At 43.5% G+C, this 71,215-nt stretch overlaps 2 protein-coding genes across 4 annotated transcripts in view; one reads left to right on the top strand and one right to left on the bottom strand.

Moving 5' to 3' along the window:
* Positions 1 to 23,667, bottom strand: part of Atp6v1b2 (ATPase, H+ transporting, lysosomal 56/58kDa, V1 subunit B2) — a 25,588-nt gene extending 1,921 nt beyond the window's left edge. The window contains exons 1-13 of the mRNA XM_005373627.2: positions 23,486 to 23,667; positions 14,745 to 14,800; positions 9,355 to 9,453; positions 8,909 to 9,002; positions 8,723 to 8,800; positions 8,076 to 8,215; positions 7,667 to 7,768; positions 7,254 to 7,351; positions 6,515 to 6,638; positions 4,391 to 4,541; positions 2,916 to 2,998; positions 2,194 to 2,298; positions 1,297 to 1,426 (exon numbers count right to left, since the gene is read on the bottom strand). Coding sequence (XP_005373684.2) covers positions 1,297 to 1,426; positions 2,194 to 2,298; positions 2,916 to 2,998; positions 4,391 to 4,541; positions 6,515 to 6,638; positions 7,254 to 7,351; positions 7,667 to 7,768; positions 8,076 to 8,215; positions 8,723 to 8,800; positions 8,909 to 9,002; positions 9,355 to 9,453; positions 14,745 to 14,800; positions 23,486 to 23,621 — 1,396 coding nt within the window. The 5' untranslated portion in view covers positions 23,622 to 23,667. The remainder of the gene's footprint in view (positions 1 to 1,296; positions 1,427 to 2,193; positions 2,299 to 2,915; positions 2,999 to 4,390; positions 4,542 to 6,514; positions 6,639 to 7,253; positions 7,352 to 7,666; positions 7,769 to 8,075; positions 8,216 to 8,722; positions 8,801 to 8,908; positions 9,003 to 9,354; positions 9,454 to 14,744; positions 14,801 to 23,485) is intronic.
* A 12,407-nt stretch (positions 23,668 to 36,074) lies between these two features.
* Positions 36,075 to 62,500, top strand: Slc18a1 (solute carrier family 18 (vesicular monoamine transporter), member 1). Of its 3 annotated transcripts, none has more exons than XM_013513636.1 (16): positions 36,079 to 36,934; positions 38,963 to 39,172; positions 40,953 to 41,316; positions 41,910 to 41,968; positions 45,212 to 45,295; positions 46,110 to 46,202; positions 47,908 to 47,997; positions 48,214 to 48,257; positions 51,975 to 52,035; positions 52,118 to 52,213; positions 57,180 to 57,258; positions 58,180 to 58,231; positions 59,647 to 59,710; positions 59,880 to 59,999; positions 60,214 to 60,347; positions 62,104 to 62,500. In XM_013513636.1, exons 2-16 carry the CDS (start codon positions 39,049 to 39,051, stop codon positions 62,215 to 62,217), a joined length of 1,578 nt encoding a protein of 525 aa, XP_013369090.1. In that variant the 5' UTR covers positions 36,079 to 36,934; positions 38,963 to 39,048; the 3' UTR covers positions 62,218 to 62,500. The 3 variants fall into 3 exon arrangements, with proteins under 3 accessions (XP_013369091.1, XP_013369090.1, XP_005373683.1); XM_005373626.2 differs by having other exon boundaries at positions 38,960 to 39,172; XM_013513637.1 differs by lacking the exon at positions 60,214 to 60,347 and having other exon boundaries at positions 36,075 to 36,934; positions 38,960 to 39,172.
* The last annotated feature ends 8,715 nt before the right edge of the window (positions 62,501 to 71,215 follow it).

The following is a 71,215-nucleotide window of genomic DNA, read 5'->3' as shown; positions in this document are numbered from 1 at the left end:
AATCCCAGTAATCATGTATATTTTGGAGGCTTTCATACGAAAAAGGTATTAGAAAACGCACGAATCCCAAGCACGCCACCCGAGGCACAACCTCAGAGCCAGACACTTGCTGCAACAGTCACGGAGGCGCCAGCGGGCAAGCAGCAGAGCCTGGAACTCCCACGTGCGATGATGGAGCCCTCCCTTTTAGCAGGGGGACGGAGGGAATCAGCGCGGTGACCTTGAGTCCCGGAAGATGCTGAAGAAGCTGGCACTGCTGCCAGCCACAGTGGGGCCTTAACACGCAGCATGGTCCCCGGGCGGCCACCTCCTCCCCAGGGCCCTTCGTCCACACGGACTCCCCAGCCCCACAGCACTGCAGAATCAGAACCTGCACCGCAGCACAGCTCCCAGCTGACCCCAGAGCCAGGCAGAGCCCGAGAAACTCCAGCCTGCGACACTGGGACAGGAGTGAAAACAAAGAAGGGCAGGGTACTTTAAGGGGGAGCACGACGGGATCTGAAGACGTGCGAGCCTCTCATCACCGGGGAGTAACACAGGTTAAGAATGAAGCCCAGTTCCCGGGCCGGGTTAACCAGGACGGCGACCTTGCCAAAAGCAGACAGAGCCCACCACGATGCCGACAGGCGCATGTCAGCTGGGATGAACTCTGGTTCTGGTCCCCTGAGACTGAGGGGTTGGCAGCATCGTAACAGCAGCATCCCTAAGGCAGGTGGAGGTGTGGGGGCCTACAAGAGGATGAGGATAATGCAGAGCAACACGGAGTCCATGGCATAATGAAGCCAATGTTCAGCGGGGAGAAACAGAAATAAAAGGGGACTGACCTTCCTGGAATATTAGCAGTTAAGGAACAGCAGGTAAGAAACAAAATGAGATGAAAACTGAGGCACTGAAAGTCCCCCAAAACAAAGGACACTGTTACAGAGAAGTTCTTAGGAGAGCTGGCAATGCAGAATGAAGAAATAAGATGCAGCTAAAGTTGGGCACTATGACACACACTTGCAATCCTATCACTCTGGGAGGCTGAGGCAGGAGGACTGCAAGCTGTCACCCAGCCCAGGTACTTAGTGAGACCCTGTCTTGAAGTAAGGGCTGGAAATGTAGTTAAGATCCTCTCAAGATGTTTAGAAGACAGAGCAGAAAAGGCCCCAGAGTTAAGGCAAAGGCACGGCAGGTGGCTAGAAGAGCTTCTCTAATCAGAGGGAAATTGCAGTGAGACCAACGTAAGTTCTCTCAGATGGGAAGGAGGTATTACATGACCTGAAGCTTTATGTTGAAAGGAAATGGTCATCGTACCCTGACTGATGAAGTTCCTCTCAAACTTCTGCAGAAACTCCAAGTACAGAAGGTCGTCAGAGGTAAGGGCTTCTTCTCCCACCACAGCTTTCATGGCCTGCACATCCTTGCCGATAGCATAGCACGCATACTGAGGAGAAGGAGGGCGGTGAGAACAGAGGTCCAGGGCACACAGACGCACTGCTGCGGCTCCTTCCTGAGAAACCACAGGAGTGCACCAGCACAGTTCCCACAGAGCTCCTGCGGAAGTGCCACAGGACTGCGTTATGAAGTATCCTCCCTCAGTAAGAAGGCTTCAGGCAAAGCAATGCAGACATTAGCGACACTACGAAAATATTCTTCTTTAATATGCTAACGAGCTTATGTTTATAGCATCTGAAAAACAGAATTCATAAACCATGGAGAAATCTAACTCAAAGTTCCACTCAAAAAACATCTGTGTAGCACAGGTTACCATTTCTACTTTACAGACAAAAGTATTTTTGTGTCTGGTGGACAATCTTATGTGAGCACACAAATCAAAGACTTTATAGAATATATAAGACTATATCCTTCAGTGTTCTGGTGACTGCTTAATACGTTAAACAAGAAATACGTTAAGAGTATCCTTTCAAGAATATAATTACTACTAAAAATTAAAACTTTATGTTTTTTTTTTTTAGAAATTACAACTTACTTTCACAGAACTGGTCACGGTTTTCAACCTTCGTAGTTTTAATCTTGATTATAAGCATCTATCCTTATGAGAAAAGGTCTGCTTTAGTTTAAACAAATCCTAGATTACAATTCTACTTGGATGGGATAAAGAAAGTGCACACACAGGAAGAAGAGGGACAGGTGCACCAAGTGCAGGAAGGCAGCCCTGTTTCCGTCAGCACCGTAGGAGAACACACATACCAGCTGGTTGGATACGTCCGCGTGGTCCTTTCTCGTCATGCCTTCTCCGATCGCAGACTTCATTAACCGTGACAGGGAGGGCAGTACATTAATAGGTGGATAAATCTTGGGTGGAACAGGAGGGAAAAAATAACTGTAAGTACAAAATGCAAGCTCTACTGGACAAAGAAGAAATCAGAACTACTACCCTTAAAATTATATAAATCTACTGCATTTGTTTCCTGGATGGTTCTAATATCTTTTATGGTAGTACCAACACTTTACAATGTAAAATTTCTTTTTTGCTTCATAAGTGCTGGGATTATAGACGTGTGCCATCACGCCTGGCAATGTTTCTTGAGAATCAAACCCAAACAAGTGAAATCTGTGAGAGTACAAGACTATTTGGAAAAATTATAAATTTTCAGCATCTGCTTGTTATTTTTTTTTTTTTTTTTTTTTTTTTTCTGCTTGTTATTAAGTCTAAACAGTCTCTTACACTCTGACTCGAGAAAAATCATACACAAATAAAAAGAGGAACAACTGTTCCTCCTAAATGTTGATTTTGATGCCAGTTTTTGATATAGAACTATCAAAAATTTGCTTTTCTATTCATAACAAGAATGGGGTACTGTATTCATTATGGAATAGAATACCCCAGAACATTCTTTCAGAAAACCTGACTCCCTCTTTAAGGTATTATAAAGTGGTAAGCCTCACAGTGCTGCGCTCGTGTCAGATACCTGTCTGTTGTGCAGCTGTCTGTCCACGTAGATCTGGCCCTCTGTGATGTACCCAGTCAGGTCAGGGATGGGGTGAGTGATGTCTGCCGGAGGAGGAGGAACAGCATCAACTACGCAGGCCTCTCAGAACCGAGCCCACACGCAGCCAGTCTGCGTTACCTGGAAAAGTGCTCCTCACCAGACTCCTCCGTGATGACACGAGTGCTGTGTCTGGGCTGTGGAACACTTGAGATGTGGCCAACAAAACTGAGGAGCTTAATTTCAAATTTTGTTTAATTTTAATGAACTTGAACGTATGCAGTCACGTGTGCCTGGTAAGTATTGCATTAGCCCCTTTAATTTGTTTGGTTACAGCAGCTCAGACACGTTAGCACCACGAAGTCACCAGGCCACATTCATAAACAGCACTCTCTCTCCTAGTTAGGTGCTTTCTCGTAAAAATATTAAATAAAACTCCATTTTAAACACAAAGTTCCCTTACAGAAATTTGCCAGCTTTGCATACACTGACAGAACACTCACAGTCCACACACTGTCTCAGATGGGCATGTGATATTTCACTATGCAAAATATGGGAATGCCAGGTAAGTAAGACAACACTACTCAGGCAACCATCAAAAAGGTCACACAGAGCAACACATTTCCACGGCTGTTAATTACATAAAGCAGTTCTGCAGCTGCTCCTTCAGAACATGCATTTTCATGTCAGAGGCACAGCAGCGTAACAGTTAGTATGAATGACACGTTCAGGCTGCCTAGGTTGTGAATCGGTCAGATTACTTCGTAGTGCAGACCACAGCACCTGCTCAAAGCCGCTGAGGACCAAAGGAGTGACTATTGTACTGACAAAGCACTCAGGACAATGCTCAATTAATTATAAACAGCACTAGACCTGAAAATACCTTGTAGAATCGTGTTTTTAAAACTTAGGACAGCAAGCTGACACTCTGAACAGAGATTCAGGAGAGGAACGCGGAACAGCCGGACCCTGGGGTACGCTGAGCACACTCTCAGCCAGGCCAGACGGAGAAGTAACAGGAAGAGGCTTCTCCCCAGCATATGGTTCTGTCTCTGAAGCGCTGTGGCCTTTACCGTCTGCGCTCTGCACCTGGCATTTAATGTAGCCCATCTTACACTACTGGGGCAACGTCCCCAACCAGACTAATTTGTGCTAAACATAGACCATACATTCTTAACAATCCTTACATCTGAAACAATATCCTGCAAAATGTACCTACTCAATAATACTTAGTAAGTAAAAATTTAAATTACAAGGAAAATTGTTTTTGTCTACACAAGGAACAGTTTTCAAAGGAAAAAATTTATCTATGTACAGTTAACTACTTAAAGCAAACTCTTAGAGGGCAAGCTTTCAAAGGAATTCAAACTCAAACAGGTAGATAGGTGGTAACCCTGTTTCACAATCAAAGTCCTACCGTATGTAGCTCTGTTCGCATCTAAAGACCCAAACCTTACCATCGTTGGGCATGGTGAGAATGGGGATCTGAGTAATGGAGCCGTTGCGACCTTCCACTCTGCCCGCACGTTCATATATCGTGGCCAAATCCGTATACATGTAGCCCGGGAAACCGCGTCGACCAGGGACCTCTTCTCTGGCTGCTGAAACCTACAGTTCAGTCAAGAAGAACAGCACATACCAGAAATCAGAATGCAAAGCTAGGCTAGAACACATGTTTTTTGACATGCCAACTATAAAGTTCAAAATCCCATCCTTTCATTTTAGATACTATCTTAAAGTGATGATTTAGAAAAACTCATAACAAATATAAATTCAAATTCTCTGTGGTAAAAATCTGACAATTGAAAACACATTTTTTTTTTTGCTGCCGTAACATAAATCTTCAAATGGCATACTGGAAAAAAATCCGCTTGCAATTTTATAAACAACAAAAAATTAATTCTAAAACTGAGAGAATATCCTGTTTGTAAGACTTATTTCAAGCTGTGAAAGAAATGAGCCGCACTGGTACGACACAACGCCAAACACAAACGGGGAGGGAACGTGTACCAGGAACCCCGGTTCCCTCTCATACTCGCCACTGAACCTAATCCTCACAACCACCCAAGGAAGGTCGTGATCCCCAATCTACCGCTGGAATCAAGGCCACACATTGGTGAGTTTCTCAGATCACACCAGGGGTCTACTCAACAGCACAAAGTAAGAGCAGCAATAAACGGGCGTCCTTAGAGACACGCGTCCTGGAGCGCACGCACGCCCACCTACAATCACCAGGAACCTGAAGCAGTGGCGGCACACCTGTGGCACGCGTATGCTTTTAGGACAAAAGATGTTACTGTGTGCCGTATTTTTTACACTAACCCTCCGCATTCAGGTTCCGCTGCAGTGGTGACACTGTGTGATGAATGCGTGGGTTTGGGCTGCAGTCTGGGCGCTCTCTGAAAGGCTCGCTGTCATGGACCTAAGCATCGCCGTGTACATAGCGCACTCCGGGAGCACAACTCCAAGTCTAGTCTACGGACAGTAGTTACAACCGTGCAATGAGACAACACAGAAAGAGATAAGCAGGGAGACACTCTCACTGCCACTGAGCACAGTACATTTGTTCGTTGAATAGTAAGAAAAAATCTGGGTTTAAAAATGATACATCCTTCAAAAATTTTTTTCCCTTCTTAGTAGCTCACTTCTGTTGTATTTTACACAAGTGCTGGTCTATTATGGCTCGGAGAATAGTAGTCTATCACCAGTTAGCCTAAAACACTGTAACAGAATGAGGTGGGGCTATGCTCTTAGGGGATTTGAAGCAGCTAGGTGTTTATATATGAATGTGCTTTTTCATAAGATTTTTTTCCTTTTACATGCTTAAAAGAAAAATTTACTACAAACTTTCAGTGACTTGATTAGAACAAACACCCCAAAACTTCTGGGCGGCAAGGGCCTTCAGTGCTCTGCAATGAGCACTTGGGCTTGTGCAGGAAGATGTTCCCAAGAGAACCAGGCCAAACTACTGATTCCAACATCGCCATGACGCTCCCTGGTGGTCTAGTGGTTAGTATTCGGCACTCTCCCAACATCACCATCACTAAAAACAGAATTCCAAAACAGGCTAAAAATTGACAGTGCAGACGAAACAGAGCCTCCCGGGACAGCCAGGTGTGCTGACACACACCTGTAATCTCAGCACTCGGAAGCTGAGGCAGGAGGATCGTTGTGACTCTGACGCCAGCCTAGGCCACGCAGTGAGTTCAAGGCCAGGTTGAACTACACAGGGAAACCTTGTCTCAAACACCACCACCACCACTACCACAATGAAAGACAGACCCTCCCGGAGAGTGAGGGAAGGGCTGGCCACTTACTTCCCGCCACAGTCTGCTTTTAGTCTAAGGAGCCTGTGTAACAAGCAGCCTAATAATGTTAATCTCGTCCTCTGACATTTCCACCAAGTTAACAGAAAAGAAGTTGCATTTTCCTCTGGATTAATTAAGGTATCTTGCTAATAAATGAACAATAAACTTAAAAACATGATTAAAGAAAACTGGAAACTTATAAAGAGTCTAAATAACCCTGAAAATTAGCCCACGTTGTTTAATTGAGAAAAATCCCCAGAAAGCCAAAGTTACCTCTCGAAGAGCTTCGGCGTAGGAACTCATGTCCGTCAGGATCACCAGCACATGCTTCTCGCACTGGTACGCCAGGAACTCGGCTGTGGTCAGAGCCAGGCGCGGGGTGATAATCCGCTCAATACTGAAAGGAAACCAAGTCCCGGGTTTTTCAGACCAAAACCAAAAAAAATCAAGTCTGGAAATAATAGTTTCCCTTTTAATATTTTTAATAAATTGAGAGTAGAGCAACTGTTATTTGAAAAACCCTCAAATAAGGCAGTTGTTCTGTATTTACATAGTAAGAATTACTTATTGCTATAAACTGATCATTTTATAAATGCCCCATGATTTCTCAGAAGTATGTAGTTTTTCAAAACTGAGGTACTGGTGAGGAGAGAAGGGCGTAGAGAAATGAAAGCCAGACCTTTCAGATAAGGAAAACGTAACTTAGCAAACATCAGTTATATGGAAATACATACTTAAACACCGTATATATGTGTAAGTGAGATCCCATTTAATATTCAAAATAAGCCAGTGAGACAAGTATTATTTACCACATTTTATAAGCTTCAGTGTCTAATTTGCCCAAGGCCAAATAATTTTCAAGAAACAGGGCTGAAATTTAAGTACAGGTTTACGTCACACCGAAGTCCACAGGCTTTCATTATAACATTATACATAGGTAGCACCCCAGCCTTCGGTAATACTTTGACCCTCAAGCCTGGGTGAACAGAAAGAAACAGTTCTCTTTACTTACGTTGGGTCATTAGCCAAGTTCAAAAAGAGGCAGACATTGTCCATTGAGCCATTTTCTTCAAAGTCAGATTTGAAGAACCGGGCAGTTTCCATGTTTACCTAAACAGCAAGGACTTCATCAGTGCCGGGGGAGGAAGGCTAAACTACGGGTCTAATTGTTCCTTCTTTTACAACTTCAAGTATCCGCAAATTTTTCCCAAAGCCAGGCTCCGAGTAAAGAGCCTGCTTTGGCACAATGAATATTATCAAGTTTGAAGAAAATGTTAAATGTTAATCCTCAGTTTGGTCAAAATGCAAAGCTGCAACTTCTTTTAGAGATTAAGTCAACTATAATGTATGTGTAGTTTACTATGCCGCAGTAATAAAATAAGCTATTAATTCTACGGATCATACTCCAACAGACTTTATACTTACACCCATAGCAGCAAATACAATCGCAAAGTTCTCCTCGCTGTAATCCACCACATCTTTGGATTTCTTTACCAAACCAGCCTGGCGACAGATTTGAGCTGCAATCTGAAGAGGATTAAAAGAACTGAGTGGATATCTGAAGTAACATTTCTAGAACAAAACAACTTTTATCTTAAGCCTTTAAAAACTGTAACTCTCAATGAAAGGATATATTAGAGGACATACTAAGCAAAGCTATGTACTTTGTAACTTTTGCAAAGATACAGAAATGTAAGCAAGAACACAGCTGTGTACGGGTAAGGACTCAATGTACCTGGGTTACATAAACAACAGCACTGGGTACTGTGTTTATTTGGTTTCTCGGTAACAGTGATGCATCGGGAGTTCACACCAAACAGACTTTAGTTCTCACCTCATTGTGTGGTAACCCTGCAGCGGAGAAGATTGGAATTTTCTGTCCCCGAGCGATACTGTTCATGCCATCTATGGCAGAAATGCCCGTCTGAATCATTTCCTCTGGGTAGATTCGACACTGAGGATTGATTGGCTGACCTAATGCATTTCCAAAAGGGGATCTTTACTATTTCTGCATACTACTCATGAATGAAGTAGAAATCAAACCAAGTTATAAGAAGACCCAAACTACAGAAAGATTTTCTCTCTATCCCAAACACAGGTTATTTTTTTAAATTTGAAACTTGAAAATTTTCTCCTTCGACCCTTTACAAACTCACAAAACAAAATGTAATACAACTCAAGTCCCTAAAATGAAATAAAAGTTGCAGCAAATAAAAGAGAAATACTAATTTCAGAGCCATAGTTTTACCTTAAACATTCTAATCTGCCCTAGTAATACCTTATAGTACCTGAAGATATTACTCAAAATTTTAAGGTATTTTCTAGGAAAAATTTATTGAGTTAAAAGATAATTATATAATTTATAAGCTACAGAGAACACCGGTTATACATTTAAGAATGCTCTAAAAAGCACCCTATCTGGCAAATGTACAAGAGACGCCATTTCCCTCTAAGCGCAGAAATCTAATTCACTGTTCTTACCCATGATGTCAAGGAAGTCTTCCGCCAGCACAGCAGGACCCCTGTCAATGGGTTTTCCTGATCCATTGAATACACGACCTGAGAAACAGTGACAAGAGAGCACAGAATAGAGCCTAGATTTTATGGAAATGTATTTCAAAGGCAAAAGATCTCAGCTTAGAATTAATAATAATAACGTCCACTTACCAAGCATATCCTCGGACACTGGTGTTCGAAGGATATCTCCAGTAAACTCACACGATGTTTTCTTGGCATCTATACCTGAAGTCCCTTCAAATACCTATGAAAAGAGAAAATTCTCAGAAGAGTGAAAGCAATTTAGAGGATGAGCACTTGCTTCAGAAACTTACTGTCTGGTCCTTCATCTCTTCTCACGAAGTCAGAAGTAGGACCAGGAGAGACAATTTAAAGGAACAACTGACTCCACTACCATTTTGGTTTCTTTCCATAATTGGTGAATTCTGCTTTTCATCTCTTCTTGTGAAGTGATTTCATTTTCTCTATGTAAAACAGTATTTTCCCCCTGAAGCCAATAATTAACCTCTAAAGTAATGGTAACTACAGAAAACGAATGCAGTGCCCCTTACGTCAGGAGACAGCTCACCCGCCACGCTGGGGAGGCTGATGCTCACCTGAACCACTGCTTTGGAGCCACTAACTTCTAGAACTTGCCCGCTTCGCTTTGTGCCATCTGGTAATGTCAAGTGGACAATCTCCGAGTATCTGGGAAACTGCACAGGAAGAGACAAAGGATCAATAACCAACAGTGTAAAAGCTCCCCAAGTGGCTCTACACGGCAGCTCTACCACAGCACGTTACGTGCGTGATCCCCTTACCCTCCTACATATGCAGGTTTACGCCAAGAAGTCCCCCCAACACACACTATTAATACACATACTACAAACACAGCACAAGGGCCTTAAACTTCTGAAGACATGGTAATTCCACTTACTGTTTCTCCTCTGTGTGCCTGCTTTAAAATTCTAAGACCACAGAATGGTACAAAAATCACAAATACCATGTTTCTGCCACTCAGAACTGATGCTTACTTTCTGGCCTCTGTATGTGGTCACCTGTATGCTACGTAATGGGAAGATAAAATGTTATTAAAAAAATACGTCTCTGAAAATACACATTCAGCTGGGCGTGGTGGTGCACGCCTTAAATCCAAGCACTTGGGAGGCCGAGGCAGAAGAATCATGGTGAGTTTGAGGCCAGCCTGGGTTACAAAGTGGGTTCAAGGTCAGCCTGAACTGCATAGTGAGACCCTGCCTCAAAAAAAGACCAAAAAAAATGAATAAAAAAAATAAAAACACACATTCATTTAACTAAGTGGCAATGTGCTAAATTATGTCATTTTGCAACTTGCTTCTCTTACCTGACTTTATGTTTAACATCATAAACTGTCATGTTAACATTTACCTTAATTGATCAACATGCAAAATTATACTGCAAAGGCACTGCATTCACGTACCTTCCTTCTACTAGTTTAAGTACCTTTCCCTTCATCTTTGTCAATCTTGTATTTTCTCACTCATCTGTACTTTTACTGACTCTGGATAATAATCCTTTTGTAAAGACTGTCTCTTATGTTTTAAATTTGTTTATGGTACTGTATGAGTTATTGTCCTTTATGATTTATGGTGCTTATATCTTAAGAAAAGCCTTCCACCCGAAGTCATAAAAGTAGACTAATGCTCCATGAGTCTATTTTTACTAATAGACTTATGCTCCATTTTGAACCTTAATACTTCTGCATTTATTTTTGGTATCTAATTTTATCTTTCTCATTTTTATTTTTCACATGGGAAATAAATTCTCCCAACAATATTCTGCCAAGCACAAGTGTTTTCCTTCCTCCCTCACTCCCTGTCTCTTTCTTTCTGAGGCAGGGTCTCCCTAATAGCTCAGATTGGCCTTGAACTCACTATGTAGCCCAGGCTGGCCTCGGAGTCACAATGATCTCGCCTCGGCTTCCCAAGTGCTGCGACTACAGGCGTGTGCCATCATGCCTAGCAGCACAAGTGTTCTCTATGGCCTCATGATGTCGAATTAACCAGGTGAAAATCCTACACATGCAGAATACTCATTTTAGGGATCTTAATTTTGTTCCACTGATGTGTTTATTCCGGCACTGAACCCTCATGATTTACTACCTCCTACCGTCCAACCTGAGGAGATTCAACACCTTTACTATTTCGAGTCCATTCACTCAAAATAAGTGTGGTCGTTCAAAGTAAATGGACTCTCCACTTGTGCTGGGTCTTCTTTTATGATCTAACAAAATTTCACAGTTTTCTGTAAGTAATTAGTCACTTCAGGCATTGAGACTGCTACCGATTTCTGCAGACGGCTCGTGCACCCCGAAACTCTCTTCCATATCATTGTTTCTAATAGTTAGCCAGACCCAAGCCATTCAATGGCAAATTTATCACATCAAGAATCAATGACAGCCAGGGATATAGTTCAGCGGCACTTGCTGCGAAGTCCTGAGTTCAATTCCTGCTACCCGCTCCCCAGAAGACATTTGTTCCCTTTCCAATTCCTTTCTACTCTAGCTTTTTCCCCACAGTACTGATACATGTGAAGCACAAAGATAACAGTCATGGTAACAATAAGCGTTCCCACTTTGTTCCTGAATATGACACTATGCTATATAAGAAAGATGTATTTAGCCTCAGTCCACAGTTCCCGTGATTGCCTAAGTGCTAGGAATAGCAAAGGTAAAAGAAGCATCTTTTATAATTCATAACAAGTCCCTTTCAACTGCCCCCATGTACCTTGGTGGCATTTGGAAAGCCCTGAAGGGTACTGGGAGAGTGGAGGCAATGGTTGCAGGCACAGGGGAACAAGTTTTGATTAGAGAGTTAGAACTGTCACCCCATTCTCTGTCCTGAGGAGAGGAGAGGAGAGGCACCACAGTGTGACTTAATCACTACTGGCCAGAATTTGACCGATAATGTGTATATAATGAAGTCTATAAAAATCCTAACTAAAGGGCTTTTAGCGAGCTTTGGAGTTAGTAAACAAGAATGCACCCAAATGCCGAGATGGTGGCGCATCCCAGTGCCCTGGAGACAGAAGCTCCTGTGCAGAGGACCCTTCAGGACTCAGCCTGTATCTCTCTTCATGTGGATACCTGTTTGTGTCCTTTAGGTACCCTCTGCAAAAGCAGGAAGTAAATTGCTTTCTTGGGTTTGGTGAGCTACTCTAGTAAATTATGGAAAATGAGAAGAAGAAAACCCTGAACTTCCAGCCATGTCAGACAGTGACTGTGGGTACTGTAGACACCTGTCACTTGTGACTGGCACCTGAAGTGACAGGTGATAGGGGACAAACCCTCAGCCTGGGGTCTGCAGTCATGAGAACTGAGTCAAACCGAGGGACACCCAGTAGTGTGTGTGCAGAAAACTCAACTACTGTGTAGAAAAACCCGACACACTGGCATCACGATGAAATACCAAGAACAGCAGGAGAGAGAAGAGCTTCTCATGGATTTAAAACAGGAATGTTTCCGCAGCCCCCTTCAGCATGCCGTCTGCTGTAGGTGGTGGTGGGTACTCATACAAAGGTTAAGTGTGCTCTATTCCTTGCTTTCTAAGAGCCCGCCTTGTTAAATGACATGAACAATTTTAATAGATATTCTTTCAGTATTTATTCAAAAAAGCATAAGCATTTTCTAGTTTAATCCATGAATGTGTTGAATTATCCTGATACATTTTCTAATGTGAAATCATCTTTATAATTACTGGGATAAACAGTACTTTGTCATAATGTTATTGATTTCTGCATAGGTATTTTTGCTAATATCTAACACCTAAGTATATTTTACTAAGAATTTTGGAATATATGCTAATAAGTGAGAATAGCTATATTTTTCTGTTCCTGCACAACCCTTTGGTCCTGGAATCAAAGATATGCTTACTTCGTACAACGAGCTGGACAGCAGCTATGCATCTTCTTTTTATCTGGACAGAATTTAATTATCTGTTCCTTGTTCCTATGTGTATGGCTTATAGTAATTAGAAACAAAAGCCAAAAACTAACAACACACCTTCCCCAACACACAAACTACTTTAAATCTATAGTACAGACCTATTAATTATTTATTTTTATTTTTTTTTGAGACAGCAAGACAAGTGTCTCATCTCACTATGTAGCCTCAGATGGCCCCAGTCTCATGGAGGTCCTCCTGCTTCAGCCTCCTGAGTGCTGAGATTATAGGCATGTACTACCACACACGTCAATTTTTTTTTAACATAAAATTTATTTACCAGCTTTTTCCCATCTAGAGCTATATCCCAAAGTAACATTCAATAAACCTTTTTTGCGCTTTTACAATTACTTCTCCAAGCCAGTTATGGTGGTGCACGCCTATAATTTCATCTATTTGGGAGGCTGAAGCAATAGGATTGCCAAATTCAAGGCCAGCCTAAAGGCAGCTTAGTGAGACCCTATCTCAAGAAATAAAAAGGGCTGGAGTATCTGTAGCTTGCTGGTAGAGTGCTTGCCTAGCATGCACGAAGCCCTGGGTTCAATCTCAGGTAGTACACCCCTTCTCCTACAAAAAAACCCAGAAACGTTTTCCAAGTCTTTCCAGTTTCTGTCTCTTACAGCATCCTAAGTTACCCTCCACACACTATTATATGCTTAGGTATTTTCACTCTGTCTCCTCTGCTGCACCATGCGCTTTAGCGAGGGAGGGCCCGCTGTGCTCACCACGGTATTTTCTGTGCTGAGCTCAGAGCTAAAGAAAACTCAAACCTAAGTACTTGGTGCGGTTTCTCAGTAAAACTGATACAAAAAATTCTGTATTTTAAACACACAAACCAAGCTGCCCAGCGTGGAATCTTGGCAACTTGGGGGGCTGAAGTTGAAGGACGGTGAGCTCAAGCCCTACATGGCCAACTTAGGGAGACCTGTATCCAAAAGAAGGCCAAACTTTTACTTAGCAAAGAATATGGGGGCGGGGGAAGAGAAGACATGGAAGATAAAGATACAGTGTAAACTTCCAAATATTTTCTTAAAAAAAAAAAAAAAAAACAAAAACGGTGGAGGGTTCATTTTTATACAACCTGAGTGTGGTACACTGAGGCTTTAACGGATCTGCAGGCAGTATGAAACTGTGGTCAGTAGCTAAACTCACTGGGCACTTCACCCTTTTAAAAGACGGCTTCCCACTTGGTTTTGGGGGATGGGGTGGGACAGGGTGGACACAGGCCAAACATACTCCCATCATCATTAGCTTCTCCCCGGCCCAGCCCAGTAACAACCACACAGGGTCACTATTCTAGAAAGCGCATTACACAAATGAGTTTCTCTAAGCAGATTCTGACAGGACAGCTCAGGCAGGAAGCTTGGCCAAGATATCTAATTATAAACTACATTCCATGCCTCGCTTTCTAAAATAACAGCAAATGTTTGTAATTATTTTTTTTTGTGTGATTTTTTTACATATAGGCTAAAAATGTGTTATAATTATTACAACAAACTAAGTATAAACTATACTTTGGGGTGTTAGTCATTACTCAGACAACTGGTTCTTGTACACTCAGTACTTTAATATCAGTATCAAGTTGTCTAAGAAAAGTAACAACTCTCTAAGAAAAGTAACTTAAGAGGTTAAACTGTAGTAGAAAAGACAGTACAAATACTATTAAAAATAACACACACAGCAGTCTACAAGAAGATATAAAATACCATTTACCTGCATAATGTACTGAGGGTTATAAAACACACACGGAACCATTACTCCTGTTTTCCTCTTAAAGCTGTTAAGTAGGATTTTTTTTCTCCAATCTTGCAGACAAGGAGCTCCAAACCATAGGAGAACCTACACTACATCTGGTTCTGGAATCATGTCTTTTGACTTTTGGTCTCAAACTTTTGTTTCCTGTATAGCACTGATATTCAGGCACAGACGGGTTTAAAAGTTGTTACAAAAAGTTTATAATGCAGTGGACAGGCCGTGATACCAGGCTTTTAACTAATAACTAGCTGGACTGTAGCAGAGCAGTATTACCTTCACATGATCCAAGATCACTAATGGGCCGTTGACTCCGGATACTGTTTTATATGCTGGAAAAAAACACAGAAAAGAGTCACATTTAGTCAAACAGCCTGAAAGTATGGTGTTTCCAAAAAGCCTCTATCACACCTGTGAACACATGGAACACTCAAACAGCTGTGCACACTTTCAATGGATTGGTAAAACGTGCCTTTACAACTTTTCATAGTTCATCTGCACCCAACCGAAACCATTTTGAATGTTCTAAGTCATGAGAACAGGAAACCAGGCTGCCTCCCTTTACAAGTTCTGCTCTCACATGAAGGAGAATAAGGTATGTACAGAGAAGGTTCCTGTGAGCACAGCAAACAGAATATAGTTTTTATCTTGGGGAGAAAAGGAAGATCTTTATAGAAGAGATGGCATTCAGCTAAGAAGATGAGGAAGGGAAAGGGAATCTTAATAGCTTTAAGCACAAGTGACAAAACTGGCAGTGAAAATATGAGAAAATGTAGCCTGCAAGGAAAAGACATGATTAAACAGTGTCATAAAAATCATAGGAAAAGAGCTTGTGAAGGAGGATTGTAGGAAATGGAAGAAAAGGGCCAGGGGTTAATTAAGAAAAATGTTCTTTAAAAAGAAAAAGGGTGGGTAGGTATGGAACAGTAACTTCATGGCACGTTAAAGAAACTGATGCTAGCCACTGAATAGTATGCACAGACACATACTGCTTGTCTATTCTGTAAGGTATGACCTAAATCCCCCATGGTAGCCATTCTTCCCCGTGGAGGACCACCTGATAACTCTCCCGGAAAGAAGGGCAAGCTGGGTGTGGTGGCACATGCCTGTAATTCCAGCACTCGGGAGGCTGAGGCAGGAGGATCCTTGCCAGTTCGAGACAAGCCTGAGCTACAAAATGAGCTGAAGGCTGGTCTGAACTACATAGCAAGACTCTGTCTCAAAAAAAGACTAAAAAAAAAAAAGAAAGAAAGAAAGAAAGAAAGAAAAAAGAAAAGAGTAATTATCTCCATTTTGGCTAAACCTGGCCTTATTTCCAAGTATTGATATGTACAGAGCTGGCTAGGACTTTTCCTTATCTCAATTGTCTTTAAGCAATGCAAATCCATCTAGCAGAGGTGCTAATGTGTACTCTTTGAAGCAGGTTGATAGGTCAATGTCACCCTGCCCTGTAGCTCCCAAGAAGCATGTGCGAATGTAAGGAAAGAGAGACCTGAGCTCCAAGCTGTCAGCTGGGATCACTGTGCTGGGAGCGGGAGCCTCCACAAGATGAAAGGCTAAGACTTCCCAGGGCATGAAAGATCACACATCAGAGCTGAAGCACAGACCCCAAAACGGTAGATACTACTTTGAATTGTGTTATGCAGATTACTCCTTCTCCATATCCTTCTCTCTGCATTTGCAGAGGTGACTTCAGGCGTCCTCCCTACCTGGCCCACCTCAGGGCACTCATGTGCTTCCTGCCCCTCTCACAGTCATTCATCCCCAAGCCACTCTCCACTTCATGAATTAATAAAACCTGGTTCAGCCCCAGGTAGGAGCCTTTGTTCCAGGTAGCCCTCACCCGAGCTGCACTTAGGACACTCTTGGTTCCTAAAATATGCCTTAATGTCTTTATTCTCACCCTGGGTTATACTGGAAGTGATAGATTGGAATTAACTTGCTAGAATTTCAATGAGTTTCCCTTGGGATTTCAAATGTGGATTTTTCTGCACCACGACAAAGTCTAGAAGGGAAAACTTCTTGGTAAGAGTAATGGTGCTAGGTATTAAAAAAAAAGAATTAGTGGGAAAGAGTAATTCTAACAGACTTCAGAATTCACAAATTCTATAAACTAAACACCTTTAAAAACTATAATTTTTGAAGAAAATGTATTACAAAGCCTGAAACAATTTCTATAAAGCTGTTAACCAATGAAGAATTTAGGCATTTTTCACTTGTTTGATTTTTGAAGTTCTTGTATTGCGCTTGGACAGAGTTTCCTGGCATAAATACATGAACTGCTAAGAATGAGGAAACCATTTAATAATCGCACTGTCTGCTTAAGAGGCTGTGGAATTCAAAAATGCAATTCCCCCCACACCGGGAGAGAGCAAGTGCCCTGGTGCAAATGCCGGGACAGAGCAGGCAAGGAGTCCCGCCCTGAACACTAACAGTAACAGGACATTTGCATCCAGACATCTAACATGTGCTGAAAGTATCAGTCACTCTGATAGACTCCATAGGGGCCCACACAGACAGTTCATAAACTTTAGGTAAAAGGAGACTGCAAGTTGAAAGAGTAAGCTACCTGAATGGATGGTAATGTAAAAGGATCATTCTCCTCAAGATTACAGGAAGACTCCATCTGCTCCATTTTCTTCCACTGTTAAGAAAGTGCCTCCCATTATTTCAAAATAATCTACCACTGTTAAAAAAATACTTCCAACATTTAAAATATTTATTCATGATTCTCAAGACTCCAAACATTCTGCTGTCATCATCCCCCTCCTTCTCTGGGTGTACTGGGGACTGAATCCAGGGTCTTTTCCCTAGCCCTCCTCCTAGCACTCCCCAGGCTGGCCTCAAACTTACACTCTTCCTCCCTCAGCCTCCTGGATAGCTAGGACTGTAGCAGTGTAGTACTACGCCCCATTGTGAAACATGTTTTCTTGAAACGCAGTTTTCAAAACCATAGAATCACAAGGTTTTTCAAACCTTGAGTTAATGTGTGGGGTAGAGGGAAGGAAATCCAGTTTTCAAATTTATAACAAACTCTGTCTTGAATAAAATATAGCATCATTAAAATCCTTTGAATTCTTAAAATTCTCTACTTTTGCAAAAAGATGTATCTTTGAAATTCTAATTTACAACTGTGCTTCAGAACCTCAAGTTTAAAATTCAAGCTCATTCCACACTACAAAGTTTTGCCAGTCACCAGTAAAACACATGACCCAGTGAAAGAAACATTAGTCATGGCTTTTCCTGGAAACAGTGAACGGAGGTGACTTCCACTACTTTTCAAAGATAAGCTTCCACCTCACCAAGAGTCTCCTCTAAATCTCCAACAAGGAATACATATCCTTTAAAGTCAGTAAGTGACTCTCACAGTTCACTGATGAACGTCAGTACCACCAAGATACATCTAACGAGTGCTTGTTAGAATTCTCATTGAATCTCTGTAATACACTGTTATGGTTTGTGTCTGGATGTCCCCCGCAAAAGCCCCATGGGGGCCAGGCTTTTGGGAGTCAAATGAGTCTAGAGTTTGTGACTGATTCATGGTCCAATGCTGGGAATATGAATGTGAGTGCTACATGGGCCCTAGGGTGGGGGAGCCTTGCGTACACTATAAGGGACAGAAAGAGGTTTGCTCTCCCCTCCTCTCTCATTGCTTTTGGTATCTTCCACCACAAGGAACAACTGCCCTTCAGCCAAGACACTGTGCCTTAGAGCCAGCTGATTATAGACTGAAACCTCTACAGATTGTGAGCTACATCAACCTTTCCTTCTTTAATCTTGGGTGTTGGGTATTTTGTCCCAGTAACGAGAGACAAGTAACTAAGACACACCAACAAACTATTATTGAAAGTTTCTGAAGATGATTCTCAGAGAAATTTACTTGTCCAAGGATATGAACCTGCAGCCTGGCTCCAGTCACTTCTTTAATGCTACTGCAGACAAATTCTAAAACTGAACTGCGTGGTGGTGGTGGGTGTCTGTCCTTTTCTTTTAGTGATATGGTACATTTTAGCACTTATCTGCAAGAATTATGTGGCAACAAGACCCAAAATAATTTCATGACTGTAATTTTAGCTATGAAAAATAGTTAAATTTTTAAACAAAGAAAAAAAGGTAATTTTTACTATCTAATGGACTAGGCAATACAGCCCTTGTGACCACACTTTGTGATTACTGCAAAACAGTCTTTCTCCTGGGGAGTCACAGCTCCTGGGGAGCCTACAGAATGGAACTGAGAGATGCTCTAGCAGTTTTCTCTCATTGAAAATCAAGAAAACACACTGCTTGTGTACAAATCAGAAGAGAAACATGCTCAGCATAAATTAAACTGACATATAAAGTGAAGCTAATAGATCTCAGAACCCAAGCCAAGTTAAAATACTACCAAGTTATATATTTGGAAAGCGTATCATGCTTTTACAGAGCATTTTTAGACAGTGTTTAGCTTCCAAAATTTGCAAGGTAAGCAAAGCAGATATAATGTCACTTTTCACTTTACATACAAGGAAACTAAAGCCCAAGAAATTTGTTATCAAAGGGCTAACAGTTTTTTTTTTTTTAAATTATAAGGTTAGTACTCTGATCCTGTAACACTTCTGACATTAGTCTTCAGTATAATTTAAAACTATGAAGATGATACAGTTCCAGCACTTAGACTACAAATAAGTACTAGGAGACATTTTAAACACAAATCACAGCTTTTTTCATGGTAATGAAACTATGTACAAAGAATGGGAGTAGAAAAAAACGATACCAAATGCTACCCCTCCACAATATGCATCCAGCCTCGCTCACTGTGACCATTAACAGTCCAAGCAGAGATAACAGTTTGAAGTTCCACTGTAGAAGATACTAAGTTGTTCTTATAAAACCGAAATCCATTCACAAATTATTTATCAAAATCACTCTTGTCTTGAAAACATCACAAGAGCATCAATGCAAAGGTGGGTATAAAAGCTTTTCCTGGTCTTATTGTGGTCCAGGAAGTTTATATTTGCAATCCCAAGGGAAACTCATTGGAATTCTAGCGAGTTAATTCCAATCTACCACTTCCAGTGCAATGCATGGTGAGAGTGAAGACACTAAGGCATATCTGTAGTTGTGGGGAGCGCGGGGTGTTCTCACTTCAGCTCCGGTGAGGGCTAACTGTAACAAAGGCTCCTACCCGGGGCTGAACCAGGTTTTATTAATTGGTGAAGAGGGGAGTGGCTTGGGGATGAATGACTGTGAGAGGGGCAGGAAGCACATGAGTGCCATGAGCCGGGCCAGGTAGGTAGGAGGCCTGAAATCACCTCTGCAGCGTGCAGACAGAAGGATATGCAGACGGAGTAATCTGCATAACACAATTCAAGGTAGTATCTAATGTTTCGGGGTCTGTGCTTCAGCTCTGATGTGTGATCTTTCATGCCCTGGGAAGTCTTAGCCTTTCATCTTGTGGAGGCTCCCGCTCCCAGCTGACAGCCTGGAACACAGCTCTCCCTTCCCTCACATTCACACATGCTTCTTGGGAGCTACAGGGCAGGGCAACACTGGCAGCTTGCTTTATTTTATTTTATTTTTTTTTGGTTTTTGGTTTTTTTTCTCCGGTACTGGGAACCGAACTCACGGACCTTGCGCTTGCCAGGCAGGCGCTTTTGCCTCTGAGCTAAATCCCCAGCCCCCAGCTTGCTTTAAAAAGTATACATTAGCACCTCTGCTAGATGGATTTGCATTGCTTCAAGCCAACTGAGATAAGGAAAAGTCCAAGCAGCTCTATATTGTATCAATACTTGGAAATAAGGCCAGGTTTAGCCAAAATGGAGATATAATTGCTCTTCTTTCCAGGAGAGCCATCCAAGTGGTCCTCCACAGGAGGGCATGGGAGGACGATCAGAATGCTAACAACACAGTAAATACATGCTTACATTATATACTCTACACATTTACAACCAAAGGCCACATCTTCAGCTTTGAACCAGAGCAGGCAATAAATATTTATGGAGTTACATTTTTTTTAAAAAAAACCCTATGTACAAAGATTCTGCAGACCACATATTTTTTCACATCACACCCTCTGCCTCCTGCAGGATAAAAGACTGTTCAACACTGTTACTGTCCTTAGTGATTGTGACATAGTCAAAGAAAAAAATTCAACAGTTGTTGCACAATAAGACTCCTAGGCCTGGAAGCTCTCCGCCTTACGAACAAAACAAAAACTCAGAGCAATCACCTTCTCTTGCACAAGAAGAGTAGAGACATAAGCCTGAGCAATGGCCAGTCGAAGACTCCTCACTGACTTTTCTTAGGACTACTTCTCCCTTAAGATGTAAGAAACTTAGGTTCACCATCACTGGTCTAGGGTCTCAAGAAAAATGGAGAACATTGAATTTAAAAGTATTGAGCACTCAAAAGCTCTGTTATTTCCAAACCTCAGTCAAGGTTTAAAAAGAAAGCAAGTTTTCCTTCCCCGTGTTTTTAGACATTCAACTAGCGTTCAGGATTACTAATTTCAAGCTGAGTATTTTACTTTCCATTTCTCTTTAATGGACCTATAATCCCAAAGTTGTTTTTAAACAGGGTTTAATTTGTACAGTGGGGCTGCCAAAATTACTTCATCCCTTCATTCCAAACCACACATTAAATAACTATAATTACTTGAACTTTGATGGTATCATCAATTTTTAATTACAAAAATTAAGATGTTAATCAATATTTACTAGACGTGTTTGTTTTAAAATTTTATTTATTTATTTTTCGGTTTTTTGAGACAGGGCCTTGCTAAGTAGACCAGACTGTTCTTAGACTCAGGCGATCCTCCTGTCTCAGCTTTCCGAGTGCTAGGGTTATCCTGAGTCCTAGGGTTATAGGCATGTGCCTCCATGGCTGGCTCAGAAGCATGTAAAACTGTTAACTAGAACCAACAAAGTAGCATAATAGGAAAAAGATGATATTAAAATGCAATTAGTTGTTAGCCTATGTATCACATTACTTAGGCTTTTTTGAATAATGCACAATTTAATCTGGTATTCTAACTCTCTATTGATTCCATCTGTATTAAAAGTCTACCCACTTTGCAGGGCATGGTGGTACATGCCTGTAATCTCAGCACTCGGGAGGCTGAGGCTGGAGTTTTGCAGCAAGTTCAAGACCATCCTGGTCTACATACTGAGTTGAAGGCCAGCTTTGACTACGTAAGACCCTGTCTCAAAAAAACCAAAAACAACCCAACTCCCTATTAAACCATCAGTACAAGGGGTTTAAATGCAAGTTACACTTTTTAAAGTTTTAGGACATCTTCTGTGTCAGGCACTGTGCAAGGTGCTGGGGATACACAGAGGATCCCTGATCTCTAGGATTGCATTTTAAGCCTTATGCTCCAACGGCTTTGTCGGCAGGAACTGTATCTGGAGAGGATTCGGCCACTTGGTTAAACACACATAGAATGTGGAAGAATCACAGAATCTCCCTAAACAGTTTACAGCCTTGAGTACTCTTTAAAACAATATGATTACCTTTGTTCTGACAATGAGTGATGAATTACATGAAAACTATTGTACCCTTAAAACCTTTTTCTACTGGCACCACTAATGTGTGTACCTCTTCTGCCCAAGGCAAAGCATACACATGCAAGTAATAAAAGAAAACCTGTAATTCTTAGGAATAAATGTACTGCCTCGGGTTATATAAGAGCGTGGTATCTGTCAATCTGCTAAACATTTACTTCAGCTGGTAACAATCCCCCTCCCCCACCAGGCATTCTCTAAGTCAAGCAATTCCCAATGTAAAAGGCGCATCTCAGCAATCTCCACTGAATGTGTTTTCCTTCTTCCTCACGCTGCAGTGCTGTCACATGACCCAGCTGACAGATCAGGATGGGATTAGTCAGGCTCTAGACTGCCCCACTAAAACCTTTCATGTGAGATTCTTTTTAACCAATGAGCCACCCACAAACAGGCAGGCTGGCAATTAACCAGTGCAAATTCTGTCTCACTACCTGGGAAAACAGCAGGCACTTTTTAAGTTTTTTTTTAACAAAATTTTATTTCCAGAGATCATGCCCAGTCCCTAAGGAAGCTGTCAAGAGGTTTGACGCTACCCAACTGTAATTTTAGTAAGAACCATTTCTTCTGGAGCTGCTGAACTATCTTCTTAAACATAGCAGTTTATTATGTCCTTTGATACTCGTAACACCTAAACAAGCCTAAGTATGTATGCTACAGATGGGCAAAGGTGCTTGGCTTTCCCAAAGAACCTTGCACTCAACCCACACTGGTTAACTGGTCAGTAAATGAAGAAGCAATGGCAGGAAAAAAAAATGTCTGGGGAGAATTAAGAAATCAAGGATTTTTAGTTCCTGTTCTGCCAATAGTTAGATGCCTGAAGCCTTAAGTCCTAGCCTCCCCAGAACCTTCCGGCTTCTCACTTGTAAAATGAGAGGGCTGGACTGCATGACTCGTAGGGTACTTTTCAGTTCTAAGGTTCTCTGATAACTAAGTGTCCTCCTGGGAAGCAGCCCCTCCGCCCAACAAGCCCCATCCCCCTGCAGCAGGGGCCTGATCTGCAGCCACGAAGGGCCAGCGCACGCCAGCGATGTCACCGAAGGTCCGCGCTGGTCAGGGGCTCTCCGCCCCCACCCCCGGGTCCTCAGCTGCCAGAGGGGTGGGAACAGCGGCAGCTGGACTCCAAGGCATTCAAACGAGGTCAGAAGAGTAAGGTCCGAGGGCCAGGAAGAGACCCTGTGCGGCAGGCAAGTGCGTGGGATTGCTCCAGCCCAGGGAAGGAGAAGATGGGGCCGCAGCCACGAGCCCACCGACCCCAGCAAAGTTCCCCGTCGGCGCTCTCGCCCTCCGCCCATCTGTGTCGCGGAAATGCAACAAGCAAATCTCCTACAGAGGCACTTACGGGTCCTGGGTGGGGGAGGTGGGAACGCAGCAGGGAAAAATAAATACCACTCCTTACTCGCTGGCTAAACAGGTGAGTGGGACCAAAGGCTAGGCTGGAAGGCAAACACAGGGTAAGTCTTGCTTCTTGATACTCACTGAGCCGAGGCTGGGAGAGGTAGTTCCTGCTGACTGCCAGTGCCTGCTCCCGAGCTCCCGCCACGGACCCACTGGTGGGCATGGGCAGCTCGGGTGCGGCCCCGTTCACCATCCCCCGCATCGCCCGCAGCGCCATCTTGTCTCCTCTCTCCCGACTGGCCCCGCAGCAGCCCCGCGCAGGCGCAGATATACCAAGGCGGCCCGCGCACCTGGCTCCGCCCATGCGCGCTGCGGATCCTCGGCCTGGCCCCGCCCTCTGCTGGCGCCCCGCCCCCGCCTCGTGACTAGACTCCGTGGGGGCGGAGCTTAGAGCGCAGGAGAGAGGAGCTGACCAGCGTGCTGGGAGGGAGGGCGCTCGGCTAGGAGGAAAGAAAAGGGAAGCGGAAGAAAGGCACAGAGAAAGGCGGGATTGAGAAAACGGATAAGCGAGAAGAAAGGCCTTTCGACGAGAGGGCAGGAAGAGGTTGGCAAACACGTACAAGAAAGGGTTAGCTGATGACCATTTTAGAGCAGCCTCTCTTCTGTAACTTGGATTACAGAAGACTCAAGCTATGGAAACCTCCTAGAAAATCAGAGGAAATATAAAGACATCGCTTGACTTTGCAGCCTTCCTACCCAGTTCGTTCACGCAAGTGTCCATTCTGCAAACGTACTGGCCTATTCTAAGCTGTGGATAGCCGGGTGAAAGACAAATAGGAGCAGATCTGAAAGCTGTCTGAGGGAGTGACTGGCTGGCCGTGGAAGATGGTAGCCCCGGCCTGATGGAGCGGGTGGACTGATTGTGGTGGTCTTTACGAGAGAACAGAGAAAGGAAGGAGAAACTTTGCTGGTGTTAGGGGAAGAGAAGAAAAACTATTCTGTTCTCCGGGTCTGTTAAATTTCCAAGAAGGAATTTGGGCGTCACCGAGATAAGATTTGTGACTTATCAAGTTAATGTGGAGATAAAAGAGACAAACCAAAGCCAACGCCCACCCACCCCAGCCCTGCCCTGGCAATTGAACCCACGCCCTTTGCACTGAGCTACATCCCCTGCTCTTTTTATTTTTATTTTGAGGCAAGGTCTTGCTTAGTTGCCCAGACGGAGGTTTAAATTTGTGATCCTCCTGCCTCAGGCTTCCCAGTGCTGAGATTTACAGGCACGTGCCACCAGGCCTAGCTAAACTAACTTTTAACTGATCATTATGATTGCAGAGTATACGAAGGAAGAGTATCCTGCCATTAACTTGGAATGTTATCAGAGATGGACAAAACCCAGAATACATGTCCTAGAAGACAAAAGAAGGGAAAATTTTCAGGAAAGGCTATACAATGCCCCAAACAGGACAGACACAAGGAGAACTAAAGTGTTCATTGTAGATAACTGATAGAAGGCCGTTGTGATATGATGGGGAGAGAACCTTGAAGAAAATTAAATTTTTGAATAGTAGATGTGGGGATGGATTTAGGAGTAAATTGTATTTAATGTCGGTATATGGGTTCACCATCCATAAACCAAAAATTTAAATTCCCAAATGCTCCAAAATCCCCAAATTTTGAGTGTCAACATGATCCCACAAGGGGAAAATTTATTCTATAAGAATTACTTTCATGTACAAAATTATGAAAATTGTGTAAAATTACTTCAGGCTACACGTATGTGGTGTGTATGAAATGGTAATGAATTTCACATTTGGACTTAGGTCTCATCCTTAAGGTATCTCAGGTATATGCAGACAGTACAAAAATTTAAAAAGAAAACTGAAATCCAAAACATTTCTGGCCCAAGTACTTCAGATAAAGGGCAATAAACTCATATTACAAGTGAAGTTAACATTTCTCAGTTACTTGAATTTTACTTTGAGTACATCTCTTTTCTTTCTACTGTGATATAAAATGTCCACTGCCCTTTTGAATTATATGACTGAAATAAGCATGATTAGTAAGACTGAACATTATTTTGTATGTTTCAAAATTCAAGGCAAAGCACAATGGAACTGGCTACAAGTTTTATTTACCTAGTGTCCAAAATTGGCAAGAGTATAAGGAAACAGAAATGTTTATGTTTTATACTTTATACATAGGAATATAATTAGTATGGTATTCAGACAAGCAATTTGTTATTCACATATGCTCAGAGAGAAGGTAGAGCTGTCACTCAGGGACAGGAGATAGCAGAGTATTATAGTTAAGAAGAGGCAATCTAGAACCAGACAGACTTAATTTAAGTCCTGATTTTATTAGTTCTATGACCTTGAACAAAGATTTACCCTCTCTAGGTCCCATTTGTAAAATGAGGATAATAATATCTTTTCTCCAAAATTGTTGCAAATATTAAAACAGATAGTGACACAAAGTTTTAGCAAACAGCAAGGCTAGATATTGCTAAACTAAAAGTATTCTTACATACTTTTATTTATTGATAAAACATTTACACAGTAATTACCATGTGTCCAGTCTTTCCTAAGGACAAAATACTACATAGGTGGTTTTTACTAGGCAGGTACTGCACCTTATGATTTTTTGTCTTATATCTAAAGTACCAAGGGAGGTAACTTGGACATAATAAATCTCTAGCTGGGCTTGGTGGCGCACATCTGTAATCCCAGCACTGGGGAGGCTGAGGCAGGAAGGGGGCTCAGGCAGGCTCAGGCAGGCTGAGGTTGCAAATTCAAGACCAGCCTGGGCTACAAAGTGAGCTCAAGGCCAGCCTGACCTGCACACCAAGACCCTGTCTCAAAAAGACCAAAATAAATAAATAAATAAAAATCTCTACCAGAGAAATGAAAATATGTTCTTCCTTCCTTAAGAATAAACACTTAAAAAAAAAAGAATGAACACTTGTCCACCAACCTTATTCTTAGGGAGGGGTTTTTCATAGGAACAGTCACTTTACTGAGACTGTATAATAGTTATTATCCTCCTCTTACTTGCTGAAATCCTATCCCTACTTTACTCCCAAGGACTGCAAGGATAGCTGGCCCCAGTAGCAAGGAACGTGGTCAAAGCATAAGACTCTGAGTCACCACCCTGGTTTTAGTGTTGACTGTATTTTACCATACAGTATGACCTCGAGGCATCTTCAGTTCCTTTTGTCTTTGGGTTTCCATCTGTAAGCAGGGAAGATTTTATGTGATGCACAGTTCTCAAAGGATTTTAAAGAAAGCTTGCAGAAATCAACACTTTAAACAGAAATGTGAATTCTTATTTTTTATTACAAACATTTATTGAGGAAGAAAAATAAGGAAGGGAAGGGCAGGGAAGCTCATGCTAGTGACCTAATTTTCTCCATATAATGTGCATCTGTCTTCATTTGCTGGAAAAGCTTGATCAAGGAAAATATTATTAAGATAAACCACATCAGATTAAATAAATAGGCCTATAGATTTCCATGTAAGAAGGAGCAAACTGATATACAATTATCATGTAGAATTTTCTGAAGAAGGAGGGGAGAAGCAGATATTTTAAATTTTCATTTGTTGATATATTGGTTACTTTATAATTCTTCAGAGATGCACGGTGAGATTCATAGCTGTAAATAGCTTTTCCTGAGCAGAGATCTATGGTTCTATTTCATATGCCACATTTCTTTCATTGTCACTATGTGACAAACCACAAATGTGCTGTGAAGAAGAGAGGGAACAGCAGAGGGCCCCCTATGATCAGAACTAGGGCTACTTAGGAAGAGATGGATGCAAATGTTTACACATAAATGCCAAGAAGAGGCCAGTGGGTAGAAACCTAATCGTCAGTGAGATAAATGCTGATACACTATTTGTTGTTGTTACTGTTGTTATTATTATTTGAGACAGGGTCTTGCTATGTAGTCCAGGCTGGCTTTGAATTTACTGTGTGCCTCAGGTTGGCCTTGAACTCGCAGCAATCATCCTATCTCAACGTCCTGAGCACTGGGATTACAGACATGTGCTGCCACACCTGGTTGCTGATACATTTTTAGGGGGAATATTATTCAGACACTAAGTCAGTGTTATGGCTTGTGCTTACATGTCCCCCCAAAGCCTCAGGCAGTCATAGGTGGGAATTTTTCTGAGGTGGCTGGACCTGGAGTGTGTGACTGATTCATGGTGCAGTGCTAGGATTAAGGGTTCTAGGATTAAGGGTGTGTGGTTACTAAATCAGTCCACTGATTGGTTTGGCACTGCCCTAATCCCACTATCCTAGATAGAATGTTGAGCATTTTGTCTCAGCAGTGAAAAAAGTAACTAAAAGAGCCACACAGGAACTCTTTTAAGTATGGGAAAATTTTCACTATATAGTATTGAGGACAATGTTTTATATGAATTGACATACCCAGAACGATCTGCATTATTGATACATGTACCCATACACTCAGAAAATATTGGAGAGGTATATGTTATATTAACAGTGACTATCTCTGAGTTATGAGATGTTTTGTTTTTCTTCAGTACATTTGTCAATTTTTTGACATGAGCATCTACTATACTTTTTAACCAGAAGTAAAATTAGAAATATTAAAGTGTTTCTCTTTCAATTGTTATAGTTTTGGTTTGTACAAGCAGCAGGTTCTGTAACAAGTGGTACAGAAAGTGCATACTCAGGAAAATGGAAAGTTCTGCCTTACAGAGAGACCTGCAAGGAATCGGGTCAAAGGGGGTAGTAAGAGATAACAGAGGCAACACAATAAGAGCTCATTGTTTTACATCTAAAACTAGTTTATGATTGTTAGGCCACAAGTGGGCCTTGGGAATCAACTGGACTTATCTTTCCAATTTACAGATGAGGGAACTAAAGCTCAGAAAAGTCAGTCGATCTTTTTCTAAGTTCCCCAGGGAGATAGCAATCTGAGTTTCCTAGACTGCAGCCTCTGTAGTGCCCTAGTTCTGCCTCTGTCTCCGTTTGAATACGTACAGGATAAATATTGGTGATCTGTTCCACCCCTAGCTAGGGGAACTTTGGAAGGCCAAATTAATTCTATTCTTAGAATCCTCTGACCCTCTGAAAGGAGAATCCAAGACCCAGGCTCTAACTTGGTATCGGCCTGAAGTCGTTTCTCTGATGTTAAAGATGAAGTGGGGACAAAGTGGACTAATATCTGGGCTTCTCAGCAAACATTCTAGGAACATTTGTATCATCTCTGTTTTTTTACCAGTTGTCATGGTAATGTGCCTGTGCTATCTCAGAGTCTAAATCTCATAGCCAGAAAGGCTTTTTTTTTTTTTTTTTTTTTTGCTTTTTGCTTTCCTGTGATCTCATCAGAGAAGCAAAAATACTCAAATGATACCTGCTACTGGCAAGTACCTACTGAGTGAGCACTGCTATTGAACTCAACACAGTATGGGCAGTGGAAGAACTGCACTTTCTTCTCTGAGCCATAAATCCATTGCACTGAGCCGGGAGAGCAGCACAAATTCGCTCCTCTACAGCTTTGTCTCTGGGACCATGTCACCTTTTAAAGGCAAAGATGGCCTTCCTGTGTAGCACATTATTCCTAAGGAGCTAAAGGATAAATTGTGGGGACATTAACACGCATGATTCAAAAGAGGTAATGTGTAAAACAGCATGGAATGAGATGCTGGAGAGGGAAAGATAAGCAAGGGTTGATTTAGGTCAGGTGCTTCATTGTAGGAAGAGAAGGAAGATAGGCCATTCATTCAGAATTTGGAAATATGGCTTAGAGGAACAATATTGACTCTTCCAAGTAAGTCTTAGGCAATCTGTGTAAATTTTCCTGTTAAGCAAGAAGTGACAACTCTGAAGATGCATAGATGCTACATTTTGGAGGGGAATTTCTGTTAGGGAACTTAGTGTTTGGAAATTTCCTCAACACAAAGATGAGTTCATTAGACCCAGAACTGATGTCTTACCATTTTTCTGATATATAAATTGTTCAGACAAAATATTGTGTCTCCTACCTGCCAGACACCCAGTGCTTTATTGTTGGTATGCTTGCTAAATCTTTGTGAGAACTCTATAACAATCCAAGGCACAGAGAAATCAAGTGGTTTATTCAGAGTCTCACAGCTGATGAGTGGCAGACCCAGGACCCAAACTGTGGTAACTTTTTTGCTTCCTCATGTGTACAGAGAAAACATAGCTTTTGTCCCCAAGGGGCATTACTTTTCCTGCACTACTGAAGTCATAGCTATTTTTACCAGTTCTGTGGTCCAATACAATGGTCTTGGGATAGATTTTCTATATCTGACATGTGATTAAAGTTAATGAGGAACCCAAGGTTTAGGGGTGTGTTTCAATACACTCAGTTCTGCTACGGAACCCTGCCCACACAGTCAAGAATAGGTAGGTTGGGGGAAATGAATCCCACATAGAAGATGGAATTTCTTTACTCTCATCCCACAACAGTGAGGCTCCGGGGATGGGAATGTACACTTCAGGGATTCCAGTATGGTGTCAAATCTTACGTGACACCCAGAGAGACAGGAACAACTCATCAGTGTCATTAACAACAGTGGCAACAAATGGTTATTGCTGTGGCTGGCAACTGTCTGCCAAACACCCATGAGTCAAAGGCTGGGTTGCCAACCTGCAGCACTGTTAGGAGGCAGTGGATCCTTTAAGAGGTGGAGCCTAGAGGAAGGAAGTTAGGTCATTGGAGGCATGCCCTCAAAGGGACATTGGGATCCTGACCCCGTCCTGTCTCTCTCTTTGTACACCATGAGGTGAGCAGACCTCTTGCACAATGTACTCCCACGGTGATGTACTGTGCCGTAATGGGTTCAAAGCCACAAGGGACTGAAACACCTGAAACCACCACAATAAACCTTTCCTCCTTTTAAATTGATTATCTCAGGTATTTTGGCATAGTAACAGAAGCTGTCTAACAGTTACTGAGTGCCTCAACTAGGCAAGGTGCCAGGTGCTGTGTGGGCCACAAAAATGAGTATGATAAACCTTCTGCCCTTATGAATTGTGCAGACTGGAAGTAGGCAACTGACGTTCTAAACAAACTGTCACAGGTATCTTAAAGTACTGTATTATATCTCTGCTACTGGATTGGCCAGTCAGCCTTGTTCTTAACCAACTCCTACTTAGCTCCAGGGTGTGCTCTAAATGTAGCTGGGGGCTCTGTTTCCCAAGTGGATCAGATTGGATTCAAACTGGACAGTGATGATACATCCTAGTGATCGGGGTGGTGTTCAGGCAAAATGCGGGTAGTAAAGGGAAGTTGGATTTAAATTTTTCCTTCATAGTCAGGGCTCTCTCCTCAACAATAGGATCTGCATGGTTCCTGCTTATGTTGGTTTTGGTGTTTAAAAGCACTTTGTTCTCCTGGCTCTGAAGCCACCACTTCCTTTCTCTCACAGGCATAGAAACTCCTCACTTTGGGGAGACACATGTCCACTCCTACAGGGACCCCAATGCTAAAAATAGATATTGGGCGCGTACAGTAACACTCTCATCTTCTTTTCCAAAGTTGTGATTTCTGAACCCAAGTGAGAGATTTTGCTCTCAAACCTCTCCAGTCTGAGGCTAGAACACGGACATCTGCTAACTATAAGAGGAAGTCGGAACTAATTGTTAAATATTTGAACAGGGGAAACAGGAAGTAGTGAGAAAAAAAAACACCCTGCCGATCTGAGTCCCGGGCACGGCATGTCCATCTCAACCCAAGGTAATCGTAATCGGGTTACATGTCATTTGGCCTGGAGAAACAGCTGTCTGTCTGAGGATGCCAAGTACCAGCTTTTTAACTGCAAAGATAACAGAACCAGTGTGAAAGAGCCTCGGGTTTCAATCTTCGGCTGCTCCAGCTAAAAATCAACCATTTTATATAGCATGTCTATATATAGACTGAGCTATTGCTTTTTACCAGTGATGTTTTAGTTTTAATTTTCCACTATTATTTAAACAACACAGGTGTATAATCACAATGTAAATACTGTTTTTTAAAAGTTTTAATTGTAGTAGGATAGACATAAGACTTACCAATTCAACCATTTTTTGAGTGTGTACTTCAGTAGTGTTAAGTATATTGACATTATTGTGCAACCGATCTTCAGACATTTTCCATCTTATAAAACTGAAGCTTAATACTATTTAGAAAAGCCGTTCCCCATTTCCTTGTTGCCTAAATCTTAAAAGCTACCACTCTACTTTCTGTTTCTATGAATGTGACCACTCTCAGTACCTCATATAAGGGGAAATATACAGGATATGTCCTTTGGTGAATGACACTTCATTTAGCATTATGTCCTCAGGATTAATCCATGTGTTAGCCATGTATTGCAATTTCCTTTTTTTGGTTAAGGCTGAAAAATATTCCATTGTATGCGACTACCACATTTTGTTTGTCCATTTGTCTGTGGGGGAAATCTGGGTTGGTTATAGGACATCTTTTGGTTATAGGACATTGCTATGGTTTGTGTCTGCATGTCCCCTCAAAGCCTCGTACATTCATGGGCGTGTGATTTTGGAGGCAGTTTGTGATTGATTTGTGGTCCAGTGCTGGGATTAAAGATGTGAATGCTACATCTGCCCTAGGGCAGGGCCTGCATACAATACAAGGGACAGAAAGAGGCATGTCTTGCTCTCTCTCCATTCTTGCTTTTGCTGTCTTCCACCACCATGAACTGTTGCCCCTCTGCCATGCCACCCTGCCTTGGATCCAGCTGATTATGGACTGGATCCTCCACAAACTGTGAGCTAAATAAACCTTTACTCCTTTAACTATAGATGTCAAGTATTTTATTTCAGCAACCAGAAAAGTAACTAAAACAGACATGCTACTATAAAGGTATATAAAGTTTTATATTATCTTTCATTTCTCGTGTGAGAATGTGTATGTGTTAATTTTTTCCAAGTTGATACATTGTCTTCATAATAATCTTTTTTCCCCACTTTTAACAATAACATGATAATCTTTTAAGTCCACATATTTAAATATTTTTCTTTAGTTGGACATTTGAGATGTTTGCAGTTTTCCCTAAATGCTATAGTAAAAGTTTTGTACTTATGTTTTCTACCTCCATCCTCCAATATTTTTAGTTGTATGTTAGGCCACATTCCTAAGAAGTAAAATTCCTACTAAGTCAAAAGGTGTGAAGTTTTTACAACTTAAAAGATAAAAGAGAAGCCAGGTGTGATGGTACAGGCTTGTAATCCAGTATTTTAGAAGGCTGATCCAGGAGGATTGCCCTGAGCATCTGAGCAACTTGGCAAGACCCTGTCAAAAAATAAAAAATACAGATAAGCTGGGGATGTAACTTAGGGAAAAGGTTCTGAGTTTGATCTTCAGTAGCACACACACACAGAGTGAAAGAAAGCAAAATTGCTTTCTAAAAGAATTACATATATTTTCATAACTATTGATAATATACATGAATTCTTGTTCACCATATTCACAGTTTCTCTCCTTTTACATTAAACCACTAACCAGAGCTCCTGTTTAATAGAAATATATTCAAATTATTAATAGTAGAGGACATTTGGGATGACAACCCTGGCTTGTCCTGATTGCAAGCACATGCACTGTATAGTTAACAAATATATATGTATGAATCTCACATTAGCAACATGTCCAGAGTAGACAACAAATAAATGGTAGCTAGTACCATTCTTGCTGTTGTTCCTATTAATGCTAAAATGTTATGATTCTTTGCCAATACCTCCTCTCTCATGCTATCAGTTCCCCAAATCATTGTTGTTTTGTATTTCTTGAGTCTTGCTTTATGGCATAAAACATAATCTACTTTGGAGAAAGTTTCATGGGTTACTGAAAAGAATGTGTGTTCTGCCATTGTTGGATGAAACACTCTGTAGGTAGCTGTTAAATCCATTTGATCTATAGTGTAGTTTAACTCTGTTTCTTTGTTTGCCGGTCTCTTTGTGTGAGCATGGTATTGAAGTCCTCCACTATGATTGTATTTGTGTTTATCTGTCCTTTTGTACCGTAGGGTTTGTTTTATGAGCCTGGATGTGCTGACATTCAGTGAATGCATATTTCCAATTGTTCTCTTCTTGGTGAATTGTCCTTTTCGCCTGTATGCAGTGGCTTTCTTTGTCTTTTCTGATGAAATTTGATTTCAAGTCAGCTTTGCTGGATATAAATATAACTATTTCTGCTTGCTTTTGCCTGCTTGGGGTTTCATTTTCCATTGTTTCATTTTTGGCTATGTGTATCTTTGCAGATGAGGTATGGCCCTTGGAGGCAACATATAGGTGGGTCTTATTTTTCAATCTAATCTGATAATCTGTGTTTTTGATTTAATTGTTATTGAAAGATATGTACTAACTTCTGTCATTTTGTTGGTTTTTTTCAATGTTTGATTCATTTCTGTTTCTCATTCATTTAATTACCTTCCCAATGAGATATATTCTTTCCCTTGGCCTCATAGTTATTATTTAGCATTCCTATAATAATTTATGGGAATAGATATCATCTCTATTTAGAATTCCCATAAATATTTTTTGCAGTGCTGACTTGGTGATCATGAATTTTCTTTAGTTTATTCTTATCATGCAAGATCTTTATTTCTCCTTTGATATTGAAGGAACAGCCTTGCAGAATATAGTAACCTAGGTTGGCAATTTTTCTTTTAGGGCATGAAAAACTTCATTCTAAGTCCTCCAGGACTTTAAAATTTCCATCAATAAATCTACCGTTATTCTTGTAGGTAACGTGGTGCTTTGCTCTGACAGCTTTTAATATTCTTTTCTGTTCTGAGTTTCCGGCATTTTGACTATGATGTGTAGTGGGTAAGTTCTTTCCTAGTCATACCTACTTGAGATTCTAAATGGCCTCCTTACCTTGGTATCCATCTTATTCCCCAGATTTGGGGAAACTTTCTATAATAATTTTTTTGAGACAGGGTCTTGCAGTGTAGTTCAGGTTGGCCTTGAACTCACTGTGTAGCCCAGGCTGGCCTCAAACTCTTGGCCATCCTCCTGCCTCAGCCTCCTGAGTGCTGGGATTATATGTGTGCACCACCACACCTAGCTGTATAATAGTTTTTAATACCTTCCTCTTGGACAATGTTTATATTGTTTTTTGTCTTTTTTTTAATTCTTCTTGAGCAATGCTTTCCTGTGCTTACCTTGTCTTCAATCATGATATCCTTTCTTCTGATTCAGCTTACCAACTACTGAGGCTTTCAGTTAAGTTTTTTATTTGACTTACTGAGGTTTTCATTTCTAGAATTTCTGCTTGTTTCTTTTTCACATCTTTCATCTCTTTACTGCAGTGGCCTTTCACATCCTGCACTGTCTTCCTGAATTTGTTCGGCTGCTTGTTTATGTCTTCTCTGAGCTTGCTGATCACTTTAGTAATTGACTCATTTAGACGCTTGTTGGTCTCATCTTTGATTTGATCATTTGAAGTATCCATGTTAAAAGTTCCTTCTCTGGAATTTTATCCACTTCAGTATCTATGGGCTCAGTGTTCGGAGAGTTATGAATTTTTGGAGGCACCTCATTGTCTTGTTTTCTCATGATTCCTGTTTTTGTGTTGATGTTTGCAGATCAGTAGGGATGGAAGACTCTACTTGTATTGTGGATATCTCCTTAATAAGTGATTTTATTTCTTTAATATGCCTTTGGCTTTGGGTGTGGCTCAGCATGAAAGCACCTATTCAACCTATTTAGGATACTGTACTAGGTTCAATATCTAGCACTGCATTGTGCAGAGAGAACCACTATCAGTGACACTGACATCCAAAGAACCAATCATGTATCAAGATATAATTTAAAACTTGTTTTAAATGTTCTCCACCCTTTCAGTAGCCAGGGAAGATAAAAGAACAGTAGTAATATAGGACAGATCAGGAAAGAAAAAGAAAGAAAAGAAGAAATGAAGAGGAAGGAAAGAAAGAAAAAATGGCTTTTAATGACAAATTTATATACCAAGAAAGGATGAAGGGAAGAGAGGTTTAAGAGGTTATGTCAGGGGAAAGAAAGAAAGAAAACAGACATGGGAATATAAGTGGAAAGTGAGGGAAGATATAGGAGGATTGAATCCAATTAATAAGCTAGCAGAAACATGAAGTTAAAAGATCCAAATGTTAACCCTTGGAGGGAGAGAACTTGATAAAACAAGGTCAGACTCTATAGAAGCAAAAGCAATAGCTAATGTAAACTTAATACATACGTTGCAATGCACTGCTTCAACTAATTCCTTATCTTTCCAAATGCCAGTGTTTAAGGTTTTTGCCTGGTTAGTAGCTCATTCATGATGCAGTTCCACAATTTCCTGTGGCACACCGCCACCTTCCAAATATCCCAATGGCTCTTAGTATTAGAATAATACTGGCCCATACTGTTATATCTTATATCTAGATGTGCCTCAAAGGCCTCATGTGCTCATAGGTGGGGCTTTTCAGAGGTGGTTGGTTCTAGGGTGTGTGAAAATGAATTAAGTACATGGGATAACTTAATTGGTTTAGCACAGTTCTGGTTGTGGATAGGGGAGGCCCCACCCCGGGTATGAGTGGCACCAACCAACAGGGTTGTAACGTGGATGGAGTATAAATGGAAAGATGGAAGGCAGGCTTCACTGCCTCCTGCCTGCCCTGCCATGGACTGTTTCTCCTCTGTGATGTCCCTCTGCTGCGCCGCCCTGCCTTGAAGCCAGCCTGCTATGGACTAAAACCTCCACAAACTGTGAGATAAAATAACTCTTTCCTCCTTTAACTTGTGGATGTTGGGTATTTTGTTTCAGCAATGAGGAAACTAACAAAGACACATACTGTCTCTCAAGATTCCAAAATGGGGCTGGGGATACAGCTTAGCGGCACAACACCTGCCTGGCAAGTGCGAGGTCCTGAGTTCAATTCCCAGTTCAAGAAAAAAGAAAAGATTCCAAAGTGAGCTGTACTCTGTCTTACAGCCATTCATCCAGTAATCCACACAAGAAAGATTTGCTGGAGACCATTATGTCCCAGATACTAAACTGGTATTGAGATGCAAGGGCTGTGCCTTTACTCAGGCCACAGAGATTGGATTGTTTGTGGCTTGAGAACATCAAGCACAGTTCATTATACCTTATTTTATTTTTTTGCTCTGTACAAGTTCTGAGATTTGTTTCTTTCCAGGAAGCAATTAGGGTATGAGGAGCCTCTGACTAAGTAGCAAATGACAGGAAATGTGCCCTGGTTCCATCTTGTCTTACACTCTATATTCTGAGCCAGGCAAGAGTTAAAGGGTTTGATGACAGATAAGCACCTACAAAAAGCAAGTCAGTCCAGTGCCTCTGTCGTTAGAAAGCTATCTCTCCCTCCCTGTGTGCTCCCCAGTCCTGCCTACCTGCCTCTGACGCAGGGAGCCAAGGGTCTGATTGAAACTTGTTGAAGGCTCCAATTAAATCTGTGTGGACAAAGGGCACACACACACACACAGCATCCTAAGATAACATGTGGCAATAAATCCTTCAGCACATCCACATTCAGAGAACAGAGAACAGAGAATAGAGTCCCTGCTGCCTGGTGAGCAGAACGGCTGCCGATAACTCACTAGGTGCCTCACACCAAGATGGGCTGCAAGGTAAGATTTTTTTCTCTCTCTCTTCGAACAAATTTAATACTTCCTTGTCATTTTTGTCCCTCATTAGAGGAATTTTATTATAAACTTTACTACTGATTTGTTAGGAATTTCCTGATTTTCTTTCTTTTTTTGTTTTGAGCTCTCTCCTTATAGTACGTATGTTGTTCTGCTTAATATCTTGTAGTTTTCATTGTTTTTCTTCTTTCAGTCTTTAAGTATCTTAAGTAAGTTTGTATTTGAAAATTCCTTAGTTAAAGAAGTGAGGGGTCTTCAATAACTGCATGCAGTGCTTGGTTAAAGGTTATTTCAGAATTTGGTTCATTTGGGACCTTGGCCACTTGAACTGCCATTTGGAGAATGTTCTTCCAGTCCTGGCCTCAGAACAAAGTAGCTCAGTTTTTGGGGAACATCCAGTGTTTCAATCTGATGTTGAACTCCAGAGAAATCATTTAAAATTATTCGCTACTTTATTATGAAATCTGTTCATTACACTGCATTGTATTTAGAAATAATAAAAATAAAAAAGATAATTGAAATCATCAGTTATAAACAGCCAGCATTTCAGTATAAAAAATGTGCCTATATATTTATTTTTTAATAATAAAAATTATTATAATTGAACTCCAGCTGTAAACACAGATTAATATATCTGTCTCTCTCTTTTTTGCTTAACATTATACTTAAAGTATTTCCTAAGTCATTGTGATTGTATGAAAAAAAGACTTTAAAATATTCCATTTTCACTAATAAAAACTCAGTTAATAATTTTGATCATTAATCTTTGGCTGCATCTCTGATAATTTCTTTTGGATAGGTAACTTGAAGTAAAGTTACTGAATCAAAAGCAAACATGTACTAATAAAAATCAAAATAGTAAACAAAATGATAAAATTTTTAGGATCTGAAACATTTCATGACAGTGGCCTATTTTAAGATTTTAAATGATTGGTATTGTTGATATCACAACAGAGGCCATACAAAAGAAGATGAAATCTTCCCTGAAACTATGATTACTTGAAGTTTGACTAGGTACTGTGACTGAATGCTGGTGAATTATAGGAAACCCTAGAAGGGACACTAATCATGAAAGTCAGTATCTTACACAGGGTAACACGTCTTTCTGAGCAAGGGTTCACAGTTTAAACAAAGGAATAAGAGCACATCTAGTACTCTGCAGCAAAGAAAAATGGTAGATTGGAAGCATGCAAGTTAAAAAGCTTGGGCTTTCAGCCTACTTGACATCAGTTGTACAATCCAAGACAAATCTCCTTAGCTCCTGAGGCTCTGACTTTGGAGCCGTTAGATAAAAATTCTAGTCCAGCCCAATGTTTTTCAACGAGCAACCTAAATGACTCTGGACTGCATAAGATGTATTGGGGTGGTACATGGAATGTAGACTATCATTTTTGGGTGGTAGATATAGGACAGAATATTTTTGCATAGTACATAATATTACTTTTAAAAAATCTTTTAAATTTTATTTAAAAGAGAAAAAAGTAACACAAAATTTCAAAACAAGATGTCTTTAAATTAGTTACTCAGAGTACAAGATAATTGTCCAAACCTTATTAGCACAAACTGTTCTTTTCAATGAACTAAGAGAAATGAGTAATATAACGATCTTAACTATCTTGTATATATTTATATTTTTTAATAAAATTACTTTTTAAAACAGTATTTCAAAAGCATGAACTTAGAGGGGAAAAAAAGGAAGTAATAGTTCTAAACAATTAATGACCTAACAGTGACCCAAGCCAGTGACCAGTCAGTGACCCAAACAATGACCGAAACAATCAAGATGAGAGGCAAATGTCTGACATCTAAGAGATACGGGGCTAGGTGACCTGTACTGTCTGTTAGATGTGCTATGTATAATTCAAGATATGAATTGTTGGTAAGTGGTGCTTGCCTTGAAGGTACCCTGGGAATTGGTGGAGTTATTATTAAGAAGTATAAGAAATGAGTGGTGACAAATTTTTCCAATATCATCCTATTAGCTATAACCTGTCACACTTTCCATTTTAGCAGTGAGTATCACTCGCTGGGCAGACTTGCTCTCCATCTCTGTAAAGGTACCAGCCTTTACCTGGAGGAGTACCTACTCCAGGCTCGCCATGCTCCAGGAGGTCCTGGATGTGCCTCGGCGGGTGCTGAAGGAAGGGAGAGAGTCCCGGCAGCTGGTATTGGTGGTGGTGTTTGTAGCTTTGCTCCTGGACAATATGCTACTTACTGTGGTGGGTAAGTTAGTGTCTTGGTACTGAGGGTTCGTTGGCTTTGGGCCCTGGCAGGCAGCACATACCCTGCTTAATTTCAGCAGTGAGCAAACTTCAGAATTTTTCTGGTGAAAACACATGGAAGCCTCTAGGGGTCAGAGGGAGCTGCAGGCAATGAGCATAAAGCTTGCAAGCCGTTGTTACTGACTCCAGGGTCTCAAAGAGATGGAGGTTTAGAGAGCATCTGGCTCAAAAAGAGGAAGCCAGGGAACCAGAATGACCTTGCTTTCCTTCCTCCTCATTCCATCTTCCCAAGGTGCTAATGACTCCGGTGACCTCTGAGACAGTAAGTGATAGGTTTTTTTTGGCACAGATAAGAATAGAACAAAATAAAAAATGCCTTTATTGCAGGCACAGAGAAGACCACAGCAGAAAGGAGGGATGTAGAGCTTTTGAGGGCCTGGCCAGGGAAACAAAGACTATATAGGGCTAGGCTGGGGGTGGGGTTTAGGGGATGATCTGTGTGACTGGTGGGTAGTGATTGGACAGGGGGTGGGAAGAGGAAAACAGGATGTTGTAAAAAAGGAAGTAGGAAGTTGTAATATGACCTGGGAGGAGGAAGGTGGAGCCTGCCACATGGCCTCCAGTGGGCTGCGCCATATTGGCTTGGCACCATGATGGCTTAGCAGAATTTTTATTAAGGTGAAAAACTCATCAGTAAGTAGCTTTGCCTTTCCAGCCTGTGCCCTCCAAAAATAGTATACTGCATTGGGTGTCCAAGTCCTTACCAAACCCTACTTTTCCCACAATCCTGCTTTCTCTGCTTGATGCTCTTTTAATTTACACATTATATTATTGCCAGGATAAAAATGGTTATTAAAAAGTTGCCCCTCATGAGTATGATGTATGCCTTTAAATAAGAATCTTCCCCAGATGAACATTTTGGTACATGCCTGTAATCCCAGCACTTAGGAGGCTGAAGCAGGTGGATCACTGCAAGTGAAATCTGGCCTCAAAAAGACAAAAAAAAAAAAAAATCTTGCTGAGACAGATGACAAATAGTTAATCAAATATAGTCAATTCTTATTATTCTTGGTTCTATACTTATAGCTATGTGCTATTAAATTGTTGCAAACACTGAATTAGGCAATACTGAATCATTGTAAGCAGAATCGCACACAATGCCCCTCACACCACATAGACTGAATTCTAAAAATAATGCATCCTGCTAATTTCTATTTTCTCTACAAAAAAAAAATTAAGTTCAGAGGTGTTAAATGATATGGCCAAGGCCACCAGCTAACAGGTGCTAAAGCTGGGATTCAAACATCATGGAACCACCCCAGAGCCGCAGCCTCTTAGACCACACCACACTGATTCCTATGCCTCTTCCAGCTCTCTGGTCCCCTGTGTGTAAGGGCTGAGACAAAGGGGCAATGCTCACTTCTTCTACATCAGCCAGAATGAGCACAATGGGTACTTCACATTTTTAGACCCTCTTCACTGGTCTGTAAAAACTCATGATAGCTCAGCAAGTATTGATTTTAGGTTATAAGTAACCTTAGTGCGTAGTGAGTTACCAAGTACAGAATCCAGCCACCCATGAGAACAACTGTATGATCCTTGGGATTCAGGCCCTTTTGTAAATAGGATAATATGGGCAGGCAGATCTTTACTGGGTAAAAGATGTCACTTGGACATCTTCCATTAGTATAAAACCAAGCCCCATGGCAATGCTCCTGAACCTAGTAATGGTGAAAAGATTATCTGTCCTTAGCCTTCATCATGTCTTCATTGACTTTCAGTGCCCATTGTGCCCACCTTCCTGTATGCCACAGAGTTCAAAGAAAGCAACTCTTCTCTGCACACTGGCTATTTCCTAAGTTCCCTGCAAGCTCCCACCTCTCCTGCCTTCTCTGCCATCTTCTCGTTTTTTGACAACACCACCATCATTGTGGAAGAAAGTGTTCCCAGGAGCACAGTATGGCCCAATGGCTCTTTTGGCACCATCCCGCCTCCAGTCACAGAAGCCAGCTCAGCACATAAAAACAACTGCTTACAAGACACAGAATTCTTGGAGGAGGAGAACTTTCGGGTTGGAATTCTGTTTGCTTCAAAGGCTCTGATGCAACTTCTGGTAAACCCATTCGTGGGACCTCTCACCAACAGGTATCTCAGTAGGCACGGTACTCCACAGACTCAGGTAGTAATAGCTGTGTGCTGAAGTTTCATATAGGTGGTTAGAAGGAATCATCGCTCTTGTCCAAGGGGAGTTAGCTATTTGGAAAGCTGATTTCTCCAAAGGATGATATATTGGTGAAATGTGGGCTTCTTGTTTTCTTAGGATGTAATGAATACTAAATGTCAAGCAGAGAACCAGTGAGAAGCAGCTTACAGCTGATGTCTCATCGGTGCTCTGAAACAGAGCTTGAGTGGGAAGAGCAGGAGAATCTAATGCAGTCTAAAGTACTGGGGCTTCTACTGTGTGTCTGAGATTATCCTGGTGTTTTAAGGCAATATACACCATATAAGCTATCCTTTCTGGAAAATGGGGATTTGGCTTTAGTCCATGAGATAAGTTTCATATATATTTATTTTATTTACTTGTGCTCATCACATGTTATATCCCATCTCCACACTTGCATCCATAGGCAGGTTTTACCATGTACTCAAATTAACTGCATTTCTGTTCCCACTTACGTTAAAAATATATGTGTATATGAAAGCTTGTTGGAATTGAATCTTGTTCAATCCCTTTTTAGGGTTGGATATCACATTCCCATGTTTGCTGGCTTTGTGATCATGTTCCTCTCCACCATTAGTAAGTAAATTGCTTCCCCATCTCTTCCCTTTGCTGAGTGCCTTTGATTTTATCATGCAGTGTAGAGAACAGAGTAAGTTCAGCCCAGTGAGTAATTAGACATCTGAGTAAGTGGACTCAAACACTGATTTCAATGATTTGTAATTTTTGGAGTACAGACTAGAATAGTAGTAGCAACATAATCTAGTTGGAATGTGTCTATTCTGCTGAAGAATAGATTCTTCATTTGTGTCAGTGGAAACCGTGAAAGTTGTTTGAATGTGTGTGTGTGTGTGTGTGTATGAGTGTGTGCTACTATTAGTAATTCCCTGAGTAAATGTAGTACAATCACTCCTTCCACCCCATGTTAGGGAAGATATCATAGCAATTTTTTTCTTTTTTCTTTTTTTTTGTCTTTTTGAGACAGGGTCTTGCTATTCAGTTCAGGCTGGCCTTCAGCTCACTTTGTAGCCCAGGGTGTTCTTGAACTCACAAGGATCCTCCTGCCTCAGCCTCCCAAGTGCTGAAATTACAGGAGTATGCCACTATGCCCAGATATCATGGTGTTTTGATATGCTTTGTGAAGGCCAACTAACAAAATAAAATGAAAGTTGGACAATAGTGACTGAAAAATTCCAAAAGTTTACTGCTTTCCAGCTAAGGGCACTAAAGGTTATAGCTTAGGAAAATAAATTTGCTAAAGGAACAAGAAAGGAAAAGGGCAAATACTCTATTCAGTATCAGCTAAGTGTTCCTAATAATATGAGGATGGAATAGAAATAGTAAGAAAAGTATAGTTGACCCTGAGATGTAAAGTAAGTAAGAATGCAAGGGGAATCCAGATTTAGGGGGTAATTTTGCAATGGCAAGCAGAAACACCGAAACTACACTCAGGATTTGGAGGCAGATTTATTTAACATTGGATGGGCACTGTCAGGGAATTAATTATCCCTCAAAATGTCAGGCCCCAAAGGCTCAGGGAAGGAGGTTTTTATGGGGTTGCAAACAAGAAGCTGAGAACTTGGCTGTCTTGGATTAGTTCTTACAATACGCATCATAGTGATCAGCTGTGCATCACAGTGGCCAGCCATTTCTAGGAGACAGTAGTGACAGGAACTGTGACAGGAACAATTACCTGGGCAACTGAGAAACTGAAGTATACTGGCTGGGGGCCTTTTCCTATTACAGTTTAAGAGCAGGAAAACTGTGGACCCATCAGTGACTCCTGCAGACTCTGTTGACTTTCTGCTTTCCAAAAACATAACTTCTGTCTCTTGTTTTTATTACCTTTCTGTAAATGATCTACTTCCTGTACAACTCCTCTTCCATTTTTTTACCTCCCAGCATAGGATTTGACTCCTACTGACCCACTGTTTAACAAGAATGTATTACAATCAGGGGTAGAAATCAAAAATTAATGAGATCATCTAATAAGTCTTAGAAATCATTTCACAAAACTTTATGAAGCACATGTATTATGTCAGTTAAAGAAAGAAAAGACATGGTTCCAGGTCTCCAGGAGTATATGGCGGCTGGGGAAAAACAGCCTGCAAAATAAGAGAATACAGTGTATTGATGGAGCCCAAACCCTTAGCCTTAGGTTCTTATCTCATTCTCTGCCAAGAACTCAAATTTTGAAAGCTTTTCTTATCTGCCAAACTGTATGTGATAAATCATAATTTTTGTTTCCATGAGATCACCAGTGTTGCTGTACTCACTGAGCATAATTCTATCCCAAACAAAGTATATTTAGTGGTTAGAATATCACTCTGTAACATTGCTTAGGGTTAAAAAAAACTGCTAAAAAGTGGTTATTGATGCCCATTACAGCTGTCAAAGGTCCCTATCTTGGAACCATGCTTAATGTAATTGGGAGCTAAATAGTGGTCTGGGTTGGCAGTGCAAAAGAAAAAGGAAACTACTTTGATCTTTCTGAACAGAGTGATTTACCATCCCCTATTGCCCGTTCTCTGAGGGGCTTCTCAGAATAAGAGACTTGCAGTTTTACAGCTAAGAAAGTCTGGGCTAGCCAAGACAGGTTGGTTACTCTATTCTCAAAGGTCATAGGAATGGTAGACTTTGAACAGATTGGAAATCTGTGAAATGGCATTGGAAAGCCCATGAAAGAGTACTGGAAGCCAGGAAGGGAGAGACTAAGACTGTGCTTGTTTGGGAGACAGTGAGTAGTTGAATGTGATCATGTCGGGAAGTAACTGACAAAGATTGTAAACACAACCAACACACCTGTAATGAATGACCCAAAGGATTAAAATTCTTCTGATTCAGACCTTTTGGGAGGGATGCTTCTCTCTTTAGGAAACACTGTTCTGGAATTGAGGGTAAGGCATGTCTGAACCTACCAACCTGACCACCAACACCCTGTAATTTAGTTTATGATAACATATTTCTGTTTGATTCTTGTTTTCATGTGTTAGTCTCCAATAGACTGAATCTCTTCAGAGGTATGACCTAGATGTTGTCCCCCCACCTCTCTCTCTTGCTACAGAGACTAGCAAAGCTGTGCATTTACTATTTATTTAATAAATACTACTTTGACTTGATTAAAAGATCTTCCAACGTGAGGTAAAGGGAAGGACCTGACTGCATCACAAGATATTTTTTTTTGGTCTTTTTGAGACAGGGTTTTGCTATGCAGTTCAGGTTGGCCTTGAGCTCACTTTGCAGTCCAGGCTGGCCTCGAATTTGCAATGATCCTCCTGTCTCAGCCTCCTGAGTGCTGGGATTACAGGCGTGTGCCTCTAGGCTTGCCTTAAGATATTTTTTACTCAATGCCTATGCTTCCTGGTGTGTACACGTGTTGTCAGAGTACTCTGGGTACCCAGTGTGGCCCAGTAACAAAAAAGGCCAAATTTGTATGTTTTTGGAGATCCTAGGAATAGGGTCTAAGTAGGTTCCTACTAGTTCCAAGCCCAGGGCATTGGGCTTCACAGACATCTGATTCTAGTAGATATGATGTCAGGTTTTCACCAAGATCTATGGAGATCCAGCCTTCCATTACTGTGCAGTGGCTTTGTGTATGTGTGGGTGGTTTCCTAGTCTTTTTCCTGATTAAAATCAGTTCTGGTTGAAGGCTGGGGAAGATTACAAAGATAAATTCAAGAACAGATAGTAAAAATCATCATGCTCTATTAAAAGCTATGCATAAGTGAGTCATCTCTGCCATATCATGGGCATGTCATGTAGCGGCTGGGCAGTCTAGGGCAGTCTGATAACTGAAGCATTCTTGCTCTTCTCTGTGTACAGTGTTTGCTTTTTCTGGCACCTATACCCTGCTATTTGTGGCCCGAACCCTCCAAGGCATTGGATCTTCATTTTCCTCTGTTGCAGGTAGGGCTGACAAACATTTCTTACCACCTCTTACTACCTCAGGCATTATCATATTTATATAAGGAAATTAAGGAAAAATATCAGCCTTATAGGTAGAAATTATGATTCAGGATTAAGGTAAGTGTTGGGTTGCTAGCAGGGCCTATAGATCCCTAAGCCTGTGATAACTTCCTGTGATAATATTCAGCTGCAGCTAGCTCAGGTCAGAACAAGCCCAGGTAAAGCCACAAAGTAGGTCAAGCCTTCACTTACTGCCACTTTGCGGCCCTTTTTCTGTTGCCCTCTTCTTTCATGAGAGGAGTTATATTAAAATTGCCAGAAATAACAGTATAGTTTGCAAAGTATTGCTAAACACTTCACAACATTTCACGGACTCTTGTGAGGCTGGTATGCCATTTTCCAAGGTGAATATCCTGAAACCACAGCTACAATGCACTTTCCCCGGTGCTGGGCATATTCATGCTCCTCCTCAGGCACCATATTGAATAGGATAGTCTGTATTCACTGGGGTTCCCTTCCTTAGTCTTCCCTATGAACTGAGGCATAATTAAACAATTGTATTTTATGTTACCCTTCCCAGAGGCTTCGCATTTCCAAAATTATTCAATTATCAGATGAGTGAGTAATGTGAGGATTTGGGGGACCAGTGGGGAGCAGTATTTACAGTATGCTGTGGACTAAGTTTTGTGAGCCAACCCTTCAAACTGGAACTCTAAGATTGTCACTCAAGGTATAGTAAGGCAGGGACCAAAGACTTTGCGGGGTCAGACAGAAACCTCTTATATGCCATCCTCATCTGTCATTCTCTGTTCAGGTCTTGGAATGCTGGCCAGTGTCTACACCGATGACTACGAGAGAGGCAAAGTCATGGGAATCGCTTTGGGTGGCCTGGCTTTGGGAGTGCTGGGTAGGTTGTGCCTGGCTGGAGACTGAGGTTCAGGAGGGTGGGGGTACTGCAGACCATGAGAGGTGGTTCCAGAAGCAGGTGTTTCCAAGGACATGGAAGACAAGTATTCTCCTCCCTGGTCCAATCTCATGTTGACTTCTTTGAAAATATCACCATGGAAAGGTTTCTTTTTCCTTAAGAAGTAGAGCAGCCCATAAGAGCCCATAAGAGCCTGGGATAATTCCAGGAGACCAGCCTGTCCAAGGGAGTGAACATTCTACATTTGTACTCGTGGCCTGTCTCACCTCTGCTTCCACATGTGGCCAGAGCTTCCCACATGAAAGCATGCCCTTTGCCAGGTTCTCTACCGGATTTATTGTAGATATAATCTCCTTTGTTCCACACCACCACTTTGGGAAGAAGTGACTGCCTCAGGATAGAGGTGAGGATAAGGAAGGTTAAGTAATCATCCAAAGTCACAGCCAGGCAGTGCAAGACCTAGAATAAAGACTGAGACATTCTTCACTCAGAATCCAAGCTACAAGCAATAAGGTTATACTTTTTCTTGCAGTTCATTCGTATTGCTTAACTGATTAGACCTGACAAGTCACTTCTTTCTGCTGAGCATTTTCTACATGTCAAACACAATGCTAGCACAGAGGGCATGTTGATGAGAAGCTCCAGGCATACAAAGTCCTGCCTTCTAGGAGCTTTTGCGCTCATTGAGACAACACCTAAAATCCTTTTAGAATGGGATCACCTTTCACCACCATGGAAAAGAGAAGAAACAAAGTTCTGTTCCTCACTCCTCATCTGCAGACTGAGTAATACTCAACTTTAAACTTCGGTGCACCCTGGTTCCTTCATCCCAATCAGTTTCAAGTGAACAGACCCATTTTATCCTCTACAGTTGCTTTGAGGCCAGCTCACCTGTTCCTGATTGGATCGTGATACCAGCCTTCTGCCTGATCTCTTTCACATTCTGTCCTCCTTCATGGTGCTGCCAGAAGAATTTTTCTGAGCTCAAAGCCTGTGGTGTTTCTCTCCTGCTAAAAAACAGAGATGTTTCTCCCCAGGCCAAAAGGTCTAGCAGACAGCTCATCCAGATATCTGGGGGATTGGTTCAGTGGCCTCAATCCATTCCATCTGTACTCTTCCCCTTGCAAGTACTCACACTCTAATGACACTGACTTTCTTTTTTTTTGTCTTTTTGAGAGTCTCACTGTGCAGTTCAGGCTGGCCTTCAACTCACTTTGTAGCCCAGGCTGGCCTCCAACTCACAGCGATCCTCCTGCCTCAGCCTCCCGAGTGCTGGGATTACAGGCATGCGCCACCACACCCAGCTGACACTGACTTTCTTCTCCAGTGGCACCATCTTTTCTGACAACTCTGTGTCCGCCTTACCTGCTTCCTGCTTCTGCACTTGGCAAAGCCCATGTGGCCACCTAAACTCTCTGACCCATGCCCCTGGGCTTACACAGCGCTGTGTGCACACACCTTTTACTCCCCAGCTTTTCACCGCATTCTAATTATTTCCCCTCTGACCCCCAAGCATGTTTCCTTCACTGCAAGGACAATGACCAAGTCTTCATCTCTGAGGCCCCAGAACCCCCAGTGGAGCTTAGCCCTTAGTAGGTCTTCAATAAATCCTCACTTCATAATGTGGATGAGTCTCACCAGCTGGGCTGGGCCTCACCTCTGCGTATGTGACGCTTTGCCTTTCCAGTGGGAGCTCCCTTTGGAAGTGTGATGTATGAATTTGTTGGAAAGTCTGCTCCCTTTCTCATCCTGGCCTTCCTGGCACTACTGGATGGAGGTAAGTCAGCAGTGGGGTCCTGGGCAGTGAGAGTCCAATCAGCTTCAGAATGCAGTCTGTCAGTCTTTACCACTGGTGGGTGGTCTGTATGTGTTCAATGGAGCAAGGCTTGCCCTATCTTAGAAAAGACGTTAGCTGGTCGCAGTGTGGCTATTGTTAGAACCCCTGCCTGACCATGAACAAGCTGAACTCTTCCTCTGCTCTCTTCTTGCTTAGCACTCCAGCTCTGCATCCTGCAGCCTTCCAAAATCTCTCCTGAGGTGAGTGGACACCAGTTCCATCACTAAGAGACACGCAGAATGGCTAGGTACTGGGACCCAGGTATGCTTGGCACACTGTCGGAGAAAAGGGGAAAGAGAATAGTTTCTGCACAGGGCTGCATTTAAGGCAGTGTAGGAAGTGGCAAAGGAGTCTAACAAAGAGGGAGGACCAAATAAGTCTCATCCTGGAGAAGAATTTCAGCGGCCTCCAGACAATCTTTCTGCATAAAAGACTTCCTCCAAGACATCCCTAACAGATGATCATCTGTCACAGATAATGAATACCAGAGTTGACTGGTCTGATTCCATGCCAAAGATGCTGTGTGAAATCAATATCAAATTATGTTGTGATGAATTACTCAACAAACAGAAGAAAAAGGTGCAGGAAATATGGAAAAGTTTAATCTAAAGACCCTGACTTTGCATCTTAAAGATCATCAAGGTATTCCAGAAGTAATTATAATAATACCTCTAGTAATTATGTCATCTATGCTTTATCTTACATAGTCTAGTCTCATTCTACAGACACAGAGACTGAAGGTAAAGTGAGAGGCATCTCAGATAATTTGACACTGTGACAGAGTTGGCATTTTGATGGTGCCACTTCCCACACAGTAGTTGGGAGCCTTCTGTGGTCTGCTGAAGCTGAGATGATGTCACTCTTCGGGAACTGGCTCTACAGGTAGAGATGTCTGGGTACTCAGGGGTGGATGAAATTGTAACCACTACCCACCCCAAACTCCTCAGAGCAGGGAGCACCACATGCCTTCTGCTCAGACTGCCAGGTCTGGAGTGTGCTTGGTCCCAGTCCCTGCCCAGGCGGAGGCACATTCTCGCAGATGGTTCCACCACTATTTACTGAGTACCCTCTGTACCAACAGTGATAACTCATTACACCAAAAGACCAAGTCTGGGCAAAAGGAAACTAGGAAAAAGGATACTGACATATATTTTTATGAAGAACCTGATCATGGCATCCGGGGGAAATCAGTGCTTCACTAGACTTCTGAAACTTTTCATTTTGAATTAATTTCAAACTTACAGAAAAGTTGTAAGCATAAGATATCATACATACCCCTATGAAAGAGAACTCCCATAATCCAATTTCTTTACTAATGTTTAACATTTTTGCCATATTTCTTTCTTTCTTTTTCTTTTTTTTGTTTTGGTACCGGGAATCAAACTCATGACCTCAGGCTTGCCAGGCAAGCGCTTATGCTGCTGAGCTATATCCCCAGCCTGCCATATTTCTTTTTTCTCTGTCTCTCTCACACACACATCCACAAATTATTATCATTCTTTATCTTTTTCTGAACCATTTGAGAGTAGAGTGTTTATGTCATTCCTTTACCCCTTAATAAAGGATTTTCCTTGAGAACAGAGCTATTTTCTTATGTAATGGCAACTGAGTTATCAAATCCAGGAAATTTAACATTGGCATAATATCCAAAGTTCCTAGTCTGATTTTTCCATTATCCTGATAAAGTTCTTTTAGCAGTCTTTTTAAAAAAGTAGTCAGTATAGGATTTAGTCCAGGATTATGTGGTACTTTCGTGTGTCCCCTCTTTTAGTCTCCTCTAGTCTGGAAAAGTTCCTCTGTCTTTCTTTATCTCTCATGGCATTGAATTTTTGAAGCATATAGTTATTTTAAAAAAATCTCCCTTGTATGGCTAGCCTGATGTTTCCTCACAACAAGCTCCAGGTGATATACCTCCTGTCATCATATCATCTAAGAAATACTGTGCCCATCTAAAGTGTTACATCTGGAGGCACACAATCCCCACCCACCCGTCAGTGGTGATCATTTTGATCACTGGGCCAACATGCTGTGGGTCTCTCCACTGTGCAGTTATAATTTTCACTTTGTAACTGATGAATAGTCTGTAGGAGACACTGATGTCATATTAGTCTCCTGTCTTCTCCAAATTTCACCCCTCCCTGGGTTTATCATACATCAATGATCCTTGCCTGAGCCAATCCTTACCATAATATTTGATAAATTCTGGGATTTCTATTTTATAAATCCCTCTGCATCATCAGTTGACATTTTGCTGTACGAAATAGTCATTTCTTTTTCTATCTTGATACATACTATATGTATACTTATACATATTGTATGCAAACATATATACTTTATTCATTTACCTGCTTATTTTTAGTTGGAATCTATAGATTGCTATTTTGATCAGTCGATTTTAATTCTTCATTGTCTATTTACATTGATGGTCGAATTGACCTAGACTTGGCAAATGGGAGCCCTTTGAAACTGGCTCTTGTGCCATGTTAGTGTGCCACTGTATTTTTTGAGTGAAGTTTTATTTTCTGTACCAAAGCTTGTCCCATGCTCATCTCTTACCTTCCTTGCTTCATCCCTGGAACCAACCATTTCTCCAAGGAGAGCTGGTTTCTTTTACTGGGGAATGGTGCTTAGAAACCAAAATATGGGCCCTTGGTCTGCTCACTGCTGTTAGGGTCTCCTCCTTTCTAGGCCCCCTCAGTGAGAGAGCTAACACACACACACGAGTTCATAGTGAAGCTTCTGCTTCCAGCCCAACTTTGCAGGACTTTTGTTGCTTTTCCTGGTCTGTATTTGTATCTTGGCTCTCTCCCAAATTAAGACATTTACCTATTGGTTCCACCTTTTAACAATTTATAATATTATGACTTTTATGCCCACAACACTGTAAAAAACAAACCTACTAAAAAGTATTCAAGATCCTTGTAGTTCTTTGCTCTTAAGCTTGAACATAACAAATTTGAGGAACCTGGAGATGAGAAGGAAAGTAGTTCTGGCAAAGAGAACAGTGATAGCGGAGGGACTGCGGGATTGCACGGGCGGTGGGAGGGGTGACCAAGTGTGCTGGGATAAGGGTACACCAAGAGGGAGGGGAAGCTAGAACCGGGCATTTAGGCCAGTGTCTTAACCCAGATGGTTAAGCTCTCCATTACACCAGTGCGGTGTGCCTCACCTGGGCAAGAGGAATTCAGATGGCTTGAGGAGCTTCCTGAGGTAGCACTTCTAAGCTCACTCAGGACTCAGCGCTTGGCCTGTGGTCCTTCAAAAACAGAAGCTGGTGCCAGATAGATGGAGCAGAAAGGCCTTGGAATGCCTGTTGCCCAGTCCCGGCCTCACCATCCTTCACTTGGACCTGACTGAGGTCAAGCAGAGGCAGGCATTATGCTTGAAGTATGATGCAATTTCCCTGTGATTATCTCAGCCTGGTACACATGGTGGGCTGTGCCTCCAGCTTACTCTGTGACATCAGGTAAGTCACCTCCTGTCCCTGGACTTGGGTTTCTTGATCTCTGCAGTAAAGGAGCTGGTGTAAATGGTCTCCAAGGTCCTGTGTGTGTATTCTCATACTGCAAAGATGGGAGGGATAGCCGGTCGTGGTGGTGCACACCTGTAATCCCAGGACTTGGGAGGTTTAGGCAGGAGGATTGCTGCGAGTTTGAGGCCAACCTAGGCTACAAAGTGAGTTGAAGCTCAGCCTGAACTGTATAGTGAGACCCTGTCTCAAAAAAGACAACAACAGGGGCTGGGGATTTAGCTCAGTGACACAGCGCCTGCCTGGCAAGCAAAAGGTTGTGAGTTCCATTCTCGGTACTGGAAAAAAAAAAAACCAAAAAAGAAAAAAAAAAGACAACAACAACAAAAAAGGCAGGAGGGATGTGAACACTGTACTGATGAAGATTTTTTCTTGTCCATGTTCTCAGAGTGCCAAGGGGACCCCACTCCTAATGCTTCTCAAAGACCCTTATATCTTGGTGGCTGCAGGTAAGCTTGCAACGGTCCCCTTCTGGACTAGAAGAGTCTGGGCCTCAGGAAGCCACAGTGGCTCACAGAACCATCTCTCCAGGTTCCATCTGCTTTGCCAACATGGGAGTGGCCATCCTGGAACCCACCCTGCCCATCTGGATGATGCAGACCATGTGCTCCCCTGAGTGGCAGCTAGGTAAGTAACTTGGACCTCACTTTAGACTTGGGCAGAGGTAGGTGCTGTGAGCCCTCTCTCAGGCAACCAGGAAACATCACCAAGCCCAGGTCATCAGCATCTTAGAGGGACACTGTTTCCTTCGTAGAATTACCTTCCGTGTGGGCAGCCATCCAGAGAAGCAGCCTGAGAAAGGACGGGTGACAGGAGCTATACCTAGCTAAATGCTAAAGGGATTAAAATTTTCCAGTCAAAAGACAGGATTTTGCTTCAGGTCCATGGATTAGTGACGTAAACATGAGCAAATGACCTTTCTCATCTCTGAAATGGCATCAATCACCATCTAGTTGAAAGAACAATTGGAGGAATAAATGGTATAGGGCGTGGAAATGCTTTGTACACACACAATATTGCCATGCACTATCATTCATATTAATTGTAGGAATGAGTGACGTAAGCTGTGGGCATGCTTTGTACCACACGCAGTGTGAACCACCAGTATGATCCACATGTTTTCCTCTTCCACACCTCCAGCCCTTTTGCTGTCTTTTCACCTCTAGAAAGGCTGTTGTGGAAGAAACACTGCAGCTCTCACCTAGGGAAGGTGCTGAGCTCTGTGGAAATCTCTAAGGCCAGACAGAGGGCTCCAGCCTCTCTGCTGGAGCCTCAGAACTCACTTGAGCTTACAGAAAAAGCTCCAGCCCCTTCAGGAAATCAGAGCAAGGTGACAGAGAAGGCTACGTGAAAATGGCTCTGTCACTGCAGGGAGAGGAGGCTTATGGACCCGGAGGGTTAGCTGATAAGAGCCTGATACAGCCCAGGATGCGCTGAAAAACACCAAATCTAATTTTTTTAGAAAACAATTGTAGGCAAAGTTCCCAGTTGCACTCCTGGCCCCAAATTGAATTTTTCTGGAGTGCAACTGCCTCTGGCCTTGATAATTAATTGAGTTAGGCAGTGTTCAGTGCACATAATGCATCCCCTGCCCAAGGTCTGACTACTGAGGCTCCTGGTGTCCGTGAGCGACTGCAGCAAGCAGGAGCCCTCCCCCAGCAACCCTGGTCCCAGCCTCAGATACCAGAGACTCAGTTCCGGGTTACCAGCGTCTTGCGCAGCTTTCCTCACTGCTCTCTGCATCTGTAAAGTCTGACACTGGAGGTTCTCCAGGGCTGACACCACAGTCACCCCTCGAGGCTGTACAGCCTGACTGTGGGCACCGGATAGCAGGTCAGTAAAGACAAATCTGGATCTCCAGTGAGATTCCAGGTGATGCTATCCGGTCCCCAGCAGCCACACATAGAAAACTAATGCTTTACATGGAGATCACCTCTCCAGGTGGCTCAGAGGAGCAAAGGCAACCAGGTTACTGGGAGCGATATGCAGTGTGTGATGTGGCCTCTGCCGTGTGGGCCACTTGCGCCAAGCGCCGTCAGCCAGTGCTGAAAGGAGCCTCCACTGTGGAAATAGGCCCCCTTGGGTCTGAATGGAGACCTGGCCACTTCTTCACTGTAACCTTGCATGAGTTATTTTACCTCCTTGGACTCTCCTTCTTTCTTTGTAAAAGTAGAGATATCTTCCTAAGTTATTCTGGCCTATGTATTTATTCCAAAGAGATTAGCACCATGCATAGAATATGGCATGTAGTCAGCTAATAAGAATTATTATTTGCTATTTCTGTAATTTTTTATTTAAACCATCTTGATAGTCACAGCTGTATGTTCTCTGCCGCTCTTGAAGACACGCTGGGATCGGGTGCACCTGTGCCAGGGGACACGGAGTCAAGAATACACAGCGCTGGGGCAGGGTAAACTAAAGTCAAGTTATAAACAACAAGCTTCAGGGACTGAGGAAAGTCTCCTTTGGAAATGCCGCACCATTCACAGTGATGTCAAGGAGATATGTCCAGGCCAGCAAGCTTCCCAGAGATGCCTATTTCCTCAAATGAGATAAACAGTCCAGGAGACATAACCTCTAAGTTTTTTCTCAGGCAATTACACATAAACAAATAGATATACTTTGGAACAGATTGCCACCCCTGTGCAGATAGACTGGACAAACACACTGAGCTAGCCTTCGTTTCTACTCCATAGAAGAGAATATTAAAAGCAAACAAGCCATCAGCCAGGACCTGGTGCCCTGTTGACTTTGGGTTTAATGAGGTTTTCACTTGGGCTCCATTGTTTCCTTTACAGCCAGAGAAGTGTAGTGAGGGCTGCTGAGACCCAAAGAAACTCATGCTGCTAATTCCAAGCAGGTCTTTGCTCCAGAGCCATCGGTGCTATCACATCATTGGGGTTGGGTGGTGGAAATGCCTGGCACTAAAGCAGGAGGCCTGGGTTCTGGTCCTAAACCAGGCACTCACCAGTTATGATGAGAATAAGGTCAGTACCTCCAGGGCACCTACCGTGCGAGGCACCGTGCAGAATACTTGATAGGCAGTATTACCTTTAAGCTTCACAACCAGCTCATCTGGAAAGAATTCTTATCATTCCTTGTATGAGTATATTTTTATCATTATATCCACATACCTGAGACAGGCTCATTTTATACAGTACAAAAGACTTATTTAGCACAGTGTTGGAGGCTAATGATCCAAGCAGTAGAGTGTCAGCTCTGGGAAGGGCCTCTGGCAGATGGCCAGAGTATGTGCAGAAGTAAAGGATTACTTCACCTAACAGGAAGCTAGAGTGTGACCCGGTGGTCTAGCTCACACTTATAGCAGTTCACTCTTGGCAAAGCTCAGAGACCTCATGTTACCTTAATACACTTGGAGGACAGCTCCCCTCCCATTAGGCTCCACTCTTAAAGGTCCCATCGCCACTTGTATCACTACACTGGAGACAGCCTCCTGCACAGGACCCTTTGGAGAACACACTCAGACCACAGCAATCTCTTATTTCAGAGAGCTCTTAATTTCCCATTAGACCTCAGTTTCCCACTCTTCTCCCAAACCTTGGGCTTTGTGGGACTCCCTGTCATTGGTGAGAGCCCCAGGACCTCATTCTTTTCTCTGATACCTCCTTCATCTTCACTGTACCTGGATACAGCCTCAAACGCTGCTTTCCCACAGCCCTGTTGATGGAAGTCCATCTTTCCCCCAGGCCATGCTCTCTGTTCTTGCTTCCAAACTATTTCTTCTCTGTCCTTCTTCAAAGACCCTGTCTCCATCGCAGAGCATGCTGTTAGGTTGTACCACCCACCAATCTTCATTGTAATCATCTCCTGGTCTGTTAGCGCCCCGCCTCATTCTTTCAAGATGCTGACACTGTTCTTTTCTCTTCTACTTCTGCTGCCATTTTCAGGGATGTCAGTATCCAGGTGAATAACCCTACCAACATCTAAACCTTACTTCCTTAATCTACTGTCTTACCATGATTATTTTCTCCTGTCTCCTTTAACCAATCAATCCTAGGTATACCCTTGGCTTTGACATTTTTATTAATTACATCACTTCTGCAATCTCAATTCCAAGCAGCCTGTTACATGCTCCTTGCTTTGATGTTCTAATAGCCCATGTTAACTTTGGCCAAACTAAGATCAGCAATCTACGGGTCTCAAGTCTATTACTATGTCCATCACTACTCATGTCCTCCCTTCTTTACTCAGTTTGGATTCTGTAGTTCATCACTAATGCCGTCCTCTCACCCAGAAACCCCCACTTCCTCTGAGCTGGCCACCTGGCAAAGCCCTGACCCTGGTTAAAACTGTCCCATTGTTGTTCCTTGTTTGTACCTGAAGAGTGGAATGGAACAGTGGAAAAACACACAACCAGATAACTGCTTTCACCTTGTATTTATGACTACAAACTTAAAGTGGGTTTCCCCACTGTTTAACAATCTTTCTGTAAGTCCCTGGTCACACGTTCCTTTCTACTTTGCACAATGATGATTTCCTGTCTTTCTATTCAGATTTACTGTTGAACCCCATTCCCTCACCTGTCTTTTTCTTTTAGGCCTTTGTATTTGTATGAAGTGCTAAACACATACATACACACACACACACACACACACACACACACATACACACACGAGTGGATCTCCTCAGCTTACACCATTTTCTCAGAGTCTTTCCTTGACCCCGCTTTCCCCTCCAAATCCAAGGTAGATTTCTTCCTGGTCACTTTGCCATATTGCCACGTTAAGTTTCCTCCATAGAGCACAATATTTTTCAAAATTATATTTTCTTGTTTCTTGTTTATTTTTTTGCTGTCCATTTCTCTCTGCTGGAATGTGAACTAGAATTTTGCCTGTCTATTCCGGACTCCATTCCTGCCTGCAAGAAAACTGGCAGTTGGTGAAAGTTTATTATGAGGGATGAATGGATGAATGGGATTCAGAGACACTAAGTAAATTGCCCAAGGTCATAGAGCTCACAAGTGGCCAAGCCACAATTTGAATTCAGAACTGTGTGGCAAACCCATGTGTCTAGTACGCTTTACTCTACTGTCACACAAAGCCGTGTGGCCAGGGCTTCCATTTACAAAATGTTTCCGTATACCAGATCTAGTTTGCTTTTCCCTGTAACCTGATAGGGTAGAATCATAGCTTTGCTTTTCCCAGATGTGGAACCAAGGCTCGGAATGTTTTAGGAACTCATCCAAGGTCACTGGCAAAGGGATAGAAGGACAGGTGAATAACAAGGTGAGAATTTTATTTTCCAAGAATATGTGCATCTTTCATGTTCTCACCCTGATGATCGAGCATCTTTTACACATTACGATGGCGCATTAGGCCTCTTTCCAGAAAGTCTAATGAGGGACCAGAAGCACATTCAATGTGTTAAGGCTGAACGACCCTGCTCTTAGGAAAAGCAGTGGTGTGGGGTCCTATGCCTTCTGCTCTGTGTTTGCACCAGGATCTCCAAACCACAAAATAATGTGCTTGGGGGATTCTGGAAGGTAAGAGAGGAACTCTGCTGTCTCCTAGGAGACAGGTATTTCAGAGTCAACTGGACATGTCCTAAGGTGAGGATCTGTGTCCTTCTACAGGTCTTGCTTTTTTGCCTGCCAGTGTGTCCTACCTCATCGGCACCAACCTCTTTGGTGTGCTGGCCAACAAGATGGGTCGGTATGTAGCCTATGGGCCTGGGAAGAATGCTAGGAGCACAGGATGGGAAAGACCTGTACAGGACTTAGGCTGACAAACAACTTCTCTGGGACTGGAAGTTTAGGATAACACAGAGTGGTAAAAATTGCCCACTGGGAGGAATGAGAAAGGATGGTCCTGAGCTGAATGCTGTACAAGAGGCAGTGTATGCATGAGGGACGGTCTTTGCTTTCCTGCTGTTCCCTATCCACTTGAGGAGATAAGAGAATCCCCAGAGAAAGCAGCTGTGAAGAAAGGAGCATGTACTTTGGGGCAGTCGTTGTCAAACTATGTTCATCAGACCCCTGGGGATCTGACAGAGGGGCCTCAGAAGCCACTAAAGAGGTGGGCTGGGGGTTGAGTGGGAAGTGTCCAGATTCTGTTCCTATATTACAAGGAAAACAGCTACAGCTTTAGTTTTTATCTTTGGAGTTCAGAATACAGATTTTTACAGTCACTGCCAATGGAAAGTAGAGACAACAGGAAATTTGAAATTTCCTGTTTGCTTTTTGAGTTGGACATTTGCAATCAAAGTGTAAATGGGTAGGAGGTAGTCTAGACTGGAAAACCATATAAATCAAGTTCAAGAGCTTCTCCCAAGGGTGCCTTCTGAGCCAGCAAGTTCCTTTTCTAAAGGAAGTAAGGATACATCCCGCTGCACCATCCCTGCCTCTGTAATGGCAAGGGGACTGGATCTGGGCTGGATCTGGGCTGGTGGAAGATGAGAACAAAGGAAGGATAGGAAAGACCCAAACACAAGCAGGTCCTGTAGAGATGCAGTTATTCTCTTTCGTCCTCCAAAGTGTTGGAATTGGGGGTGGTAGGACTGGCCAGGGTGGTGGGTTTGGAGTGACAGGTGACCTCTCCCCTGACTCTTGTCTGGTCATGGCCCTTTTCTTGCAGGTGGCTGTGCTCCCTGGTTGGGATGGTAGTCGTTGGTATCAGCTTGCTCTGCGTAAGTATAATGAGGTCTAGGGGAGAAACAGACAGATATTAATAGACCATTTTTTTTTCAAATTAAGTAGAGCTCACTTGGCAAGAACTGCCAAAAAACTGTTTCTCAGTAGAAATGACCTAGCCCTGGGGGAGATGCTACCATCCAATTGGTGTGCCATCGAGAAGAGGTGGGCAAGGAGAGGGAGAGGAAGGCAGTGGGCAGAAGGAACCAGAGGTCTGAGGCTTGGTGTGCAGGCACACAAAAGCAGACACGTCAGCAGCTATGGTGCATCTTATGACTTGATTCGCTTACCCACTCTGACAGGTCTGCATAAGTCACCAAAGAACCACCATCTGTGCCTTGATCTCTGGCACCATAATATTTGGTAGAAGAAAGAAAGAGGGCCTGGTTGTGTGCAGGAGCCCCTTTCAAGCTACACCTTCATTTCCTTTTGTCCCCAGAGGAGATCATTGGCACACTGGCCTCTAGGCTTGGGGGTGATGAAAGCAGAGGTGCAAAGCCCTGAGTGCTGTGCTTGGCATGGGCTGCAGCATGGGGCTCCACCCCAGCTTTGTCACTTGCTCTTTGTGTGACTGTGAGGTACTTACAGCACCTCTCTGCTCAGTGTCCTCATCTGCATGGAGAGGATTCTACTAGCAGTTCCCAGAGTGGTTATGGCAATCCACAGCACCGCGGCATGATGTGCAGCAGGCACGTGGTGGCCCTCAGTGAGTCTCCCACCCTACTAATGACAAATAGAAATACCTTTGGGCACCACTCTGAATAGTTATCAGCCACTGTCTATCCAGTATGCTAACCCCGTGAGGGGTGAGTGTGCTGGGATAAGGGGTTTGAGTGACAGCTACCCAGGAAGGCAGGACCTGCACAATAGGGAAGGGAAGACCTTGAGACTGGGCAGTGGGAATGAGTTTCCTATCCTGTCCATGCGGTGCTGAAACCGTGCCACTGCCCCAGGGGGTAACTGGTTGTTCTGCCTTTTGCTCCAATGGGTACCGAGTTCGGGATTTAAATAAACCCTCTGGATGAGGTCAGTAACGGAGAAGAGGAGCAGCCCCATTTGGGAGGAGTGAGGACGGAAGGGTGTCTAGGAGGAGAACAGTGGAGAACGAGGAGGAAGAGTGCGCGTGCGTGAACTGGAAAGGGCCATTGGCGCAGCACCACGGAGTCAAGCCTGAGGTCCAAGCTTGATCTTGCAGCATGTTAGCTCTGTAACTCTGGGGAGGGCGTTTAATGCAATTGACACCAGTCCTGTTTTCATGTCTTAACGTGAAGGTAATGATTCTTCTTCACAGCGAGGTGTGAGAATTCAGAGTGTGGCCCACAGCACACACTCTATACGGGCCTCAGGTGAAGCCTCGGGCCCACCCCGCCCGGCCGGAGTCCTGCTGAGCTCTTCCTCCTTCCCCTTGCAGGTTCCTCTGGCTCGCAGTATTTTTGGTCTCATCGGCCCCAATGCTGGCCTTGGCTTTGCCATAGGTAAGAAGTCCCCTCAGATGCCTTTCTTCCTCCTTTTCTCATCAGAGGAGGAGGTGGAGAGGAAGAGGGAGCAGGAGGACAGCAGGCCGAGGGGAGGGATGAAATGGGGAGGGAACACCGTGGGTGTGCGTGGAGCTGAATGACCGTGTCTGCTGTGCTCTGACCACAGGCATGGTGGATTCCTCTCTGATGCCCATCATGGGACACCTGGTAGATCTGCGCCACACCTCGGTGTACGGGAGTGTCTACGCTATTGCCGATGTGGCTTTTTGTGTGGGCTTTGCTATAGGTATGTTGGCTGGAGAACAGGGTAGTCCCAGACCTGGGTCCTCTCCTCACTCCTATGTATAGTTGACCAGCTGGAGGTGTAACCAGAAGGCTGATCATCCTAGGGCCCTGAAGATATGCGACCCTGTGACATCCTATGGGTCACCCCTTAGGGTAGGGTCTTACAGGTGATGGAGCCTCAATAAATACTTGTGAATTTGCTTTGTTCTTCACAGGCCCATCCACCGGGGGTGCCGTTGTGCGGGCTATTGGTTTTCCCTGGCTCATGGTCATCATTGGGGTGGTTAACATCACCTATGCTCCACTCTGCTACTTCCTGCGAAACCCCCCAGCCAATGAGGAGAAGCTTGTAAGGAGTTCTAACTGCTTAACAAAAATCACGTCTACTTCTTTCCATTGTCTCATCCCTTTTTCCTATGCTAATTTCCTCCCTCTGTTGATCATCTCTCGGATTTGCCATATTTTCCCCAGTGCCTGGCCTTACCTATGTATCTTGAGAGGCCTGTGTGTGTACACAGACCAGAAGGAAGGCTCCAGAGTGTAAGGTTGCATCTTGAGTTTTTCCCCTTTTTATATTTATCTTCCTGTTGTATCCTTCCTTATTTTCCCTTTTCTAAATATCTACACCTATTATTATTATTAATTAATTTATTTATTTTAGATAGGTCTTGTTATGTAGTTCAGGCTGGACTTGAACTCACTTATGCAGCCCAGGCTGGCCTTAAACTCTCAGCTACCCTCCTGCCTCAGCCTCCCAAATGCTGGGATTACAGGTGTGCATCACCATGTGCAGCTAAGAAGGATCTTAAGAATGAAAATGGAGCCAGACATGGTGGTGCAAGCTCGTAATCCCAGCACTCTGACAGCCTGAGGCCCGAGGATTACAAGTTCAAGGCCAGACTGGGCAATTTAGTCTTGCAACTTGCAAGACTCTGTCTCCAAAAAAAAAAACAAAAAAAAAACCTAAAAGAAAACAAAACTAAAACTAAAATAGAAGGACTGGGGATGTAGTTCAGCAGGAAGATCCTGAGTTCAATCCCCAATACTGAAAAAAAGAAGGAAGAGAAGAGGAAGAAGAAAAGCAGTTATCCTGTACTCACTGTAGTTACTGTAGTTATTAGCACAGTGTAAATTAACATATTATTCCTTCCATAAATGGGCAGAATTCCACTGGCCACATTCATTCATTCATCCATTCATTTGACTCTGCCATTATCTGCTTTTGTTTTGTTTTGTTTTGTTTTGAGACAGGGTCTTGCTGTGTAGTTCAGGCTGACCTTGAACACACTATGTAGCCCATGCTGGCTTCCAACTCACAGCTATCCTCCTGCCACAGGCTCCAGAGTGCTGAGATTATAGGTGTGCACTACTACATCTAGCTAGTCTGTCCTTATCTTTACTGGGTCTCTCTCTCTCTTTCTCTCTCTCTGTCTCTCTGTTGTTGTATTTGGGGCAACTCTTTTTGAGGAGTAAAAACCTCAGGGGAAAGATCTTATGTATATGATTTTAGCTAACAGGGTGTTTTCCTCTTGTCCCAGCGTTCAACCCTGGGGGTCTGATGAGTTGGGAATGGTTGGGGATGAAGGTCTGGTAGGTTGGGAGTGGTTAATGTTGCTCAAAGGAATAAAAGAAGACGGGAAGCTCTGGTAGAAGGCAATGTCAGTTTCAGCCGGCTTCCTGCTGTGTCTTGTACTATCACTGGGATTCAGTTAAAAGCATATTAGATGTTTGTCCCTGCAACGGGTGCTTACCTATGTATCTCTTCTTTTTCTTTGTCTTTTTGAGACAGGGTCTCACTATACAGTCCAGGCTGGCCTTGAACTCACTTTGTAGCCCAAGCTGGTCTTGAACTTGCAATGATCTTCCTGCTTCAACCTCCCAAGTGCTGGGATTACAGGCATGTGCCACCATGCCTGGCTTTACCTGTGTATCTTGGGAGGCCTGTGTGTGTACACAGAGCAGAGGGAAGGCTCCAGAGTCTATGGTTGCATCTTGAGATTTTCCTAAGCAGCGTTAGACTTGGATGAGCTAGCTGGGGACAGGAATGGGGAGATGGGAGGCAGTCAGAGATGGGTAGTGATTTCTCTCCTTGCTTCTCCCTGCAGGCTATTCTGAGTCAGGACTGCCCCATGGAGACCCGGGCGTATGTGACCCAGAAGCCCACAAAGGAATTTCCCCTCGGGGAGAACAGTGATGAGGATCCTGACAGTGAGGAGTAGCATCCTGAAGGTGACCCCTGAGCCTGGTCTCAGGTGAACCCATGAGGCTTGAACTTCAGGGGCCACCTCCTCCCTGGCACTGGATCATGATGAGCTGCTCAATGGCTCCACTTTGCTGTCTAGGGTATCTCTTTCCTCCCTTCCCATAGGGGCTGTGCCCCGAACTCTGCTCACCTGAGTAACCCTTAGATCTCCCTCAAAGCTTCTCTCCTAGGAAGAGAGTGATGCCTCCTCTCCGGAGGCTCTCAGTCTGATTAAACTTGAGCTGTGACGGGTTCTGCAAGGGTGACTCATTTTCTGGAGGCAGCAGTGAACAGCGCGCCCCTGAAACTGGAAGGGCCACGGCAAGCCTTGTTCCCTTTGTTTTCTGGTTTGCTTTGGCACATTCCCAATGTGCTGCAAAGGTGTGTCATCTGCTTGGTGGCGTATTCCTCCCCAGGTTTTCCCAGCTGGGAGGAGCAGGTGCTTTCAACATCGTGCAGCTGCCAACCGGGAGGGTATTTTTCTTACTTAAAAAAAACAAAAACTGATTTTTCTGTAGCTAAACCTACTTACTGCTTCTCAAAGGACTCCCTAAAATGAACGGGGTGTCTTCCTGGTTTCATCATTATCCAATAGAACAGAAAGCAGCATATTTCTCTGTCAGTTGAGTTACTGCCATCTTTATTCTTTGTCGTGTATGTTTTTGAACTTCTTTTCTGAACTTCTCAGACTATTAGAAAGAAAATGAAGTGAAGGGGAGGCTGAGGCAGGAGGATTGTAAATTGGAGCTTAGATAACTTAGTGACTTAATGAGATCCCATCTCAATATTTAAAAAAACCGTGTAGAAAGGTCTTAGGTTCACCTGCCCCTAGAAGTATCCTAATGGACCCAAGGTGTCATAGGAAAAAGAGAAAAGAAACTGCTGTGAAATCTCTCCCAATGTGGATTTCCTAACATGAGTCGCATAAGGAGCCATTGTTCACACCTGTTAATGAGTAAGTTATTACCTAATTCAGACTTGGAAACCAGATGCTGTTCTGCAGCAAAAGAGAGTGTGAGGGCAACTACTGTAGACTTCATAATCCTATGACATTTTGCTACAGTTTTATAATAGTTACTGGATGTTGTGCTCTCAGAGAGACAGGAGACACGGCAGCCACCCTAAGCAGTGTCCCATCTATTTGGGCAAAGCAGACCTACACCGTGTAATGATAAGCAGTACTGCAGGTGAGTGTAGATCGCACATTCAAGTACAAGGAGGCGAGGTTGTGCCAGGTGTGGGTTGGTTGGGGTAGTGGCAGAGGGCAGTTGAACACCGGATGGGGAGATCCACTGATGCATATGAGATGGGGCTGTTCAGACTTTACCTGGAGGGACACCTGGCTCTGCAGGAGTTTAAAGGGTTCAGCACAAACCCAATTCCCCAGGACACATTCAGGCTAAATCTCTTCATGAATCCTTATCACTTAGACAGAGAAGCCCCAATCGGTGGATATGTTTTTGGGGGTTGAACATTAATGACGCTCCCTGGATTTGCAAAATGAGATGCACTTATACTGTTGTTTAGTCAAGACAATATGTGTTTCGGATTATGAAGGACTCCAAAGATAAAACTAGAAAATTGTCCAAATGTGTAAACTGTAACTAAGGGCAGAGGCTGAGTGGGTGACCACAGGACCCTTGCACAAAGCTGGAGGTGGCAGTGTTGGTAGTGGTCTCATGGTCAGCTTCTTACAGCAATCGCTAACACATTCAAAAACATAGGAAGACATTTTTAAGAGGAATTCATTCCTGACTTGCCAGTTAACATGGAGTCACAAACGAAGATATGGAAAAGAAAAAAGTAATGGATGTAATGAAGACTTTCAAAATACTTTTGGATGAATCGGTCCCAAACACTACAGAGTGAGCGAGGGCATCGTGTTTAAAACTGTAGATCAGAAGTAAAGTAAGGACCACGAATATAGCCTGTGCGTGGCAGTGTATAAAAAGGAAAATCCCACAAAAAATAGAACGCTGAGAGAGGGCCCCTCACCAAAGGCAGGAAGAGGTGCACAGGCTGACGCGCTCGGCTCTGAGCTGCCAGTTGCAACGGAGCAAAGAGGCAGTGGAATTGTAAAAAGCCCGGAAAATGTTGCACATTCTCCAAGTGTCGGAAGCGCACCGGAAAAGGCCCTCTTCCCTCCCCAGTACAGAGCCCGCTGCTTCCCCACGTGGGTTGGAGGCCACAGCACTGCGTGTCCAGGCAGTGACCGCGGCCGTGGAGACGGCGCAGAGAAGCCGCCTGCGATGACAGCGGGTGGTGAGGAGGGATTTGTGTGTGGGCGTGGAGAGGGCCGGGCAAGTCTCGGAGACCTGGAACGCAGCCAGCTCCATTCCGAGGGGCCCAGGCACAGCGCCTCCGACTGCTTCTACGGGGATCTCCCTCTGCAGGCAGAGACCAGGGTGGGTATTTAAGACATCACCTCCTGTTCTGGGCGCAGTTAGGGAATCCTGTTCAGTGAAGGCCAAGCGCAGAATGATGAGTGCTCTAGGCAGACCGCACTGTTTCTGGAGGCCGCCCTGTCATGCTTGCTCCAGGCGGTCCGGAGGTTGACGTGAAGAAAGGGCAATGCACGCCTCCCATGGCGTGTCCTGGGTGTCCTGGGTGCCCCTGGGTGTGCCTGGAAGGGACATGGCGAAGGATCTCTGCGGGCCTTAGCTCGTGTTAGGCATGCCTATGCAGCTCTGAACTAAGGAGTTCACCCCTGCAACCTTGCCTAGGAGGAGGGGGACGTGCAGGGAGGAGCCGAGCCTGCTGGTTTAAGAGCAGAGTGGCCGTAGGCCGCGCAGTAGCCGGAGGAGGACAGATGAGTAGAACATCCCTGCCTCTGAGGCTCAGGTGCTCTCTTGCTCCGACTCTGACTGGCTGTGTGACCGAAGGCAAGTCCTTCCCAGGTCTGGGCTGAATGTCACTTCCATGTTCCACTGTCTTGAGACGTGCTCTCCATACATAGCCCAGGCTGCCCTTGCACTCCCAGTGATCCGCCTGCCTCAGCCTCCCAAGTGCAGGGATTATAGACGTGCGGCACCACGCCCAGCCGAGAGTCATTTTTGCAGATCTGGCTTTCGGTGATTCCATTCCACCTACAGCACGTGACTTGAGGTTTGAAGTTGTAATTTCAGGAAATTAATGGAAATTAAGTATGTTCCTTCTCCCTTCCCTTCCGCTCTTCCTTCCATCCTCCCTCCCTTCCTCCTCCCACATGCCTCTTCCTCTTCTTTGCCCTTTCTACTGGAGAAAGAACACAGTGTTAGCAGAGGCAGGAAAGTGATAAAGCTCTGTTTGGATTTGTTCTTTAAACTGAGTCACTATCCAGTCTCCTGAGAAACAGACATGCACTGATAAACAGGTTTTAACAGTCGATTGACTATATGATGTTGGTCCCATAACACTGTAATGGAACAGAAAGATTCCTCTTGCCTGGTGACATTGTAGCTGTCCTAATGTCCTGTGGTAGCACACTACTGACATGCTCATGGTGACAATGGTGTCCACAGACCTCTTGCACAGCCAGTGACAAAAAAGTACAACACGTATCATCACATACAGTACATAAGGCTGTATATGATAATATATAACTGTTACTAGTTTGGGTACTGTACTATGCTTTTTGTGGTTATTTTAGAGAGTGCTTTGGCTATTGATATATTAATTTTTTAAAGTGAACCATAAACCAGCCCCCCAGCAGAACCCTCAGGAGGACTGCTGAAGAATACAGCTGCTGTTTTTACAGGAGACAGCAGTTCCATGTGTGTCACTGCCCCGAGGACTTCCCAGGGGGTGAAAGGTACAGACTGAAAGCAGCGGTGTTGATGACCCTGACCCTGTGTAGGTCAAGGTTAATGTGTTCTTGCCTCCATTGTTAGTTAAAAGTTTAAAAAGGAAAATAAGTAGAATGTTAAAGTTGAATGAAAGAAAAAATGAATGCCATGAGGATACGAAAGTATTTTTGTCCAGCTGTACAGAGTGGTTATGTTCTAGCCAAGTATTATTACAAGAGTCAAGAAGTTAAAAGAAAATTAAGCCTAGTGTAGTGGCACATGCCTGTCATCCCAGCACTCTGGGAGGCTGAGGCAGGATATCCCAGGTTTGAGCCATGCCTGGGCAACTTGATAATTTAGCAAGACCCTCTCAAAATAACAAAAAAAAAAAAAAAAAAAAAAAAGAAAAGAAAGAAAAAAAAAAGGGCTGGACATGTGGCTCCGTGTAAAGGTCCTGGGTTCGGTCCCCACTATTCCAAAACAAAAGTCAAACAATCAGAAGACTTATAAAATAAAGGTTGTTATTCAGACTTTTTAATAAAGCAGTGTAGCCAAATGCACAAGGCTCATAAAGCCCACAGCCGTCTGGAGTAACGCTCTAGGCCTTCTTCACGTTGGTCACCGCCGACTCCCCAGAGGTGCACCCGGAGCGACGTCCGGTCCCGCGAGCTCCTTGCGTGGGGCGCGGCCTGCACAGGGCACCGGCTTCATCTTCCAAGCCTGCGTCCCCGTGCCCTGCCCATGTCCAGGCACACAGCCCCTGTGACACAGCTGCCCACAGAATCCAGCCCAGCCGCAAGCGCAGCTGCGGTCTAGGAACCCTGGCTCTGCAGTAGCCTCGGGATGCAGCCGGCTCTGGCCGGAAAGTGTAGACACGAGCGCTCTGCGAGGGTCACACGGCCACAGTGCCTGTGTCTCCACCCTGTTCTTAAACGATGCAAGGCCGTGGTAAAAAAAAAAAAATACTTCAGCGCGTCGCAGAAACGCGGCGCTCTGCTGTCACCCTTCCTCAGTCTAGATGCCTATCCCTCACCTTCACATTCTATCCATTTTACATTTATTATGATTGTTGCTGCTTAATGTGTAAAAGAGATGTACTCAGCACTTTCTTTTCTTTCTTTTTCTTTTTTTGAGGGGCAGGGTCTCTCTATATAGTTCAGGCTGGTCTTGAACTCACTATGTAGTCCAGGTTGGCTTCAAACTCGAGGTGATCCTCCTGCCTCAGCCTCCCAAATGCTGAGATTACAGGCCCTTCCCAGCACGCCAGGCATACTCAGCACTTTCTGGATCTGACAGGTTCTGACCTAACCTCCTGACTCCCTTTAAGGGCAGGCCGGGATGGAGTGCTTCCATCACCGGCCAACCCCGAAACGGGGTTATACCCCTCCTAGTAATCAGTCATCGGATCTGCACTGGCTTACTGCGCACCTTTCCCTGGCCCGGCCCGGGGTTGGCCCGCCTCTGCTCCCTGGCGCCGCCCGCAGACTCTGCCCGCCCCGGCTGCAGCGCCTCTAGCGATCGTTTCCGGAACAGACCCGGGCGCTGTGAACCCCAAGAGGTGCAGGGGCGCGGGAGGCAGGTCAAAGGTGTGATCGCTGTGCCAGGAATTTAGCTCAGAGGCACAGCGCCTGTCTGGCAAGCTCAAGGTCGTGAGTTCGGTTCCCGGTACCGGTAAAACAAACAAACAAAGATATGATCGGTGCCCGGACCAGCTTCTGAGATGCCCCAGGGTGCAGAGTGTTCTTTCGTCTCTCTTGTCCTTCTGGCTCGTTCTCCTCCCCTCCCCTCGTGCAGAAATGCAGCGCGACGCAGCGGCGAAGCGCCTTAGTTGTGAGTACGCGCGTGATCAGTTTTCCCGTGTCGCTCCCATTCGGATGAAAAGCCGCCCCCGGCCCGGGCACCCTCAGGGGAACCCTGCGTTCCTCCGCCAGGCCCCGGAGGTGACCGACTGCTAGACCTAGCGGCTCATTTTGCCCGTTCTTGAACTTATTTTATATATTCCTCTCCTTATTGGATCTCCATTTTTCTCATCAGGATTTTATAATTTTTTTTTCTCAACTATGTTTCTTGAAGGGAAGCCTATAACACGGACGCCTCATGCCATCCCCCTGGGGGCGGCGGTTGTGGCCCCCAGTTTGCGGATGGAAAAGCTGCGCCTCGCATAGTCTCTCCTGTCCACCTAAGCACGAGCCTTGACTGGGCCTCAGGTCGTTCCCACTCCAGAGTCCGAGGTCTTCCCTCCCGAGGCCGGTATCTCAGCATATGGGCTCTGCTCATGAACAGTATTTGGCACAAACTTTTAAATTTTTTTTTCAGTGATTATCAAAGTTTGAATAGGGTGCAGATACCCTTCTGCAGTTTAAGAAATTCGCGATGTCATCTCCGTCTGTTCCCACCTTGCTTCGCATTCCTCCTGAGCCACCTGCCGGGCTCTGTCTCAACTCTTCGGAAATTCCCATCTGCATAATTTGAGAACGGGTCAATTTCCATTCTTTCCAGAAGAGGGCAGTAGAGTCCACACTAAATTGCTTAGATACTGAACTAGGACGAGAGAGGACCTAATTGACTGGAAAACTGGGTGTCGTTGATTTATTGAGTTTATGTGTATTGGCTGGGGATTTAGCTCAGTGGCACAGCGCCTGCCTGGCAAGCGCAAGATTGTGAGTTCGATTCCTCGTACCGGAAAAAAAAAATAGGGAGGACAGTAAATTTACCAAAAAAAAAAAAAACAAAAAAAAAAAAAAAAAGAAAGAAAAGGGGGCTGGGGATTTAGCTCAGCGCACAGCTCCTGCCTGGCCAGCGCAAGGTCGTGAGTTCGATTCCCGGTACCAGAAAAAAAAAAAAAAAAAAAACAACAAAACACACACACACACACAAATTAAGAGTTTATACGTATTACTTATTATGAGCCTTACCCATACTTATTGATCGTCAGTAAATTCCCCACTCCTCATTCTGCATTCCTTGTCTAGATCCTTACTTTTTATTTTTAATTGCAACCTGCTGAAGCCTCTGCTCCTACCTGCTCAGAGTAGATGAGTGAGACTGTTTTCTCGCACAAGAGGGACAGCCCTAATAAGGAGCCGCCTGGGTGTGCTGAGGGTTTACTGCCAAGTGACAGCTGCCCTGTGACTTCACTGCCACAGGCATTGCCTGCCACCTGCTTCCTACCGGGCAAGTCCCTAAGGGAATTTTTAAAGAAAACTAGAAACCAAAAATAATAACAACAGCAAGTGTTATTAAAATGCCAGGCACTTTTCAGGTATGCACAGCAGATGCTGTGGTCCACACAGCAGTGGGTGGAGAGTTTTGAACCTGTGGCCCAGGGTTCTGAGCAGGTAGGGACCACCTCCCAGACCAGCGAAACCTCCACAGAGGCTGACCTCTGCAGCTTAGGAGCTGGCCTCAAAGCCAGCCCTGCTGCCCACAGGGTCACAGTGGAGAGCCCTCTTGCCCACCCTGCGAGGGCCTCCCTGTCCTTTTCTCCTCAGAAGTCTGGCCTCCTGGTTGTAGCGCTGTGGTATCCCTGAGAGGAATGTGGTTTTTGTCCTCAAGCGGTGACTCTTACCAGGCTCATAGATGGCTTTAGTTTGTTTTTTTGTTGTTGTTGTTGTTTTTGTTTTTCTTCTGGTACCAGGAATTGAACTCATGACCTTGTGCTTCCCAGGCAGGTGCTGTGCCACTGAGCTAAATCCCCAGCCCCTCACAGATGGCTTTAGGATAGAGGGTGCTCAGCAGGAAGACCAAGGATTCTGAGCTACCTCCTTTAGAATAGACCAGGAAAGGTAAAGGGTCTTCTTGAGTTCTCTGCGCTGTTCTAGCAGATCATCAAACCCAAGGAAAGGCTGGGAATCCTGATCTGCAGTCAGTCAGAAGGGCGGCTCCGGACTTGTGGTTGGCATCTTATGTGGGAGCGTCTTGTGAAACTGAGCCCTTAACCTGTAAGGTCTGCACTAACTCTGGCTGGTTTGTGTCCCAGTCAAATCGCACTGTTGGAGACCCCGCTAAGGCTGGAGATTACAGAATCTGGTGTTGGTGTGGGAAACTAGCCACTGTCCCGTACCTGGCTATTCAGACACATTACTCCTTCTTACTGATTAGAGTTTAGGATGGTTTCTCCCCAACGCAGACTGTAGGAGCCCTTGGGCTTCGAGGGTCCTTATCTGTGAAACAGGGGGCTGGTCCTCGTGTCTTACATTCTAGGATTCTAGGTATCCTGCTTTTTTCTTTTATGAGGATCTGTGTAGACAAATGCTGAGTGACTAAGCTCAGGCAGAATTCTTTGGGTGGTCCTGTGGAGGGTTTATGACCTGTGACTTGCAAATCGCTTACTCCTTGTTTTCCAAATCTTTTGAATATTGCCATTTTTCATGTGACTCCTCAGATCAGTTCTCAGCAGTCAGAGGGAGACAGGGAATGTGGTTGGGGAGGTCATTAGAGGGTTATGCCACATCGGATGAAACCTTTGAACCCACTGTGGTAGGAGGCTTTGGTCTCAGCAAAGAAGCAAATGACATCTCCCAGAGGCTGTGGAGGAACGGAGAACACGGCTTCCACGGCCCATAGGGGCCAGGTGCTAGCACAGTTTTCCTTGGCAGGGACTAAGTTGGAGAAAACTCCGTGTTCAAATAAACGCCTCACTGAATGGCTCTATTCATGAGATATACTCGGTAAAGCTTACACACTCCTATCTTACACATGATTAAGTTGTTCCACAGCCTTTTTGTTCACAGCTTTAAAACATTTAATTTTCACTTTAGGTTGTATCCAACATGATGCTCAGTGGTGAGGCACAGGAGATCGTCGGAAGACGTGAGGGTCAGAACTTCATTAAGAACCCCGGGCATACTGTGTGAATATTAAAATATGAGGGCTGAGTTAGGTAGGGATAGTATAGGCAGTCAGACAGGGTTGGGCCCTGGAGGGAGTCAGCTCAGAAGATGAGATTACATGATAGCTGTGGTTGGAGGCGTGTCTATTGAAGACCAGACCTCAAGACAAAGAGGAATGACCAGGCCTGCCTGCCTCCCCAAGGGACAAGCAATGTACTATAAGGCGACTGGTCCAGTGAGGTCTAGATAGACATCAGTCACCCAGGTGGGTGGTCAGGACCTCATGATCCATCCCTTGTTTTTTTCCATGCTCACTTGCTACATGACCTGCTTCCCCTTTGGTCAGTATTACCTAAGTAGCTATACTTGTAATCTTATT

This window comes from Chinchilla lanigera, unplaced genomic scaffold (genome assembly GCF_000276665.1).
Source record: "Chinchilla lanigera isolate Chin_1 unplaced genomic scaffold, ChiLan1.0 scaffold00002, whole genome shotgun sequence".
NCBI lineage: Eukaryota > Metazoa > Chordata > Mammalia > Rodentia > Chinchillidae > Chinchilla > Chinchilla lanigera.
Note: the sequence above shows the minus strand (reverse complement) of the source record. Positions and strands in the feature narration are given on the sequence as shown.

What these genes read in the sequence shown, in the direction of transcription:
- Slc18a1 (XM_013513636.1), top strand. Translation starts at nt 39,049, where the DNA reads ATGCTCCAGGAGGTCCTGGATGTGCCTCGGCGGGTGCTGAAGGAAGGG. An exon ending in CTGGCCAACAAGATGGGTCG is followed by an intron (nt 57,259 to 58,179) that starts GTATGTAGCCTA and finishes CTTTTCTTGCAG; the next exon opens with GTGGCTGTGCTCCCTGGTTG. An exon ending in TGGCCTTGGCTTTGCCATAG is followed by an intron (nt 59,711 to 59,879) that starts GTAAGAAGTCCC and finishes CTCTGACCACAG; the next exon opens with GCATGGTGGATTCCTCTCTG.